Below are 55000 nucleotides of genomic sequence, written 5' to 3' on the forward strand. Positions count from 1 at the left end.
GTACAGCAATGTAAAGACACACAGCGATTGCAGAAATTGCACTTGCCAAAGTAGAAAAAATCAGAGCTAAATCGATAGGAGTTTGCTTGTGCCTTTCACAAAGCATGCGACCAGACACCATCTGGACCGGAGACCCACTGCACACACCGTCAAAAACCAGTGATCCCTCTCCGAGCAAGAAATGCCCCCATCCGTGTGTAACGGCCTCGTTGACCTCTTTGACGAATTAAGAGCAATTACCAGAGGACGACTCTGAATGCCAGCCACCATCGATGAGACAAACGCAAACTCGTCAGTGAAGATCACTTTTTGCCAGCTGTACGCTGGGTCTTCCAGCGACGTGGGTTGGTGCCCATGTAGGTGGAACGTTGTTGCCTTGGTGTGATTGCTCTGGTCGACGTACCTGCCTCACTACAAAGTTCCTAACAAGTCCCTTCCAGACTTTCACAGGCCCCAATCCTCAGCACTATACGCCGAGTAGTATCACTTTAGGCTAACGAATGCGATGCACATGTTATGAACTTCACCTAGGTGCATCATCTCGGGCAAGTTGGTGTGCCATCCCTAACCAAAATGACCATCACCGGGATCCCGGAAGCCTTTCGTTTCCTGTTTGCTGGTTTTGGCTTCTTTTAGAAGGAAATGAATGAGAGTTCGAAAGAGAGAGAGAGAAGAGAGAGAGAGAGAGAGAGAGAGAGAGAGAGAGAGAAGAGAGAGAGAGAGAGAGAGAGAGAGAGAGAGAGAGAGAGAGAGAGAGAGAGAGAGAGAGAAGAGGAGAGAGAGAGAGCGAGAGCGATGAGCGAGAGCGAGAAGCGAGAGAGAGAGAGAGAGAGAGAGAGAAAATAAGACAGAACAGAATAAAGAACGTGATAAGAGGAAGGAATATAAATAGTTGCTGGTTGTAAGAGGCCTTGGCTCAGCTTGGCAGACATTGTTTTTGCCCTGGGTCTTCCTAACAGACTGTTGTTCTACCAGCAGAGTTTAGAGAGCCCTGATCATGTGATTCTGTTCATTGTCTGCACTTTGCTCAAGGTGTGTGTTTGATCAGAAAGAGTGTGGCACATGTAGAGTACATGTAGAGTTATCATGCCCTGAAGAACCTTCTCTAATGTAATTTATATATTTTTCTATTTCTGTCCCCCCCCCACCACTCTGTCTCTGTTCCCTTTTCTCAGGGTAAGACCACAGGACCGTTGGACCTACACTTCCTCATCGAGAGTAGAAACCGTGAAGAAGAGAAAACAAGTAACTATGCTCTTGTTCAGCATTTCATCTACGGACCGTCTACTGAGGAGGCCTGCAGGATTTTATCTCAACAATTTCARCAAGTAGCCAAGCCAAGCCAACACTCACTCTTCTGAGAGGTCTAGCCACTGCGCTGGAGTGAGCAACTAGTTAGCTAGCCAGCTATTTCATTTAGCCAGTTTAGTCACTGTGCTGTTATTCAGCCATGCGGTTGAAGGTCACTCATCCTCAGAAGGACCTGTGAAAGGCCACGGACACAGAAAAMAACGGGGGGAAGCTTTGGATACAACTTACTCTGCTCTGGAACTTATGAAACACAGAACCTGTGATTTGACACTTATAACTCATATCCGGTGCTCTGGGACCTAAAAACTTAGAGCGCGTGGTGTGAAACTGTTGGACATCTAACGTGGAATGCTAGGATGAAAACATCGTAGAGCTGCCATCAGAGACTTCTGCGATGTCTGCCATGCTGCAGCAGACGGAACTCATCTTTGAGTATGCCAGCGACCGCGTGAATAATGGACTACAGGTGGGAACGACCGTGTGTGCGTGCATGAGAGTGTGTGTGTGCACTCCAACAGATAAAGCATCAATGCCTCCTCCGGAATCACGCGTCAATGTAGAACCACTTGGGGAATCAAATATCAAAGTGCAGACGAGCTGTATTGAATGCAGAGGTAGAGTCAAGACATACAGTAGCCAAGGATGACATGGTGATGACGTCAGCCATAGTTATTGAAGCATCCACGAATTGATATGCCCATAAAGCGTTGGATAGAATGAATTAGAATGGAATTAAAGTGAATGACAGATCATTTGTCCCTCTGTGTTGCAGCTGGATGAGCACTTGGCCTCTCCTGCAGTGATAGTGGAGCAGGTCCCACACTCCCACCTGCTCTCCTACTCAGGCCTGGCCTGTGAGCAGACACACACAGACGACCGCCTGCTAACAACGGGTAACAACACATGCACACACTTACCCTGTTCTCATGAAGGGAAAGGGAAGGGCTGGGATTGAGCTGCTGGGCTTTCTTGGCATCATCAACAGCACCTGCAGAGACAGAAACAGGCACAGAGGACTTAACATCGTTTTGTAGTACTTTAGGAGGTCTATGTTCAGGTAAGGGGTCTGGCATTTTAGGATGTGGGTTTAGGCTCCACGGCTTCATTCAGCTCCTGGGAGAAACTGTCAGTGTAAAACAGGAGGGTAATATGCACATAAGTACCGGTGCTGGGCAAAAATAAATAGCTGATGAAGACATTGTACAGTCAGTACATTCAGTGTGATGTATGGAAGGTGGTTAGCCAGTTAGCTAACTAGCTAGCTATGGTAGATAGTTTAGCTACCACACTACAAACAGATTGCTATGAAGCTAGTTGCTGTGTTTATAGCACCTGTATCACTACTGGAATTTAACAACAGAGCAGTTTCAAATCAAAATAGTTTAACCTAGTTTAACCCCCCCCCCCCCCACACAGGATGGTTGAGCTAACGTAGGCTAATGTGTGATTAGCATGAGGTTGTAAGTAACAAGAACATTTCCCAGGACATAGACATATCTGGTATGGGCAGAAAGCTTAAATTCTTGTTAATCTAACTGCACTGTCCAATTTTTGATAGCTATTTGATTTGATTTATTACATTATACCATGCTATTGTTTGAGGAGAGTGCACAATTATGAACTTGAAAATTTATTAATTAACCAATTAGGCACATATGGGCAGTCTTGATACAACATTTTGAACAGATATGCAATGGTTCATTGGATCAGTCTAAAACTTTGCACATACACTGCTTCCATCTAGTGGCCAAAATCTAAATTGCACCTGGGCTGGAATAATAAATTATGGCCTTTCTCTTGCATTTCAAAGATGATGGTAAAAAAAATGCATGTTTTTTCATTGTATTKTCTTTTACCGGATCTAATGTGTTATATTCTCCTGTATAAATTTCACATTTCCACAAACTTCAAAGTGTTTCTTTTCAAATAGTATCAAGAATATGCATATCCTTTCTTCAGGTCCTGAGCTACAGGCAGTTATATTTGGGTATGTCATTTTAAGGTCCGATCCTTGTTTCTAACAAAGCACAAATAAATACCCTAGCTAGCTAACTCTACTCATGTTGATGAGGGGACTGTAAACTGTCTGTGCACATGCGTACTGTGGCCATCGCATTTGGCCCAATCAGAGAAGTTCTCAAATCCAGGAAGTGAAACAAAACACGTCTTGTGGCTGCTGCAGTTTTGTTAAAGTTGATTATCATGTAGCTCTCTGCAGTGAAACAGTTCGTGGAAGTAATTATTGAATAGCGAGGATAGTCAATGCAAGTAAGTTTGTGGCAAATTGGTTTTGTAGCTTCACTTGTCTACTCCTGTAACTGTCTAGCTAGTTAGCTAACCTAACTTTGAACTACCTAATTTAGCAACTAACAACGTTAGCTTCTTTTTTATTTTCTACTTTTAGATAGCTCACTGTCAATCGTTTACCGTGGCATGTTACAACATTAGCATCATCTCTGTTTAAGCTAGGATTTGCAAGCTTGCGAATATACAGTTAGACTGTCGTTGTGGAAGAAAGATGGGCTTACTAACAGTGTAGTACAGGGTTCCCCAAACTCTGCACAGTTTTGCCCTAGCACTACACAGCTGATTCAAATAATCAAATAATCATCAAGCTTGGATCATTTTTATCAGATGTGCAGTGTTGGGGCAAAAACGTCCCGTGGACCGAGTTTGGGAAACGCAGGGCCATTAGTTAGCTAGCCGCCTTGTTTATTTCCGCTGTCCCATCACTAGGGGTTGGCCTACAGACAGAGCCATTAGGTCATGCTGACGCATCACACCGTTTCTCTCGATATTGAGCTCTCTCTCTCTCTCTCTCTCTCTCTCTCTCTCTCTCTCTCTCTCTCTCTCTCTCTCTCTCTCTCTCTCTCTCTCTCTCTCTCTCTCTCTCTCTCTCTCTCTCTCTCTCTCCAGTGGAGGGCAGTGAGAGTGGAGATGAGGAAACCATGGAAACACTGGTGGCGGCTGAGAATCTCCTCAACATGGACTCCCCCGACTCCCTCTCTCTGGACCAACAGCACTACAGTGAGACACACACACACACAGCTAGTCTTAGCTAGTAGCTCAGTGAGTAACTTGTCTTGACTCGGTCTTTGCGTGAACTTCTCAGATGTCGCTGAACGTTTAGCTTGTTGTCTACCATCACCATGTTTCTTGTCTAGGGCAAACAAACATCCATATTTCTGCACTGATTTGGAGCAGATGTATACATCCTGTAATCAAATTGACCTAATCTAATGGTCTCCTTGTAGACCCATTCATTACGCTGTAAGCCCTAACAGTGTGTGTTTGTCTCCTCCCCTCTAGCCCAGCTGTACGTTCCCTCCCTGGGTGATGTCATCACCTCGCCCGTTACCCACCAGTTGATGGTGTCAGTAGAGGACATTGTGGGAGCTCTGAGCCAGCCCCAGTGGGTCACGCTGCAGAGGGAGACGGTTGCCGAGCAACCWAAGAAGAAGAGAGGTCAGACTGTAWWTTTACTTAWGTCATTATCTGGCCATGTTTTCAAACTATAAATTGTAAMCATAACCTTAGCTCATATGTCTGKTCATCAGTTCTGACATTATTARTTATTTTGTGCTTTCTCACATTTCCATTTATGGACTGCTGTAATTTACAATGTCAATTATGTCATTGTCACAGTAAAATAAAAACTCTGTTATGTGTTTCAGGTAAGAAATCCAAAAGGCCTGAATCTCCCACACCGGACATCACATTCAAGAGGGGAAAATACAGCAAAGGTACACACACACACACACACACACACAGACACACACACAGAGAGAGAACAGAACACTCAATCTCACCTCTCATGTTTCAGGTAACACTCTGTATCTGTGGCAGTTCCTGATTGAGCTTCTTCAAGACCGTCAGGCCTGTCCCCGCTATATCAAATGGACCAATCGGCATGCAGGGATCTTTAAGCTGGTCAACTCTAAGGCTGTGGCCCGACTCTGGGGAAAACACAAAAACAAACCAGACATGAACTATGAGACCATGGGCCGAGCTCTCAGGTACGCTGTAGTTAACTTACATATTATTATTCATTTGAACAAAACTCAACTTTCTATCTGTGGCCCTGCAGGTGTGTATCYAAGCTGACCTATCTCTGCCCCTAACAGGTACTACTACCAGCGTGGGATCCTGAACAAGGTGGAGGGCCAGAGGCTGGTGTACCAGTTTGCTTCCCTGCCCAAGGACATGGTCTTCATCAGTGGTGATGAAGACCAGGAGGACCAAGGCAATCATGAGGATGATGAAGACGTTCCAGAGGAAAGCCCGCCCTCCAGCGACCAATCCCTGGACGATTTAGCGTCCTACGAGCATTCTTTCCCTCCTCCTCCCCCCTCCTCTAGACCAGGTTACCAATGGTCCAGACAGACCAGCAGTAGTCCGGCAACAGCCCAGCGGCACCAACCCGGCCCACAATCCGAGTCCCGATCCCCAGCCCAGCGCAGAACAGTTCTTCGACCACTGGGAGGCAGTCTGATCCAGCAGCAGCACCTGCCTATAGTCTCAGCTGAGATGCTGCGCACCCTGCAGAACGTGCAGTCTCTGCAGCCCGGTCAGCACGGGTCGGTCTTCAGAACCGCTCAGCTGCTGGGGAGTATGTGTGAGAGACAGGCTGCTACTGCAGAYCAGACCACCAGTCAGYTAGTGACTCTGCAGTTACAACCCGTGACCTGGCCTGTCAAGCAGGGGAAGCTGGAGGTTGAGACAGAGGAGGACCTAGACTCAGGACTGACCAGGGAGTAGGATGCCTCGAGACATCTGGTCAGTGTCGGTCGCTGTCATCTCCTCCTAGTCAAGACGACTACAGAGGACAGTGATTGAAAAGGGAGACCTCTGAGAACGATGATGGACAGATGTGATGTAAATTTGATATATTTTACAGATGTGACAGATCTGAATAGTCTTTGTCTCGCACTCTTACATTCCCTTATGCACCAGAGCCATTTTTACAGAGAGTTAACCAAACGGACTTCCATGTTGGCACCAAACACTCCATGACGATAACATTCTAATAGGCATTCTAAGTAGAATGTCATTGTCTTAGAACTCTTGGTACCAACATGGTGGCCATTCGAATTCTCCACCAAAGACGATAGACGTGCACTGGAATCTACAGCCACTCTGCAGAACATKCTGCGCTACTCTCTGTTTGCACTTCAGCTCCACTGTATGCATGGGAGCTTGCACACTGTGCTTTTTTCTCTCTATTTTCTTTCCTCTGCCATGATCAAAGCTTTGCACGAATGTTAACTCTTCATGTGCCATTTATTTGTCCCTCACTCTTACTCTCGCCCACCAAAAGTGCCTAAAATCTTCAAACAATTCTGTTCCAGCTTTCACGAAAGACAGCCTTGATCTGTAGCACGCTAGCTACTGCATATTGCGCCTAAACATTGTTTTATGTCTGTGGCACTTGATGATCTTCAACGCAAACACACACTCACGCTGTCACKCACAACAGTAGAAGACACACCATCAGTGCTTGTGGTAAACGTGTCGTAGCTGATCTGTTCAGGGGATACATTCCATAGAGATTATTATGACTGTTAACTTTCCAATGACGGCTACAGGCTTTACGTTCATGTTTTCAGAAAAGAATACAAATCCAAATCAAAAAGGATTTTCTGTGTAATCTTTGCAGCAGTACTGTTGGCTTTGAGATTAAGAAGCATTAATGTTGACAGGGTGCCTGATAACTTCTCTCTGGCTTTTTTGGAGAGTGTGAAAGTACTTCTGCCAGAGTCAGTAATGTTCTATTGACACTGATCTAAAGTCCGTTTTGTGGTGTTCCCTGGTTATTATTTGGTGATTGTAAACTGATCCTAGATTTGCCCCTATGGGCAACTTCTACCCAGTGCCCTTCTGACAGACAGTCCTGTTAGCATTCCAGATATTAATTCCTGATATGCTGTAGTAGCTATGACTGTGCTTTCTTGGACCATATGCCTTGATTTTTTTGTTGTGTGTGTATATATTTTGTTTTTCCGTCAGTTGTCTCAGGTTTGTATGTGTTTTTATTTCTGCACACAGTATATATGGTCCCAGTTCCCAAACGTTCTAACTCATCTGTAAAGAGGTAAGATGATGTTGCTCTTTTGGCCTAGACTCTTTTGGCCTAGATCTATGGTTAGTTTTGCTGTTCCTACGAGGATCCTCTATCTAATGCCTTGCAAAGCCGTAAGACCTTGGCTCCTAATAAAAAGCAGATTGTTCATATGCAATCTTTTCCTTTGATAATATTGCCTCATGCTTCTCTGATTTATCTGGAAGGCTTTGATATATTTGTTATTGTTATATTGTGTGAAGAAACTTGGTTAAAATGTAATTGTGGAAATGCTGTACCAGGCTTTTATACTATCAATCAATTTATTGATGTTCATTCTGACGTTTTCATGCAATTTATTATACAGAAGTAGTTGATAAAAGAGGAATTATTGTTTTCATGAAATAAAAGTTTTAATTTTAAATGAATCCTGGTAGTTTTTTTTGGCAAACCTTAAATGTTCCTCACTCGCACAAAATTCCCTGTGTCTGTGACGCCTACCGTTTGGTGCGGCGCGAGCATGGTGAAACTGGGAAGACATTGTCCGTTTTGAGTTTTGAAGCAGAGTCTTTACCTGTTAGTCATGTTACCCAGTGAAAGTGTTTGTGCTGAACCCACTAAGGCGTTTCAGATGCCAAGCTTATGGTCATGTTGCTGCAGTTTGTTGGAGGGAAGTTCCGAGATGGGAGAAGTGTGCAGGATGGCATGGGACAAAGGACTGTGTAGTACGGGTGGAAAAAACAGTGTGTGTCAATTGTGGGGGTGCCCATGTTGCTGGGGATCAGAAGTGCCCAGTGCAAGAGAGACCGCTTGAGGTTGCCAGGGTCGGAGTAGAACAGAAGGTGTCGTATGCTGAGGCAGTGAAGAGAGTAGAGGCTGATGAGTCAGGTGTGAGTAATAGGCCTATGCCAATATTATGAATTTGTGCTTCAGTAAGGTTGACTTGTTAGCATTCATTGCCATGGTTATAAACTGTACCGTAGAAATGGAATGTCAATTTATATTTTAGTCATTTAGCAGACACTCTTATCCCGAGCGACTTACAGTTAGTGGGACTCTGCTGTCCTATCTTCGGGGGGAAGCTGGGCAGGGACAATGCTGTCCTATCTTCAGGGGGAAGCTGGGCAGGGACAATGCTGTCCTATCTTCYGGGGGAAGCTGGGCAGGGACAATGCTGTCCTATCTTCAGGGGGAAGCTGGGCAGGGACAATGCTGTCCTATCTTCGGGGGGAAGCTGGGCAGGGACAATGCTGTCCTATCTTCAGGGGGAAGCTGGTTCCACCATTGGGGTGCCGGGACAGAAAATAGATGTGGTGGCAGCTGCAGAGAAGCACTTGGGTGTATGAGGTTTTACTGCAGAGTTACAAGGTGTGTTGAACAAAAGGGTCCAGTCCTCACAGGCCATCAGCCTGGTGAAGGATCAGTTGGGGTCTAAATCAAATCAAATAGTTTTGGTCACATGCACATAAACTCAGCAAAAAAAGAAACATCCCTTTTTCAGGACCCTGTCTTTCWAAGATAATTCGTAAAAATCCAAATAACTTCACAGATCTTCATTGTAAAGGGTTTAAACACTGTTTCCCATGCTTGTTCAATGAACCATAAACAATTAATGACCATGCACCTGTGGAACGGTCGTTAAGACACTAACAGCTTACAGACGGTAGGCAATTAAGGTCACAGTTATGAAAACTTAGGACACTAAAGAGGCCTTTCGACTGACTCTGAAAAACACAAAAAGAAAGATGCCCAGGGTCCCTGATCATCTGCGTGAATGTGCCTTAGGCATGCTGCAAGGAGGCATGAGGACTGCAGATGTGTCCAGGGCAATAAATTGCAATGTCCGTACTGTGAGATCCCTAAGACAGCGCTACAGGGAGACAGGACAGACAGCTAATCATCCTCGCAGTGGCAGACCACGTGTAACAACACCTGCACAGGATCGGTACATCCGAAACATCACACCTGCGGGACAGGTACAGGATGGCAACAACAACTGCTAAGTTACACCAGGAACGCACAATCCCTCCATCAGTGCTCAGACTGTTCGCAATAGGCTGACAGATGCTGGACTGAGGGCTTGTAGGCCTGTTGTAAGGCAGGTCCTCACCAGACATCASCGGCAACAACGTCACCTATGGGCACAAACCCACCGTCGCTGGACCAGACAAGACTGGCAAAAAGTGCTCTTCACTGACGAGCAGTGGTTTTGTTTCACCAGGGGTGATGGTCGGATTTGCGTTTATCGTCGAAGGAATGAGCTTTACACCGAGGCCTGTACTCTGGCKCGAAATGCTTGTGTTCCTAGCTCCAACAGTGCAGCAGTATCTAATCATTCACAACAATACACAAATCTAAAAGTAAAATAATAGAATTTAGAAATATATAAATATTAGGACGAGCAATGTCATAGTGGCATTGACTGAAATACAGTATAATAGAATACAGTATATACATATGAGATGAGTAAATCAGTATGTAACATTATGAGATGAGTAAAGCAGTATGTAAGCATTATTAAAGTGAATAGTGCTCCATTATTAAAGTGGCCAGTGATTTTATGTCTATATTTATATAGGGCAGCAGCCTCTAATGTGCAGGGTTGAGTAACTGGGTTGTACCTGGCTAGTGATGGCTATTTAACAGTCTGATGGCCTTGAGATAGAAGCTGTTTTTCAGTCTCTCTGTCCTAGCTTTGATGCACCTGTACTGACTTCGCCTTCTGGATGATAGCGGGGTGATCAGMCCGTGGCTCGMGTGGTTGATGTCRTTGATGATCTTTTTGGCCTTCCTGTGACATCGGGTGCTATAGGTGTCCTGGAGGGCAGGCAGTGTGCCCTGGTGATGCGTTGGGCAGACCGTACCACCCTCTGGAGAGTCCTGTGGTTGCGGGCGGTGCAGTTGCCGTACCAGGTGGTGATACATCCCGACAAGATGCTCTCAATTGTGCATCTGTAAAGGTTTCCGAGGGTCTTAGGGGCCAAGCCACATTTCTTCAGCCTCCTACTTGCGCCTACATACTGTACAGACAAGCGCCTACTTCACCACACTGTCTGTGTGGGTGGACCATTTCAGATTGTCAGTGATGTGTACGCCGTGGAATGGGGAATGGGGTGGTGTATATAGGGCTCCCGAGTGGCGCAGCAGTCTAAGGCACTGCATCTTAGTGCTAGATGTGTCACTACGGACCCTGGTTTGATTCCAGACTGTATCACAACTGYRCGTGATTGGGAGTCCCATAGGGCGGCGCACAATTGTCCCAGGGTCGTCCGGATTAGGGTTTGGCCGGGGTAGGCTGTCATTGTAAAATAATAAATAATAAAAAATAATATAGGTGGAATGGGGTGGTGATTTGTATCTTTATGAAATAGTGGTGTATTGGGTGTAGGGTTAGTTTTTTTGGTCCTTTTTCCCTTTCCTTTTTTAAGTTTGTATCACAAAATGTAAGGTGATTGACCACACACTACCGCACAATAGGTGGCGGCATGCACAAACAAAATGTGCGAACGCCATAATACCGAAGAAGAATCAGCAACAGCAGCAACTGCGCCTACCCAGCTGACCGTTGACAGGCCCGCACGGCGCATGCCTACTACACTGTGCTCCAATCCACTCACTGCACCACAGATAGAACAATGAGACAGATATTTCACTGGATGTTTAAATGTGAAGCATCCGCTTTGCCTTTCCACTCACTACCAATATGGTAGTGACAGGAAGCCAGAAGATGGAACGAGATGGATTTTGGTCGACATTCGGCAAATGTTCTCATCGATTAAACATTTGATCTCAATACAGGTTTATGTTCCCAAAACTAGAATATGTTATGAACAGAGTGGATTAAGTTTAGCAAACTTTACCCTTTGCAAAAGTTTTTAAAAATCGTGTTGTTTAGGAGTGCAATGGGGAATAGTTATTGCACACGCGCGCTTCACATAGCTTGTGTTCCCTTAACGGAAATATGCAGATGATGCTAGAACGCACCAATAGGATCTCGCTCGTTCGTGCTTGGCTCTGCTTGTTCTGCCCACTTGGGCTCATTTGTTCCCATTGGAAATGACAGGCAGTGGTCTATCTTGGTTTACTTACACACATCTTTGACTGAACTATAGCGCAAGAGTTTAGGCTCCATTCTCCAGCATAGTTTCGTTTTCTGATTCCCATCTAGAACTTTCCAGCTAGCTAGTCTCTGCTCTTTCTCCCACTGACAACACTTCTAGCCACATGGCATCCGAACGGCAAGTATATGAGCTACATTTTCGAGTATTTTGTCATAAATGTTTACTTATTCAAGAGGCTAACGTTAGCTTTGTTTTCTCGTTTTAGCAGTTTCCCCGATAGCTTCATAGACGAGAACCCACAGAAAGCTATCGAGGTAAACAACGGCTAGCTGGCTGTCAAACTAGAAAGAAAATATGAACACGTTTTATTGAAAGTAAATTGCATTATTCTTGCTAGCTAAAGTTGCCATGGGTTTGGAAATGTTTTCAATAACTCTAACTAGATAGTTAACTAGATAGCCAGCCCCGAAAAGTGTATAGCTAGCTAACTAGCTAATCTTGTGCTAACTTTAGAAACTAATCTAACGAGAGAGCCAGTTAAGTTAGCCACACTATCGAACTCTTTTGGTCTGGAACGACGTACTCTCATTAGTTGCTCAACTCCAGCAGTAGTGATATAGCTAGCTACTAGTATATGTGTACCGTCACAGGAGCTAGTTAGCTTCTTGGTTGTATCTTGTTGCACTAGCTAGCCAGTTAAGCTAATGTTAGCATAGCTAGCTAACTGGCTAACCACCTGCCATACTGTGTACATCAATGTCTTGATTGTTGCTAACCACCTTACTAATGTAAGACAAAGAAGATTGTGTGCAGAAAGCCAAGTTAAATAGTTGGGAACATAAAAATGTATCTAAACAATAGTCAACCTTAGCTAGTGGTCATAAACATGTTTTTTTCAATGTCTTGTCAATTCAATTGACCCCAAGTTTGCCCATTTGATGTCCCCCGTCATTTCCCCCCAGGAACTCAATGAAGCATTGGAAGTAAACTCGGACAATTCAGAATGGTTCTGCCAACGAGCCTATGCCCACCTCCAACTGAAAAACTACAGCTGTAAGTCTCTTATCTCCCCCCCCCCCCAAGTACTGAAAAACTGATATCAGTCAGACAAACCTTAATCCTCCATTGACAAACTACAGCTCTAACCCTTGACTAACCTACCTAGCTTTACTGATTTTCTGAAATTGGTGATTTGTAGAATGATTTTAATTCAAGTGACTGGCATATGTTAGTTCCCTCATTTTGTCTTTGCTACAGAAACTTGAGCTATGTTTCTAATCTGAGTATATCTGTTTCTACAGGTGCTGTCGATGATGCCAAGAAAGCCCAGCAGCTCAACCCCAGTCTTGCTCTTGCCTTCATGAGAACAGGGTATGTGTGCAGAAGGAGCGTAGCTAGGGCTGGGCGATATGGCTTAAAAATCATATAATATAAAATAAAATGTAAAACGTGTGTGTATATATATTTCCATTTATTTATTTTTTCTCTAAATATGCTTTGTTGCGAAACTTAAAGGTCAATACACTGCATTTCAAACAGTCAGAAATAATCAAATMAATTCAGGGCTTGTAAAATTATGCCTAGGCTAACTGTAAGACCCACTACCAGGGCGGCAGGTAGCCTAACGGAGCGTTGGGCCGTAACCGAAAGGTCGCTGGTTCGAATACCAGAGTCATCAAGGTGAAAATTCTGTGTCCTCGTGCAAGGCATTTAACCCTAATTTGCTCCAGGGACTCCGTACTACTGTGGCTGAGCATATTCAGTGTATGTGACAATAAAGCGTATATACTATACCAGTCAAAAGTTTGGYCACACCTACTCATTCGAGAGTTTTTATTTGTACTATTTTCTACATTMTAGTATAATAGTGAAGACATCAAAACTATGAATTAACACATGGAATCATGTAGTAACCAAAAGAGTGTTAAACAAATCAAAATATATTTTAGAATCTAAGTAGCCACCCTTTGCCTTGACAGCTTTGCACACGCTTGGTATTCTTTCAACCAGCTTCATGAGGTAGTCACCTGGAATGCATTTCAATTAACAGGTGTGCCTTGTTAATTTGTGGAATTTATTTTCTTAATGTGTTTGATTTGTTTAACACTTTTTTTTTTTTTTGGTTACTACATGGTGCCATATGTGTTATTTCATAGTTCTGTAGAAAATAGTAAAAATATAGAAAAACCCTTGAATGAGTAGGTGTGTCCAAACTTTCGACTGGTACTGTATATATCATTTATGTTATCAAAATGGTTTAACCAGCTTTTTTGCAATAATAACTGGCCTGGCTTTCAAGTCTATGAAAGTTCCCTTTTTGTAACAAATTTAACCAGAACCATGCATAATGCACATCCACTAATAATGACAGCAATGTCTCACGCACAAGACCACCTGCCAGTGAGTAGCCAGCAATTTTGATATTTAAAGTCTCCAACATGAATCTATTTGCTACAGCCTCCTGTCCGTCTCAAACTGTTTGAACACTTTGTTTAGATGTTGAAATCAAGTGGATTACCAAGATAAATATATGCTTATTTCTCAGAATGAGAATGAATGACTAATTCCTTATATAAATGTGTCTTCTTATGCTCAATGCACATTTATAAAACACAGACTAGACAGCACATAACACTCTGGCTAAAATGCTGGTAGCGGTACTGCAATTCTGTGCGCATCAAACAAAGGATTAATTTTCCACAATCATGTTCATTGATACTCCCGTCTTAGTAGGGTCTGCTCTGTTCTAAAATTGGGAGTTGAGACAAAGGGTATCGTTACAAAGGTTAAGTTATCCTCTTTTACAGTAAAATGTCTCAATGTGTTTTGGTGTCCATATGACCGATTTAAAAAAATATATATAATAATAAAAAATTAAAATTACATTTTAAATGTATGTTGGACCAAACCTCAAATGCAAATAAAGCAGTCATCCTCGTAGTCATTTAAATCAACAGTGACAGAAATAGTCAGACATTCCCCCCAGAAAACACAAGCTGCCAAAATAAATGCATGTCAATTCAGATCGATTAACATTGTTTGACAGGTGTCATGGGCTAGACTTTGGTGTTGGGTGATATCAAATTAATTTGATTTGAATTCYTGTTTTAGCACGATATTCCAAAATTCTGCAAGAATCAAGGTTTTAATATTTTTTGTTTGTTTCTATGAGCGTGTCTTTTTGGTCTCGTCTACTTTGCTCCTTCTGTGAACCTTGCCCCTCGCACACAGACAAGCCCCTCCCCCATCACTCACAACAAACGAAAGATCACCTTCTTCCTCTCTGACAACAGTTTCCCAGCTAGTTATCTTCATACGACTGAGATCCTGTTAACGGGATCGATATGACAACAGCCAGTGAAAGTGCAGGGTGCCAAATTCAAACAGAAATCTCATAATTAAAATTCCTCAAACATACAAGTATTTTACACCATTTTAAAGAAACTTGTTAATCCCACCACAGTGTCCGATTTTCAAAAAGGCTTTACGACGAAAGCACACCATCTGATGATGTTAGGTCAGTACCTAGTCACAGAAAAACACAGCCATTTTTCCAGCCAAAGAGAGGAGTCACAAAAAGCAGAAATATAGATCAAATTAATCACTAACCTTTGATCTTCATCAGATGACACTCATAGGACTTCATGTTACACAATACATGTATGTTTTGTTCGATAAAGTTCATATTTATATAGAAAAATCTCAGTTTACATTGGCGCGTTATTTTCAGTAATGTTTTGCTTCCAAAACATCTGGTGATTTTGCAGAGAGCCACATCAATTTACAGAAATCCTCATAATAAACATTGATTAAAGATACAAGTGTAATGCATGGAACTTTAGATCCACTTCTCCTTAATGCAACCGCTGTGTCAGATTTCAAAAAAACTTTACTGAAAAAGCACACCATGCTACAATCTGAGTACAGTGCTCAGCGACCAAAACAAGCCATACAGATACGCACCATGTGGAGTCAACAGAAGTCAGAAATAGCATTATAAATATTAACTTACCTTTGATCTTCATRAGAATGCACTCCCAGGAATACCAGTTCCACAATAAATGTTTGTTTTGTTCGATAAAGTCCATCATTTATGTCCAAATACCTCCTTTTTGTTCGCGCGTTTAGTTCACATCCAAATTCACGACGCGCAGGCCAGACGAAAAGTCAAAAAATTCCATTACAGTTCGTAGAAACATGTCAAACGATGTATAGAATCAATCTTTAGGATGTTTTTAACATAAATCTTCAATAATGTTTCAACCGGAGAATTCCTTTGTTTTTAGAAAGGAAAAGGAACYCAGCTAACTCTCACGGGCGTGAGCCTGACTGAGCTCATGGCATTCTGCCAGACCTCTTAGTCAATCAGCTCTTATTCTCTCCTCCTTCACAGTWAAAGCCTGAAACAAGGTTCTAAAGACTGTTGACATCTAGTGGAAGCCTTAGGAAGTGCAATATGACCCCATAGACACTGTATGTTGGATAGGCAAAGACTTGAAAACCTACAAACCTCAGATTTCCCACTTCCTTGTTGGATTTATTCTCAGGTTTTTGCCTGCCATATGAGTTCTGTTATACTCACAGACATCATTCAAACAGTTTTAGAAACTTCAGAGTGTTTTCTATCCAAATCTACTAATAATATGCATATCTTCGCTTCTGTTTTCAGAACACTAAGCACTGTTGTTGAACCTTTTACAGAAATGTGATGCGTTTTTCCTAATAAATCGGAAAATCCATTTGGTTAAACTCAACTCTACGTCTCCCTTATATCAGGGGTCTTCAGACTTTTCTTGATCAGGGACCCCATCATAGTTTAGCAAAAACATATTTTTTTCAAGTCTTGTCTTATCAGGTGAATGATGATCAACATTCTAGAATGAATAGATTTGCTACATAGTTTTTCGTTGTTTTGACCTCCCCACATTATAATTGAATGAGAATGTGTAAACTCTAATATAGCCTATTAGCTAGAAAGGTAACTCCAAACACATTTTCCCCAAGCGCAGCTGTTTAGGTGGTTAAAGTTTAGCCGTGTGTTGGCAAAAATGTATGTCAAAGTCAAGAAAGCTTACCGGCAGCCAGCGGCCGCAGTGGTAGCCTATTCGCGGGTGCTTTTTCAAGGCCTGTGTCAGATACTCCAGTGTGTAGTTGGCGCAATATTAATCTTTGAGAAACAATGTAATATTRTATTCTATTGCTAGGGATATTCATAAAAACATTAAAGTAAAAATTACTTGTGCATTTGGAAAGTATTCAAACCCCTTGACTTTTTCCACATTTTGTTGTTACAGCCTTATTCTAACATGTTTTAAATAAATACACATTCTCATCAATCTACACAAAATACCCCGTYATGGCAAAGCAAAAGCATGTTGTTTTTTAGAAATTTTTGCAAATGTATATTAAAAAAACTATTTATTTACGTAAGTATTCAGACCCTTTACTCAATTGAGCTCAGGTGCATCCTGTTTCCATTGATTGTCCTTGATGTTTCTTGATTGGAGTCCACCTGTAGTAAATTGAATTTATTGAACATGATTTGGAAAGGCACACACCTGTCTTTATAAGGTCCCACGGTTGACAGTGCATGTCAGAGCAAAAACCAAGCCACGAGGTCGAAGGAATTGTTCGTAGAGCTTCGAGACAGGATTGTGTCGAGGCACAGATCTGGGGAAGGGTACCAAAAAATGTATGTAGCATTGAAAGTCCCTACGAACACAGTGGCCTTATCATTCTTAAATGGAAGAAGTTTAGGACCACCAAGACTCTTCCTAGAGCTGGCCGCACGTCCAAACTGATCAATCGGGGAAGAAGGGCCTTGTTGAGGGAGGTGACCAAGAACCCGATGGTCACTTTGACAGAGCTCCAGAGTTCCTCTGTGGAGATGGGAGAACCTTCCAGAAGGACCACCATCTCTGCAGCACTCCACCAATCAGGCCTTTATGGTAGAGGGGCCAGATGGAAGTCACTCTTCAGTAAAAGGCACATGACAGCCCGCTTGTAGTTTGCCACAAGAAACAAGATTCTCTGGTCTGATGAAACCAAGATTGAACTCTTTGGCCTGAATGCCAAGCATCACGCCTGGAGGAAACCTGGTACCATCCCTATGGTGAAGCATGGTGGTAGCAGCATCATGCTGTGGGCATGTTTTTCAGCGGCAGGAACTGGGAGACTAGTCAGGATCAAGGGAAAGATGAACAGAGCAAAGTACAGAGAGATCCTTGATGAAAACCTGCTCCAGAGCGCTCAGGACCTCAGACTGGGGCGAAGGTTCACCTTCCAACAGTACAACAACCCTAAGCACACTGCCAAGGCAACGCAGGAGTGGCTTTGGGAGAGACCTGAAAATAGCTGTACAGCGACGCTCCCCATCCAACCTGACAGAGCTTGAGAGGATCTGCAGAGAAGAATAGGAGAAACTCCCCAAATACAGGTGTGCCAAGCTTGTAGCGTCATACCCAAGAAGACACAAGGCTGTAATTGTTGCCAAAGGTACTTCAACTGAGTAAAGGATCTGAATACTTATGTAAATGTGATATTTCCGTTTTTTTTATATATACATTTGAAAAATATTCTAAGCTTGTTTTTGCTTTTGTCATTATGGGCTATTGTGTGTAGATAGATGAGGGGGGGGGGAACGATGTCATCAATTTTAGAATAAGGCTGTAACGTAACAATGTAGAAAATGTCAGTCTGAATACTTTCCGAATGCACTGTATATATTTACATTTTTCCGCTGACCCCGTGCAGTACCTGGCCGCGGACCACCGATTTGAAAACCACTGCCTTATATGTCAAACTTTAATTGGTTGTCAGTTTTCCCCAGGTTTTTTTGTTGTTCTGCTTCTGATAACATCCCTGTCTCCCTCCCTGCAGAATGGCAGAGTTCCACCTGAACCACTTCGAGTCGGCACATGCTGCCTTCACTCAGGGACACAGCCTGGACGGTGAGATCTGCTGAGGGGACCTGTGAAGCACCTACCACCTAYACACCTCCTTTAACCTTACCCACTTAATCCCAAAATGGACTGCTAGCCCATATCCTTAGACATTTGATGTATATCTATAAGCTAAATATATTATTGGTAATAGAAATATAGTAACAGCCCTTGGCCTCTGATATGTTAGGTCAGTGGTATTCTGTTTTTTTTCAGTGGGGACCCCATTTTCTTTCAGCCAAAAGTTTTGGACACCATTTTTTTTTTTATGCAAGAATTTCTTGTGACCCCAGCCCGAATCGAATGACAACCTTCAAATCGATACATTTTCATATCTTATCAAGACTAAAAGAAACCAATACATACATTCATACCTTGAACACACCAACAGTGTTTTTTTTGTTTGTAAAATGGTACGCAGCATCATCTGGATTTGTGTGCAACAAAAGTTCAACGTTCACCTTCTGTTACCATTTCTGTCAAGCAGCCTACGCATACAGTTCGATGCATACGTTCGATTTATCCAACGTATGCACCACACTGCAAGGCAAACGCAGCGTTCCATTGGAAAGGAATGTACTTCTGGTTTACCATGACGCTGTCGGTGTGATCGAGGCATTACTCAATATTTAATTTCTAATTCTAATTATTTTTATATATTAAAAAAAACATGTATATTGTCCCATACAATAATTTGTACTATTAAATATTTATTCGATTGGGGTCACCAAAAGTATACTTTTTTTAATACTTCTGGGTTAGGTGAAATATTAGCCATATTGCTTATCTTGTCTGTTTGAATCTACAGAAGTCTGTGGCTACGGGTATATTTGTGATTCCTCAGTGGAGTTGTGTTCAAACTGGTTGAGATTGTCTGAACCCTAAGTGTGTTCTCCCTATGCTCCACAGGCTCCGATAACACTTTCCAAATGTGGATCAAACGCTGTGAGGAGATGATGGAGAGTAAGTAGGGTCTGCTTTCGTACCTCAAACTCCATAATGAAAATAAGTCCCTGACTTTGTGCAATCCGGGTCACGTTTTATAAAAACATAAATAATAATCTAAATAACGTAAACTCACCCCATTCCGTATAAATGTGCGCAACCGCAACATTCAAACGAGGTTACAAAGAAAACTAATGGCACTGTAGCGACTGTTGACTTCAAAATCGGGGGTGTGAACTAGGTTTCTATTCAAGCGTTGATCGACATGGTAATGGCTCTATAGTATTGGAGAAAAGTTGAAAAAACGGACCCTCCGTTACATCGTGACGTGTCATGTCGTAACGTACAGTACGCATAAAGCAACTGTTTCTGTCTTACAATCTCTCCACCAGGTGTAGCACTTCTCTCATTGTTTAAAAACAAGAAATGGACAGTAAGGGGGGGATACCTAGTCGTTTTTTGCGTCATCATTGCATGCGATCATCATTCTCAAAGCCGCTGTTTACTTCTAAGATCACTTTAGCACCGCCCTAAAAACCCGATTCAAATTCGACACAAACCTTCAAATAGGTATGTAATGACACATTATATAAACTCTTTATAGTGTTTTATTTACATTTTAGAGGCGATAAGGTGATAAGTTGGACAGATCGAGTGAAAAAAAGCAATTTTCCCACACAACATCTCTCCTTCCACTATCACGCATTAGTTTCGCTTCACCCACCCGCCATTTTTAAAAAGACCTGACGGGGCTCATTGCCTGCTTGAATTATGCCGAAACGGGCAGCGTTTAGGTCATGTAATTGATAATGTTGGAAAGGGGAGAAATTGTGCTTTACAAWGGTATTGACATTACAGTTGATCTGGAAGTATTACGTTTTTGTGGCGCTAAAATAAGGGCAATTGTACGGACCAAGGCGATGTACGAGTTTACGTTACTGTGTATGCAGTTGAAGTCYGAAGTTTACATACACCTTAGCCAAACACATTTAAGCTCAGTTTTACACAATTCCTGACATTTAATCCTAGTAAAAATTCCCTGTCTTAGGTCAGAAAAGGATCACCACTTTATTTTAAGAATGTGAAATGTTAGAATAATYGTAGAGAATTATTTATTTCAGCTTTTATTTCTTTCATCACATTCCCAGTGGGTCAGAAGTTTACATASACTCAGTAAGTATTTGGTAGCATTGCCTTTACATTTTTTAACTTGGGTCAAATGTTTCAGGTAGCCTTCCACAAGCTTCCCACAGTAAGTTGGGTGAATTTTGGCTCATTCCTCCTGACAGAGCTGGTGTAACTGAGTCAAGTTTGTAGGCCTCCTTGCTCGACACTTTTTTAGTTCTGCCCACATTATCTATGGGATTAAGGTCAGGGATTTGTGATGGCCACTCCAATACCTTGACTTTGTTGTCCTTAAGCCATTTTGTCACAACTTTGGAAGTGTGCTTGGGGTCATTGTCCATTTGGAAGACCCATTTGCGACCAGGCTTTAACTTCCTGACTGATGTCTTGAGATGTTGCTTCAATATATCCACATAATTTTCCTGCCTCATGATGCCATCTATTTTGTGAAGTGCACCAGTCCCACCTGCAGCAAAGCACCCCCACAACATGATGCTGCCACCCCCGTGCTACACAGTTGGGATGGTGTTCTTCGGCTTGCAAGCCTCCCCCTTTTTCCTCCAAACATAACGATGGTCATTATGGCCAAAAGGTTCTATTTTAGTTTCATCAGACTAGAGGACATTTCTCCAAAAAGTACGATCTTTGTCCCCATGTGCAGTTGCAAACCGTAGTCTGGCTTTTTTATGGCGGTTTTGGAGCAATGGCTTCTTCTTTGTTGAGCGGCCTTTCAGGTTATGTCGATATAGGACTCGTTTTACTGTGGATATAGATACTTTTTTTAACTGTTTCCTCCAGCATCTTCACATGGTCCTTTGCTGCTGTTCTGGGATTGATTTGCACTTTTCGCACCAAAGTACGTTCGTCTCTAGGAGACAGAATGCGTCTCCTTCCTGAGCGGTATGACGGCTGCGTGGTCCCATGGTGTTTATACTTGCGTACTATTGTTTGTACAGATGAACGTGGTACCTTCAGGCTTTTGGAAATTGCTCCCAAGGATGAACCAGACTTGTGGAGGTCTACAATTATTTTTCTGAGGTTTTGGCTGATTACTTTTGATTTTCCCATGATGTCAAGCAAAGAGGCACCGAGTTTGAAGGTAGGCCTTGAAATCCATCCGCAGGTACACCTCCAATTGACTCAAATGATGTCAATTAGCCTGTCAGAAGCTTCTAGAGCCATGACATTCTCTGGAATTTTCCAAGCTGTTTAAAGGCACAGTCAACTTAGTGTATGTACACTTCTGACCTACTGGAATTGTGATACAGTGAAATAATCTGTCTGTAAACAATTGTTGGAAAAATTACTTGTCATGCACAAAGTAGATGTCCTATCCGACTTGCCAGAACTATAATTTGTTAACGACATTTTGAGGAGTGGTTGAAAAATGACTGAATGACTCCAACCTAAGTGTATGTAAACTTCTGAGCTGACAATTATAATCAATCAATTAGACAGCGAAGCAAACATTTGTGAATTTGGCTCTATACTCCAGAATTTTGGATTTGAGATCAGATGTTTCATGAGGCGACACTACAGAATGTAACCTTTTATTTGAGGGTATTGTCAAACTTTGATGTTGTACTGTTTTGAAATGAGAATTATTTATGCATCTTGTGCCCCTATTTGAATACTTAAAAAAAAATTGGGGGGACAAATTCAGTTCAAATTCATCAGAAATTGCTCTGCCATTTCCCAGATGCTAAAATTCTGATACTATGCCTAATTTCAGTTTGACAAAACAAGCAAGTATAGTGTAGAGAATCATTGTACCATCTACAGTTCTGTGAAATATTGTTTGAAGTTAATGTACTGAAAGAAAAACAAAACCTAAGAACGGGATGCATAGAAATAGTGCACATAGAATAGATCTACTGCTTAGACTTGCTTTCAATGAGTGACAGATCTATAAAAATTCTATATGAATTTGGTTGAGTCGCCCAAAAAGTTACATATTGCAGCTTTAAAGTAGTCAAGCATTTTAGTATTTGGTCCCATATTCCTAGTACGCAATGACTACATCACACCTGTGACTCTATAGCCTTGTCGGATGCATTTGCAGGTTGTTTTCGTTGTAAGGTTATGTTTAGCCTAATACAAACTGAAATGTATTGTCACTTTTATTGTAAATGAGAATAGATGTTTCTGAACACTTCATTAATGTGGGTGCTACCTCGATTATGGATAATCATGAATGAGTTGTGAATAATGAGAAAGTTAGAGGTCATAGAGGTCATACTCCAAAAATGCTGACCTCCCCTGGTATTGGTATAAAAAAAATAATGGGGTGGGGGGTTATGTACTGTCACCTCGTGAAACATTTGATCTCAAATCCAAAATGCTGGTGATTTCAGCTTCACTGTTGAAATAGAGGTTGGAGATGCATTCCCCTCCCTATCTAAACTCTACCCCTGTACTAGCTAAACTCTACCCCTGTACTAGCTAAACTCTACCCCTGTACTAGCTAAACTCTACCCCTGTACTAGCTAAATTCTACCCCTGTACTAGCTAAACTCTTTGTTAGAGAATATGTGTGTGGTTGTCATCGTCTGAGGGTTTAAATTGAACCTGTTTGAATCGCATTAATAATTTAGGTTTCTCTGCCTCAGATCAAACCCGGTAAACATCCAAACAAACACGCATCCTTTGCGTGTTGGGCTCGCATTCTAAACCACCCATGCATACCAAAATACAGACGCACGCACATACAGATGTATAATACATATTCAAACAGATTCAAAAGCACATTCAATTCACGCACATTGTTGCACAAGTGCACCAACACACACCTCAGTCCTCCGTTGCCATACCCTGGCCTTACCCTGTGAGTTCCCTCCCGTCTCTTTCATGTGTGAAGTGACAGTGTTTACCGCTAGGCGCTTCAGCTTGACGCCCCCACACATCAAAACGGGGTGTGCATATGGTGATATCACACACACACACCCCGCTCCCCCTCCCCGTTTCCCTTTTCAAACGCGACCTCATTTAGACAACATTAATACTCCGTCTCATCCCTGCCCTCTTTCCCTTTTCTCTCCTCTTTCCTTTTCTCTCCTTCTCCCTCTCTCGCTATTTATTTTTCTCCCTCCCCCTCTACTGGCCTCCCTCTGTCACCTCCATCTCTAATGAAAGCAGTGAATAATGTAACAGACATAACTGGTAAATACAGATCAGGCCTGTTTAGCCTCAGAGGGTAAACAAACTGCCTCTGAGATCTCACAGGGAGGTGTGTGTGTGTTTTTTCTGGCCTGTTAATCTATGAGTAAGTGGAAACTGGCTGACTATACTATTCCTTTTCCTCTCCTTTGCAGTGGCCAATCAGAATGGAAAGGAGAACAAGGTAAGTGCTAATGACCACTTTGGACGTTCCTACCATTATTCTATGTCAACAGTAGAGATGGAAAGAGGCCTCGTCTTTATCTGTTCCATTATGCCATCTGTGAAAGCCTCAATGGCACGGCCCAAGCGATCTCCATTTTGAGGTAGTACGTTTTCTTCCTCACGATTGGCTGATCCCTCCTGATGACCTGTTGGACATGACTCCCAACAGGGTCACCAGGAGGGATCAGCCAATGAAGTTGGAAGTCCCACCCAGTTCACYACATTCAAATGGTGGAAGCCCTCAATTGCGCTGCCCAATGCCAAAACAGCCTTTTGGCCACTAGAGGCCTCTATCATTCTTTATGATGTCCACATACCTTTAGACCACATGTGCCAACCTCATTCCATGGGAGGGCTGAGGGTTTTCGCTCCTCCCTTGTACTTAATTCGACGAAATAAGGTCGCTAATTAGTAAGGATTAGTAAGGATCTCCCCTCACCTGGTTGTCTGTCTTAATTGAAAGGTAAAAACAAAAACCCGCGGACACTCGGCCCTCCATGGAAAGAGGTTGACACCCATGCCTTCTGGCTTTCAGTTCCACTCTCCGCCTCATGGGGGCAATGTTACACTCAGTATTTCAGACCGTATTCTGTCTGGTCTAAAGGCCTAAGCTCATCATAAACTCTTTCTCTTTTTCTCGCTTGTTTTGTGTGTTTGTTTAAACTTTCTCTCTCTCTTCCTGGGATGACTGGATGCCCCAGCAGACACCGACGCCACACATTAAGTAAGTACAGTTCATGCTGAGTCGCAAATGGCACCATTTTCTCTACTTAGTGCACTACATTTGGAATACTTATGGCCCTGGTCAAAAYTAGTGTACTATATTGGGAGTAGGGTGCCATTTGGGATGCACACTATGTGTGCAGGAAGGTGGATAACTTGTTCCTACTCTTCAGGGGCAACCTGTACTAAGTGTTTATGTCCTCAGGCATGACTGGTACCAGACAGAGTCTCAGGTCATCGTCACCATCATGGTGAAAAATGTGCCTACGGATGGGGTCAACATCAACTTTGACGAGAGACAGGTACACACCCTCTCTCTCACGCACACACACACACACACACACACAGAGAAGTCAGTGTAAGAAGCTCTTGAGGAGAGAGCATGACAGTTCTAAACTGTCAGAAGTGCTGCCAGAGTATCAGCTGCCCAGTACTGTAGTCACTGGGGAAGCCAACTCTAGACATGTCTATTTCTCATCTTATTTACACTGACTTTAAAAAATATAAACTCAACATGTAATGTCTTGGTTCCATGTTTCATGAGCTGAAATAATAGATCCCAGAAATGTTCCATACGCACATAAAAGCTTATTTCTCTCAAATGTTGTGCATTAATGAGTACATCCCAATTAGTGAGCATTTCTCCATTGCTAAGATAATCCATCCAACTGACAGGTGTGGCATATAAAAAGGCTGATGAGGATTATGGAATGACYGAGAGGAAAGGCGGGGGAGTCGTCTTCCCAGAGGTGGGGTGTGGGGGTAGATTAGTAACGATGGGAGGTTGTTAGGCTTGGGCGGTATCCAGAGTTTCTCTCATCCCATGATTTACAGTATTACCGGCATAGCACTTTTCTTGCTAAAAAGGCAAGAAAAGTTTATTACCAGAATGCTATCAATATTAGCCAAATCACATAYATGCTAAATGCTAATAAGCGGGGAAAAATGTAAACTAATTGCAAAGACAAGCAAATCAGCTCATAAAGTTATACAAGAATAGCTAGTGAATGTCATTTTCGGTGAGTGTGGACATTTTACAAGTGAAAGTGATCGAGAGAAATTGTGCAAATGAACAAAGTTGTGATGCATGCTTTTCTGAAGGAAGTGCAGCATGTGAACATAGGGGAGAAGAACAGAAGGGGGAAAACCACTAGTAGGAAGCACAGGGGGAAAAAATGGCAACTGTGCGCCACACAACAGACTCGCTGATATATGCGCTATGGACCCACCTGCTTCCGCTTTCTCCCATTGTGCTATTTACAAACAAACATGTGACTGGTTCAACTGTTTTAGGGGAACTATGGTAAGCTCCATAATGTGACCTGTGAAATGAAGAACGCAATCTGCTTTATCTCTTAACGTATTGCAGAAGTTGACTGCAGGTATTAACTTAAACAGTAGCTACATATTAAAATGTATTGGGAAAATAGTTTTGACAGTATTGAAAAGCCATCCTGTGGCGCTTTCCAATACCCCAGTGTACCGCCCAAGCCTAGTTGTTCTCTCTGCTGAGGTCCCCCTACAGGAGAGCAGCTCTCTCTGATACACACAGAGATGCCCGATTTCCAGTTCCACATCTCGTTCCCTTCCTTTGCCCTCACCCACTCTTTCTGTTGTTCTGAGAATAGTAGGGGAGGTGTTATTAGGGCTAATGAGATAGCTAGGGGGCTTGCCCTCCAGAGGATCTATAGCAGGGATGCCATCAGGGGTACGCCAAATAAAAATGTCACTTTTTAAAATTGTATTATTCTTCACATTTTCAAACAGTCAATTTGATATTTTCCCACATTTGGGTGAGATTTTTTTATCTTCTCATCGGAGTAGCCTCGTTTCACTGGCAAAAGAATACAATTAAACCATCTAGTGTTCAGCGAAATAACACAATGTCAAATCCAGGTAGCCTAGTCAAATAATTAACATCCAATTGCATTAACCGTTACTCTCTCACGGGAATTCCACTAACGGTCCGTATGTAGCCAAACGTAGCTGCTGCTCATGTTGGTATCTGTACTGATGGCTCAAAAGCCATGACAGGGAGACAAAGTGAAGTGGGAAATCGCGCGCAAGCAGTTGCTCCCAACACTATTTGGGTACACTGCAGCATCCACCGAGAGGCTCTTGCTGCCAAAGGAATGCCTGACAGCTTGAAAGACGTTTTGGACACTACAGTGAAAATGGCTATCTTTGTTAAAGCAAGGCCCCTGAACTTGTGTATTTTCTGCACTATGCAATGATATGGGCAGCGACCATTTTACAACATACCGAAGTGCGCTGGTTATCAAGGGMCAAAYTATTGATACGTTTTTTTAAATTGAGAGACGAMCTTGGTTTTCTTTACTGACCATAATTTTCACTTGTCTGACCACTTGCATGATGARGAGTTTCTCACACGACTGGCCTATCTGGGTGATGTTTTTTCTCAGCTGAATGATCTGAATCTAGGATTACAGAGACTCCGCAACTATATTCAATGTGCAGGACAAAATTGAGGCTATGATTCAGAAGTTGGAACTCTTCTCTGTCTGTATTAACAAGGACAACACACAGGTCTTGATATGATATTTTTGTGTGCAAATGAACTCAAGCTTACGGACAATGTCAAATGTGATATAGCGAACCACCTGAGTGAGTTGGGTGTGGATTTACGCAGGTACTTTCCCGAAACGGATGACACAAACAACTGGATTCGTTATCCCTTTCATGCCCTGCTTCCAGTCCACTTACCGATATCTGAACAAGAGAGCCTCWTCGAAATTGTAACAAACAGCTCTGTGAAAATGTAATTTTAATCAGAAGCCACTGCCAGATTTCTGGATTGGSCTGCGCTCAGAGTATCCTGCCTTGGCAATCGCCCTGTTCAGACACTGATGCCCTTTGCAACCACGTACCTATGTGAGAGTGGATTCTCAGTCTTTACTAGCATGAAAACTAAATACAGGCACAAACTGTGTGTGGGAAATTATTTAAGACTGAGACTCTCTCCAATACAACCCAACATTGCAGAGTTATGTGCATCCTTTCAAGCACACCCTTCTCATTAACCTGTGGTGAGTTATTCACAATTTGATGAACAAATAAGGTTTTATATGTAAAATTATTMATTATTATTTGTGCCCTGGTCCTATAAGAGCTCTTTGTCACTTCCCACGAGCCGGGTTGTGACAACACACTCATTCTTAAGTTTAATAAATGTATTGTGTGTGTGTGCGTGGCAGGCCTACAATGATGGCAAAAAAACAACATTTGAGAGTGRGCTGACCGTGGTGCTAGAGGGGGTACGCAGCTGGAGGTTGAATGTTTGTAGGTGTATGGGACTATTAAAAAGTTTGGGAACCACTGCTGTAAGGGGTATCACACACTCACTCCCTTTGGGCCCAGCTATGCCCCCAGGGGTGCCTGTAAGCTCAGATCTAGGAACAGTTTACTCTCCCCGAGTCTAAATCCTCAATCGAAGAAAGAAAGCCCAACTGATCTAAGACCAGCACTAAAACACCCTCGGGGTGAATTTGAACAAACATCCTATCCCCAATCCTCTATAATGGTCTGCAGTGGAGGATGTGTGTGTGTAATGTGTGATTCTATCTGTAGTTGTCGGCGGTGGTGAAACTTCCGTCGGGGGGGGACTTCAGCCTGAACATGAACCTGCTGCATCCCATCGTCCCCCAACACAGCACCTTCAAGGTCCTCTCCACTAAGGTAATACTCCATACTCCTCGGCCTATCAGAAATGTCATATCATTTGCCTCAGGAACTGAGAAATTGTACCCACTGTTGAAATGTGTGTAAAACCACAGTCCTCAAGGTTATATGCAGTCCCCAGGAACCCTTAGACATGTGATTAAACACAGCAGGTTAACCAGAGAATGACCAGACTGGAATGTGATAATTAACCATTAGTGGAGCAGAAAGACTGGGAGGAGGAGAAACCTCTTAAATACAGCCCTGACTGGGTCAACACACACACTAGAACTCTGCCCTGTGAGAATTAACAAGCTCTGCAGTTGTAACTAATTATGGCTGATAATGAGTGGGAAGGGCACTTCTTATTGTACACAAATGAGTGAGAATGTAGTGTATAGTAATTAGTGCGTAGGCATCTCTCCGTGCTTATTCTTACTCACTCCCACTTTATTATGTGAAAACAGAATGTGAAAATGTACTATTGTTATTGTGTATTAATGACAAACTTGAAAAGGTCTCTGTATCCATTTCAAGCTTGTGTCACACATGCAATGAGTGTGACTGTTTTGAAACGAAGTGTGTGTGTGTGTGTGTGTGTGTGTGTGTGTGTGTGTGCGAGAGACTCATCCTGTGCGTGTGTACATGTGAGAGAGCCACTCAGCTCATCCATCTAGTGTGCGTTGGGAATCTAGGGATGGGTGCAGCCTGTTGGGACTCGTTTGGGGCATGAGATGGTGCTCAGTTTAACGAGACGGCGGGACATGCCACACACACGGCACAACAGGGGGAGGGTTGACAGAGACCCGAGTGAAGAGATGATTTGTTCGTCCGACAGACGTGCAGCCTCTAGCTAAGCAGAGAGTAAAGGAGATGGCGGGACACAGAGGGAGAGGAGGAATAGAATATAGTGAGGTAGAGAAGAGGTTATTGCTGAGAGTTCCTGCCAGCCAATGCTAAAACTAGTTTCCACCCTCGAGAGGACGTAGCCCCTCTCCATACTCCCATACATACACTCACTCACAGTTCGCCATGGCAACATCAGGCACTGCATACCAGAGGTGCACGTGTGTTGAAGCTCAAACAAAGACCCCGTCTTAGAATAGGAAGAAGGAGGGGAAAAGAGGGGCAGATGACTGCCTAAGACACACACACACACACAGGTTGTCATCGGACCTGGGTTCAAATACATGTCTATTTTGTTATTTAAATACTTATGTGTATTTGAGTATATTCCGATAATGTGGCCCGACTCAACTACTTCTGTTGGAAGTATTTAAAAAATAATTTCCTATAAATWGCCTACTGTTTGAAAGTATTTTAAAATACTTTTTTCAAATTCCTGGGTTATATCCATGGATTTGAGCATTTTGAGCATTTTCAAATTCTTTCCAACTACATTCCAAAATTCAACTACTTGTCTTTTTTAAATTTTATTATTGTCGTCGTACACGCACTGCGTACATGCACACAAACTTAATCTTGTGCGTCACACACACACACACACACACACACACACACACACGGAGTCAGTCTTAAAGGAAGAGAAGGGGATGGAGTTTGGGGAGGGAGAGAAGTGAGTTTAGGCCCCCTCCACAAAGCCCTGTCTGTTCCCTGGTCCACAGGGCTCCACAGGCTCTCATGGTCCTACACACACACACACAGAGAAATATAGAGAATGTACACATGTAAAACACACTACCACTTACTGTATATGTATACACAGTATTCACACTCAAACATGACACAAGGACAAATGCGCACACTAAACACATCAGTCGATGGTTGCATTCCTTTCCACTAGGCACACTGAGAGACCTGATCTCTGAACAGGTGAACTGTGTTCAGTTATTGTGAGAGAGAGCACGCACGCGAGGGAGTGTGCTGAGATTATTTGACGCTTCTCTGACTTCTTTTTAGCCGTGCAGCATCCTGGTATGAGCAAGCGTCACAGAGACCCACCAGAAGAGACCCGGGCCAAACCTGTCCCTAACTAACTACTCTCTGTGTGAGTCCAAGGGCTTTGCACTAGTCAGACTAACGACACCAACTGCAGTACTCACTGTGTTTTTTCCCTTTCCCAATGGTGGTTTACTTTCACTGCTTTCTTCAGAGGACACTTAGGAAGGGATACTAGGCTGTACTATGCACAGTTGCGCGTACAGGAAACACACCTAACACTCTTGTGCCGTCTTCACGTGATATTGGTAATGCTTGGTCCTGTGTGTGTGTCGTGCACACACGCACTCGTCAGTGCTACCCTCTCTGACCTCACGTCGTCGGCTATGAGGCATTCTAACCCGCGGGGTCGCCATGACAACAGGGAGCCAATTACACACCAGAGTGTTTGATCAGAACGGAAGGGTAAACACACTCGCTCTGCTCCAAACTCCTCTCGTCTCTGTGAATAGATAACATACAGCCTCCCTCTGTAATTTCCATGCCTGTCAGCCTCCCTCGCCAGACTGTTCCTATTTTTATTTATTTATTTGTTAAGTTGCTTTTTAAAATCTTCTCTGCTGTAAGCTAAAGTAGGGGCTACTTTGTGAAGGGCTGAGATGGGAGACTCTTTGTATGTGGATTTGTATGTGGAGGGCAGAGGGGAGGGGGCGTGTGTGTGTGTGCATATGTTGTATAAGACCGGGGCGGGTGAGTGTAGGACAGGGGGGACTTCGGTGGGGGTAAGAGCACGTGGGACTGGTGACATGGGACACAACTCCCCCTCTGAGAGACTGACAGGCGTGTGTGTGTGTGTGTGTGTGTGTGTGGCTCAGTATGGCCCCTGGGAGCTGTGGGTGGTGGTCCTGTATGTGACGGTGCTGTCACATCCCTTTAAGACCCAGCCCCTCGCCTGCCACGTCCCTTTAACACGCAGAGACACAGATGTGGCAGCAGATTAATGTTGTATAGCCCCCCAGCACACACTCTGCATGGGCACAGACTGCATCAGTTATCACCACACTCACTCACTCTCTGTGTGCACATAAGAGTATAAAAACCTCCCTGCCACTGCAAGGGGTCTGTGTGTCTCTGCCTCGTCTCCCAGCCCATTTCCCCTACACTGTACACGAAGGTTGACTAGGTCGGTGTCTGCAGACAGATGTTGGTTGTAAATATTKAATGAAGAAGGGCTCCATGTGAACATCAGTTAAGCATGGGTCATTGTTGAGCATTCAGTCCTAAGATTTGATGTGTTTAGTCTTGGGTTAGTATTGAGCTCATCTATTAGTCGTGTGTGTGTGTGAAAGCCTCTTGATGCTCTGGCGTCTGCTCCTGACACGTTCATGAATGAAACATCCCTTAACTCAACAGAGCAGAAATTTTATTTTAATTGTGTCGACATGCCAGCGCATCCCCCCCCACGCTATAACTCTGTCAAACTTTGTCTCTAAACACACATGCTCTCTCTCTCTCTCTCTCTGCGCACACACACACACACACAAAAGATGACGGGGTGGGGGGGTACTGGAGAACTCGGCAGCTTAAGTGTCCCACTGGTATGAGGCCTGTCACTGCAGCTCGCATGTGGTGGCGGCTGTCCTCTCGTCTCCTCTCCTCCGACGTAATGATCTGTCCAGAAATGTGTGTTCCTGCCACTGGTCGACAGACAGATAGCTCTCACCCACCCCCACACACAAACAAACGTACGTTGAGCTGATCTGATCACACACTCTCCGGCCCCTTGAGCTGACAGATGTCTCGTTAGCACTCCCTGTCAGGAAGATTTGGGAGTGAGCTGTGCCCCCGCATATCACTGTCTCTCTCTGCCGTGAGCTGATCCCACCATTAGAAGAGACTGGTGAGCGCTGAGCTACCGTCTTCTGATCTCATGTGTTGAGCCCTATATCGACGTAACGATAACTAAAGACATTGGCTTCGCTCTCTCTCTCTCCTTGCTCTCCACGCCCTCTTCCTCCTCTCTCTTTCTCCCTCTCTAACCCCCTTCTCTTTTTCTCAGGTGGAGATCAAAATGAAGAAGACGGAGGGGATCAGGTGGGAGAAACTGGAGGGTGAAGGACAGGAGCCCAGCGTCAAACACTTCACCCCCAGTGAGTACCTCTGTATCTCACGCACACACACAGTTTCCTCTGCTCTCTCTCCTTTACACATATACCAGCCATACCGCTAAACAAATACATTTAACTATGTTTTCTTTTCTTTTTTTACAGCATTTGGTTTGTACTACTGAAAGCCCCCTCTCCTGTGTTGACCAGTACCCATGGTAACCCTCTCTCCCTCTAAACATGTGTTCCTGTTCAGACCAGTACCCGTCTTCGTCCCACTCCAGCCGTAACTGGGACAAGGTGGTGGTGGACATCAGTGAGGAGGAGAAGAAGGAGAAACTGGAGGGAGACGCAGCGCTCAACAAACTCTTCCAACAGATCTACGGGGACGGCACCGACGAGGTCAAACGGGCCATGAACAAGTCCTTTGTGAGTGTCTTTATATATATACACACACACTTGCACACGGAGAGAAACTGAGAGATGTAGTTTTATTTTTTTGCAGTATCACTGACTTCCACTCCTCCCCCTGTAGATGGAGTCAGGTGGTACAGTCCTGAGCACCAACTGGACGGACGTGGGGAAGAGAACGGTGGAGATGAGCCCTCCAGACGACGTGGAGTTTAAGAAATACTGAAGAACCAGAGGGGTGTCTCTCTCGCTCTCTCTGTACTACACAGTCCTACGCTCCCCCTCTCTGGCTCAAATGGACCGCCCCATATCTCCTCTACCCCACCCCACCCACCACACACACACTCCTCATCCCAGGCAGTCTGTCAATATTGCTTTCTCCCGGCCAACTCTCTCGTTCTCTCTGCCTCCGATGGACATCCACCTTATTCGCCAAAACCCACCTTTTCCAACACCTCCCCCTTCCAGTCTGTCTGTCAATATTGGTTTTTAGAGCTTTGGTGATTCTCAGCAGCAATCCAGAAACCACTATTTACCCTCCATTAAACCATTCTCACACTCTATGAAGACTGTCATAGATATATCAAACTGTTTTTCCTAGAAACAGTAGGAATCATCCTCATGGTCAGTTCTGGCTGTTTGATGGTTAACCTGGTTAAAGGTGGTGATGAGTTGAAACGGAAACCCTTTTCACCTCTTCTTGTCTCAGCAATGGCCGGTTCTTGTTTTCAAAGCCTGTTGTTTTTCTGGGGTGGGTTGGAGGTTGGAAATGTTTCTATCGCCTCATTCACTGCTTTTAAGAAAAATGAAACCCCTTTTTTTTCTCTTCTGTACACTCGTAGAATAATTTCTTTTTCCACATCAGCAGCAATACAGTCATGAAATGGAAGTCTGGAGTCTTAATTTCCTTTTCCTCAATGTGATTCAAACTTCAATGTAAATAAATGATTTATTTTCTGGATCACAATTTTGAGTTTTGCTGTGTTTAGTGTTGAGACCTGAAGAAAGCTAGCATCACCAATCCCAAACACGCTTATCGTACTGTTTTGATCTACTGTATTAGAGAAGGCATAGACCTCATCCTCACACGCTCCGCTTCTCTCTGCTACGAGTGGGCGTTGCGTAAAAGAAGCACGGGAGCATTAATATGCATTTGCCTGCCTGCTTTCCGCATCATCAGCTCTCACACCTAGTTAAGTTTTAAATTCATACTCACTCACACACCCCTTCCTCGCTGAGTTGTGTTAGATGCATTGCACGTCGTTTCATCTCTCGTGACAATCAAAAACTGTTTGTGGCTTCGGATATAACTGCATCGCACACACACACGCTGCCCCCTCCCATACCCCTGCCTGGAGCTGCTCTCCTGACATCAAAAGGAGCTAAGCACTTTGCATCGTGGGTAAGATCAGAGCGTGACGGCTGCATAGTCTTTTAGTCTCATTATAGCCACCCAGACCTCTCAAACTCTGCTGCGCTCCAGTTTTTGACCTTATTGATCAACTACTGTATTTTGTATAAACTCCAGTGTGTGTTTGCATGTACATACGGCTGCTTGTGTAAGTGTGCCTSCACGCGTACTGTATGTATAGTATCATTGATCTCGGCTGTTGAACCATAACATGCAGTAGACTCATTTGCTTTGCACAGTATGAATTGTCTTCTCTTTTGAGGTCAGTACATTACTGAACTAATGCGCTACTATGATCTAGTGATGCAAAAATGATGCGTTTATATGATTACTTAAAATACCATTTATTCATTGWATTTGCACTTTGAAATAGTTATTTAACGCTGATGGAGAATACGCAGTGTTTTAAGGAGAATACCAGACGGTGTACAGTAGATGTTAGTAGGRTCTACTTCTGGAGAAACTGTTGGGAAATGAGTAACAAAGGTCTGGATGACAGAAACATTTCTCACTGGCGTGATGAATAGCTACAGACACGCACAGCTGACAGTCTAGTCCAACTCATTTACTTTAACTTCTGCCTACAGAATACTTGTTATGGCTTACATTTATTTCCATCAAAAGGCAAAGGGAAAAACTGAAAGGTAAGTTTACACATCACTATCCGTCATGTCAGTCACTAATAAGATACAACTATTGATATACAATATACAAAAAGGTGACAAGATCAGACAGGTTGTCATCACAGGGTATGTAGTATGCAAGTACTCTTAAGAGTATGGTATGAATAATGATATACAACGTATGGTATTGTAGCCTACGTACCGTATGTGTCACAGCATACATATTTCTCTGTTATGGTTGAAAACTGAATATCCTTGATTGATTGTTTGCTCGCTCCCCTTTAAAAAATAATCTTTGTCTCTCTCCCTTGCCCAAATCCTAAGTGAACTGCACTATACCTAGCCAAGCTAATTACTCAATTTGGTGTTGACCTATCTCTCTTTCTCCCTCGCTCCCCTCTCTACCCCCTTCCCCCCCCTTCTCTGTTTTTCTTTCCCCTCTCTCTCTCTCTCTCTCCCCCTCTCTCTCTCTCCACCACCTGTCTTTCTCTGGATTCTACCACTCCAGGTCTAGGCAGGGAGTGTTTAGAGGATGCCCAGGATGCGTCCCACCCACCAGCGGCAGGGCATGATGACTCTGCAGGCCACCCTGCACCCGCGGTAGTGGTAGGGCCAGGGTTGGAACCCGCCCAGGGGCTCACAGATCCTCTGGCACTGGGTGTGGCTCCTCCGGCACTCCGTACAGCACACGCCCTGGTGGTCCAGCATGGGATCAAAGGTCATTGTGCCCTCCTCGCCCTCCAGACCACGCTACATGTTGAGTGAGAGGGGAGAAGTCGTGTTAAATACTGGTATTAACAGCATTTGTAGAAATGTCTGTGTAGAAATTTATCTCTGAAGAACTAAGAAATGTATTTCTTATTCAATGGGTTATCTGAAATGCAAACACTGAGTCTGGTTCTATGTCTGTGGTGGTCTGGGGATGTCTGGAGGAGGAGCAGTTGGGATTAGGGGGAGTTTAGAGGCCTATACATGGTGGGGGAACAGGGCGTGGGGAGATTCATAGTGGAGCTATTCACACAGAGCCTCAATGGAACTTTAGTTTGGTATTCTAAAGGAGTCTCTGAGGCACAGACAGACTCAGGGTGACAGCGATCTCTCACACACACACACACACATGCTCTGAGGGACAGGCGTGCACACACACACACACCCACACACAGTTGGGGTGACAAGCGTGGTCGCTCAGGGTGATACCGTGAACCCAGCATCTGTTCCTGCTCACACAGCTGTGCATGCTGGGAGAGAGACGGGACAGGAACCATTTGACCCGTTGTCAGACGCTCAGCTGTTGACATGGGCGTGAGAGCGTAACATTATACTGTACCTCTAAGAGGATATGTAGTCTGGTTGTTAGAACAGGCCTGTGGTGACACAACAAACACTGTCTGAGAAGGCCAAACATTAGAGCTGTGCTGCTGGAATTTGAAGTTACACAGCACACTGATTGAGTGGGCGAAGGCACTCACATGATAGGGGTTCTCAGGGTTAAATTCTGCTTCCGGATCCACTTCCTCCTCTGCCCCAGGTGCCTGGCGGCGCTGCCGAGGGGCTGCCCTCCTCTTCCTCTGTCCACCTGGGGAGAGCACAGAAACCGTTAATATGCTATCTAGGCCAACACATCATACGTTGACATCCGGGCATTATTGGAGCCACCTTTGGAACCACCACACCTACACTGAGTGTACAAAACATTAAGAACACCGGCTCTTTCCATGACAGACTGACCAGGTGAATCCAGGTGAAAGCTACAGTACGATCCCTTATTGATGTCACTTGTTCAATCCACTTCAAATCAGTGTAGATGAAGGGGAGGAGACGGGTTAAAGAAGGATTTTTAAGCCTTGAAACAATTTAGACATGGATTGTGTATGTGTGCCATTGAGAGGGTGAATGGGCAAGACAAAAGATTGATGTGCCTTTGAACAGGGTTTGGTAGTATGTGCGAGGCGCACCGGTTTGTGTCAAGAACTGCAACGCTGCTGTTTTCATGCTCAACAGATTCCTGTGTGTATCAAGAATGGTCCAGCACCCAAAGGACATCCAGCCAACTTGACACAACTGTGGGAAGTATTGGAGTCAACATGGGCCAGCATCCCTGTGAAACGCTTTCAGCACCTTGTAGAGTTCATTCCCCGACAAATTGAGGTTGTTCTGAGGTAAAAGGGAGGGGGTGCAACTCAATATTAGGAAGGTGTTTTTAATGTTTTATACACTAATTGTGAAAAGAAAATACTAATTGTACTGTTTTGCTTATCTCCAGTGCATCATGTTGCTATGTGCGTTGTTTGAAGATGACCTTTCACAACTTATTGTTGTCCTTCAAATGCACACTTTACTACTCCCATATAAGGACTTGTGTGTGAGAATATACAGGTGCTAATTGGGTACCGTTGGAGTAGGTAGGGCGGAGCCAGAAGATTGGCAGGTCTCCACACAAATCGCGGATCTTGGAGCTGAGGAAGGTGGGGTCAGAGAGGGGCATGTCAGCCGCCACCCAGATCAGAGAGTCCTCCTCAAACTTAGCAGGCATCACCTCATCCTCCTGGAGAGAGAGATAGGGAGAGGGGTGGGTTATGTAATTACAGGATGAAGATTCAAATGTGTATCCTATAAGGCCTATATTCAAGCTATAGCGTTGAAAATCTGCGGCGAGGCGCGATTGAAGTTTAAAGGTCATTTCCATTTGAGCCGACATATGCAGTTCACCGTGGCGTGAATGCAGTCTCAGCGAACGCGGGAACATTGCGTTTAAATTTCAACCGTGCAGATCTTCAGCACTACAGATTGAATCTAGCCCAATTAAAACAACCCATTTCACTGCACCAGTGGTTCTGACAATAAAAACAAAAAGAAACTAAAAAAGTAGCTCTCGACTATACAGTGTTGACAGACAGACAGACAAGCTTTTAAGGAATGTCCCTGGGCTTACACTGTCTGACTGATATTGTAATTATTTTCCTGTATAATTGCAATATTCTTACGACTCTTTTGACCCCTGGTTTGTTTTGATGTGGTTTCCTATCTCGTTCCTCGTTTTCTGTTTTAATCCTTTGCATGTTTTCTWAATGAAACCGAGCAAAGTACATAACACAAAAGGGATATCCCTCGAGCCTTCTGTAAATATATAGTCCCTGAGCTAGTGTTCATTAGACAGACAGATTGGATCTGGGTTAGAAACAGACTTTATTAATCCCCAGGGGGAGATTCAGTCGAAGACACAGTAGCTCTCCTGTCTATGAGAAGCCCTCAGATTCTCTCCAGCGTTTAGACGCTTAAACAACGTCAAGAATCATTCACATCAAGTCAACAAGCTGACAGAAAAGCAGGATGGCCTACATTTTATAAAGTCTCCCTGCTGATGTGTAGATCAAACACGCACACACACACTGCTAACACGAATAATAACATTGTATTACTAGAGTAATATACCTGTGTTACTGGTTACTAAACAGGTAATAGATATTTAGGGGAATGCTATCATCTAACCTACATGGGCACACTTTTATTTTTCATTTTAAATGATTCGCTTGGGGGACAAACAACAGCAAGCGTTCTCCAGTGCAGAACTGATGACTTTATCTAACCCATTCTCTCTGTCTGTGTTTGTCTGTGTTTGTGTGTGTGTGTGTGTGTTTGTCTGTGTTTGTGTGTGTGTTGCCACTGATAAGAGGTTATCGTACCCATATTTCCCATCACTAAATCACAACAGATAACCCAGCAAGATCACACCGGATAGACTTCCGTATTCAACGTTTGTCCACGTCCCGAGGACTTTGGGAGATGCCTTCAATTACCGTCCAATAGGAGCAACGTGAGCACATATTACTCTCTAGCGGCTTGCTAGGCGAGGATCGCGGGTTCAATCCCAGTACTAGGCAATCGTTTTAATTGTTTCTGTTTTCACCCTGTCACAAACCTTAACCCTTACCTTATTGCCCAAACTTAKCCGTCAAGTTTTTATGCTTAACTGTCAAGTGTTTTCTGTTACCAACCTTAACCCTTACTTACACTATAAATACAAAAGTATGTGGACACCCCTTCAAATTTGTGGATTCTGCTATTTCAGCCACACCCATTGCTGACAGGTGTATAAAATCGATCACACAGCCATGCAATCTCCTTAGACAAACATTGGCAGTAGATTGGCCTTACTGAAGAGCTCAGTGACACTCAACCTGGCACCTTTCCAACAAGTCAGTTCGTCAAATCTGGTCAAATTTCTGCCCTGCTAGAGCTGCCCCGGTTAACTGTAAGTGCTGTTATTGTGAAGTGAAAACGTCTAGGAGAAACAACGGTGCAGCCGCAAAGTTCGCACAAGCTCACAGAACGGGACCACCGAGTGCTGAAGCGCATAGCACGTAAAAATTGTCTGTCCTCAGTTGCAACACTCACTACCGAGTTCCAAACTGACCGAGTTCCAAACTGCCTCTGGAAGCAGGTGTGTCCTCTCAGCTCACCGCACAAGAACTGTTCGTCGGGAGCGTCATGAAATGAAAGCCTTCCCAAAAGAGTGGGGGCTGTAATAGCAGCAAAGGGGGGAAAACTCCATATTAATGCCCTTGATTTTGTAATGAGATGTTCGACACACAGGTGTGCAAGTACTTTTGGTCATGTATTGTACTTTCACTTCACCCACAGACATTTATGCCACCTCCTGGACAAAATTTGAATACTGAGATATTGTTGGATGACCAGCCTGCAGCTACTATTATAACCACATCTCACTATCTGAGCCCAACATACACACAAACATACACTGTCTAGCACACACCGTGGAATAAATAAATGGCTGTTGACGAGGCAGAGAGGCGTGTGCGTGTGTGCGTGCGATGGCCTGCGATGGCCTGTGTGATGTTTAACGATGTGTGCATGGAGCATACACAGCGTTAACTGTGTATACACGCACACTCACAAACACGCWCACAGAAACACAGACATCTTGCAGCACTGTGACAGCTGGAGAGCTTGTTCAGATGTTGCTAAGATCAGTGMGTTGATCCAACCCGCCTCATTTCAGTTTGGCCAGAGAGAGAGTGTGAAAACATGACTCACGAGTGAAAGCAATCCCTCTCTCTGAGCGGCACGCGCGAGTGCGCGAGTGCGTGTGTGTGTGGGGGTGTGTGGGTGTCCTCTCGGCTCACCGTCCCATCAAATACTTCTAAACTGACTTCACTTTGTGAGAAATGGACAACATGACAGTTAGGGTTATCACACATGACTTGCGGTATGGGGGGTGGGGGAGTTATGTATGTCAYGTGAGCCCAGATCACAGGTCTTGTTTGGGGATAGTTTGTGGCAGAAGAGATCCTCCAGATCAGAGCAAGAGAGAGCTCATGTTTGGGGCTGGATACCAATCTGCAACAATCTCTTCCTTTACTTGTACAAGCCCTTACCCTTGGGCTAAACACATCCAAGCCAACTAACCACAGACAGACACAAACACACAGCCAACCCAGCCAGTAAACCACTCAGTTCATCATACAGCTCTCCTGTAATCGCTTAAATTAGCTCAGTCCCTATATCTACCTCAACCCCCCACAACACACAACCAATGTTAACTGTGTCTGACAGTAGATAGGTGTGTCGTGGTCATAGGTAACCCAGAAATACACACAGAGAGAGGGGGGGGGGGGGCGTCATTCCTAACAGGTCGAACAGAAGATAGTCTTTGTTGAGTGTTTCCATGTCAGGCAGATGAGCTTTGACCTGGGTCTTAATGTACACTTCTCTTCCTCCAGCAAAACGGATACCAGTTATACCCTGGGGAGAGAGGGAGGAGAGGAAATTGCTTGTAAGAAAATAACAATGTGCATCTAACACGTTACAAAATTGATTTAGCCGTCAATGTACCAATTGGAATTGGAATGATTTTTTGTTGTCGTTTCAAACGTACAATCTGGAAGTCGTGGACCTCCACTGCCTCCTCGTTTCCACTCCCAGTACGGAACCGCTCCATGTTGTTGTAGCATCAATCTCCATAGAGCACCTCCTCCACCTTACCATTTATACTCATGCTGTAGTGGACGTTGTAGACCTGCCACACACGCACACATACACACACACACAGGAATGCTGTCACACCTATAAGGAGTGTGTGGGGAGGGGGGGGGTCTTCTTCTTCTTCATAATAGGTGGGCTTTGTTAACACCCCCCTCCCCCATCTCCATCCTTGAAGCAGCGAGAAAAACAACCAAATTATTATCCTATTCTCGTTCAGGCAATGCATTTAAACTCATGCAGGCCTATAGCTACCAAATGTATTCAAATCATACACATCATTGTTTTATTATTCGGCAGTAGCCTAGGCTTACCTCGATTACACCTCTCGTCCCCGGGACATCAACAGGACCCTATGAGCCCCCCCCATTCCCCCCTTCCCAAGTCTCAGAAACACAAGGCTTCCATTCATTATACGCGCTTGACTTTTCCCAAGCGCTCCAACACCTAAATGGCATAGCTCAACACAATGATATGATTTATCAGCTTTTAACATTAGGCCTACCATGGAGAGACAAGAGTCGCTGGTTCAAGGCCCAATGCCTCTTGAATTCGCTGTAGTCCATTATTACAGAAGGACTAATGTTAAAGCTCTTACATGTTTGTCGTTATTATTCCAGAAGTAAAAAGCTCCGATAGCCCCGAACAGCAGCAGTATTGCCCCGGCGATCAAAACCACAATCCCGGACTTCAGCAGGCGGCCGGTGGCCACCGGTTTAACTGCCACGGCAGTGTATGCCTGTGATGAACACATCAACAATTTACATGAATGCCGCCTATACTGGGTTCGAAAATTGATAATTGTTTGTAAAAATAGTTTACAAAGCATTTATATTGCGTTGCCTTCGTAAAGTCCAACTCAACATCAACACCTCCATAAAAATTAGCAGGTGTCTTCGTGGAATGACCACACAAAGTTCCTGACCCTAGCCTAGGCTATCTGGCACAGGTATATCATTTAGAAACTCAAGCAACGATATATGATAGTCTACTTACAGGTGGCATAAACTGTTGCAGGTCCTCGGGTCCCGCTAAAGCGATGGGCACTTTATCTGAACTCTCGGCCATGGCTGCGAGTTGGTCTGAAAGCCTGAGCAAAGGTGTCCACTAATCCTCTCTCTCTCGCTCTCGCTCTCTCGCTCTCTCTCTCTCTCGCTCTCTTTCTGGGACAGGGCAGGGCTAACCAAACTGCCTATTCATGCGCGATGATTGTTATATTACCTGCCTGGAGAAATAAATCCCCCCAAAACCCGGTGGAAAGTATGCGCGTGCGGCGTGCCACACCGGGAATCTTTTTAAATTGTCACTATGTTGGCTTGGCGCCCTGCCTCAGGACAGGGGCCCATCAAGGAATGCAGAGTAGAACGATGTTATGGCTTTGGAAGACTGAGAGAGAACAGACTGTTCGGATCTTGAACCAACAACAGGGCAAGTGCGCTACCTTCTGTGCAAAACACGTCCAGACAGCGTGGGCCTACACAACCTAAGAAAGCCTTTGTCAAAATGTGTGTATTTACATTTGACAGGCATATATGATGCGCAATGGGAAAGTCTGGTTTATATTCATGTATATCTCCAACATTTCTTTGGGAGTCCTATTCAAACGGGAACGCGGATTGTTCCGTAGGTGGAACACAAATGATGTGAACGTGCACAGCTGATGCAGAGGCTGTAAGGAAGCCTTTCCTTAAATCACCCTGGAACATACAATACATACAATACGCTCAGTCAGAGGGGATCTGAGCTGCTCTTGCAGTGGTCTCCCTCTCTCTCTCTCTCTCTCTCTCTCTCTCTCTCTCTCTCTCTCTCTCTCTCTCTCTCTCTCTCTCTCCCTCTCTCTCTCTCTCTCTCTCTCCCTCTCTCTCTCTCTCTCTTCCTCCCTCAGTTCCAACGGGCCCAAGGTCCGAGGTGGATCCTGTGGAATGTGTGGCATCCTATCTCGAGCTAACGATACAGTATGGGCCACCCCGTGAAGACCCCATGGGAACAAATATCCATCCAAAATGATTATCTCAATGGAGACGTGGGATATCTGGTTCCCAGCTGTATGTGCGCTGATTGAGTTATCATTACATGTTTTATTACCAAACACATTAATTACATCCTGTGGTTAAAGGCAATAGTCAATCGATGCGTAAACAGTTTTCTATCCGAACGTGCTTTTACGCATAGGCGCCCATTGGGCATATGCGTTTTAATTAAGTGGTGTGCGCAACTGTTTATTATTCTGTGCCTTGAGGAGGTCGGTCTACAGACTGTATTAGACTCTTTAGACATGCAGAAACCCCTGGAGATTATAATATACACGGATGAGTATGTTAATCTTATTGATGAGTTTGATTGGCTCCGACTGCTGCCTCTAGCGAGAATGACTAGACCGCAAGATCGTTTCATTGCCAATAGTCAAACTAAATTATCATTCAAATGTAGACGAGACGAGGTTCATCGTTTATATTCGGTTGTAGGTGAAATGTCATCCTTCACTCCTCCACTGTCCTGTCAGAGCGCACAGTTTTTTCAATAGCGACACCTCTCGGCTCCAATTGTACAACAGATTAGGGCTATTATTTAACTGTCAAAGGGGGCAAAGTGCCTTGATTAAGGATTATGCCTCTGTTTAWTAACATAGAAGCACTTTTTATTGAACTCCCATATTCCTCCAGGACTAAGAGTAGCATGTTTTAAATAGGTTGATGTAGGAGTGAGTGAACAGAAATAAGTCAGAGACAAGATTCATGTTTCAAAACGGTATTTCAACATTTATTTTCTTTCGAATATGGTGATAGAAAATCMAAACAATTATTACATCATTGCATTTAAATAAATTCATACATAGTTATCAACTTGATACATTGAGTCTCCGGCATCAAACCGTGGTTTCTGGGCCATTTGAATAGTAGGCATGCCTTAGAATCAGTATAATTACAATTCATATGTACACATCGTCGGTGTTTATTTATGATTTTTATAAAAAATAAACTCTCTTTATGTACAAATCCTTGCATAAGTTACACAGTATATGCCCAACAAAGTCTTAACAGTGATTGGATATAGAGTCCAAATGTGACTTTTACATTGAAACACTTAAAAATTCAAAATACACAAATATTCTTTAGGATATACAAACTAATTTACATGACAAATAATCTCATACATTTGTAAGCAACATGTTATTCTCATTGTCATGGTTTTATAAATTAAATGAAACACATTTTTGAATGCTGTTATTTAGGTTATTCTTTAGACTTCATTGCTGGGACACCGTGTCGTGGTCGGACCGTAGACTGGGATAGTGATTTCACTAATCTCCTGAACTCTCATGGGTATGGGAGGAGTGACCAGGACATAGTCATATTCTCTATGCAGAACCTTCTCATACACACTCTGCAGGCCGGTTGTTTTGGGGATGTGCGCCTGGTAATAATTGTCCCGCCGGAGCGAGTCTCGGGGCAGCGAGGCCGTCTTGGAAAGACTGTTGAAGGAGGAGAGGGTCTGGCCGGTAGGGGTGGGGACGGGCGAGGGACCGGTGTTAGCGTGTACAGTGGAAGGGCTCCAGCAGCGGTCAGAGTGACCCAGAATCTTACACTCACTGGTACACGCCCATAGACCTGAGAGAAAGATAGAGGAGGGAGGGGTTAGAGGTTAGTCTTCTTGTGCGACCAAACAGAAAAGAAAAACCGCGTACACATTGACTTCTTTCGAATGACTGTAATGGTTATGATAAAGAAATAGAAGTATCTCTTACCACTCTGGCCGCCCATGGGGGGTACCGGTACTCCCTCCTTCTTCAGGTCGGTGCCACTGATGTCACTATCGCTGTCGTTAAAGTCACTGTCGCCTTTCCCGCTGTCCTTCCCGCTGAACGCGGGGTCTCTCGCGGAGATGGTGGTGTAGGAGTTGCCCTTCCAGATGGTGATTGGTCTGACCACTTCTTTACCGTTATTGTAGCCGTTTCCGTAGCCGGGCAGAGTGGAGTAGCCCTGRGGAAAAGAGAGAGAAACAGCACAGTTCAGCACCATGGACAGTAACACATTACAAGATCACTGTGTGAGGCTGAGGGCACATACAGAGAAAGAGAGTGAGGGGAAGGGGGAGAAGGAACAGAATCTCACCTTGGGTTTGCTGTCCGGTTCGTAGACGCACGGGGCCTCGCTCCCGTCTTCTGAGGCGGAGCACAGGTCACTGCTACCAGTGTGTTCCCCGGCAAAACCGGGCTGGCTCGAGAAGGTGTGGGCTTCAAACCCTCCCACGACTCCGTGGAGCGGCAGCAGCGGGTTGTCGCTGTTGTTTTTGCCTCTTTCCAGAGTCTCCTTCTCCCCGTACGAGTCTGTGTCATCTCCAGTCTTGTCCCGTTTCCGCCGGTTGCAGGTGGTGGCYATGAGGATGATMGCTAACAGCAGGAGCGTGCAGCTCCCCGCSAGWACGARYATAATCACCACTGACAGGTCCCACTGTGRGTGCTCCCCRGCCTCCCRGCTGCCMGCCCYGTACACSGTCCTGTCGCTCGGKGGGGCGCCCYCAATGATGAGGAAYTGAAGCGTYGCGGWGGRGGTGAGCGCAGGTCTCCCGTTGTCACTCACCGTGACGGTCARGCGCAGGGTCTCGTCCACYRCGTGYCTGAMCWRYCGGTTGAGGTAGACCTCRCCGGTGGCTTTGTTAACGGAGAACACGGAWSCCTCTCCAGATGCCAGTCTGTAGGACAGCTCTGCGTTCACGCCCTCATCAGCATCTCGCGCCTCCACCTGGGTGATGACGTAGCCTGAGGGRGCYTCCCGGGGCAGCAGAARCTCKGKGGACCCATTATTMAGCYCGGGCTGGTTGATGACAGGTGCGTTGTCYTTRTGGTCRACTATCCTYARYTMAARGSTRGCGGTTCCGGTGAGGGGCGGGGACCCACCGTCGCTGGCTGTGATGCGCAGCTCGAGCTGTTTCATGACTTCATAGTTGAAGCTCCTGAGTGCATAAAAGGAGCCACTCGCGGGGTCCAGTGAGACAAAKGRAGACACCGGYGAGCCCATYARYTAGGTGTCAGCGAGCTTGTAGKTCACCTTKCCGTTGTGMCCCAAGTCCATGTCCCTGGCGACCACKGTGGTGATGTAYGCKCCCGGMGRGTTATTCTCCACCACAGCCACTTCATACACKGYRTTACTGAACACAGGGGCATTGTCATTCTCGTCCYTRAACCGGATGGTGTACTGGGTGATGGTTCTGAARGGTGGGGAYCCCAAGTCCTCTGCCACCACTGTTAGATTATACTCAGGGATTTTCTCCCGGTCCAACGGGCTCGTYCTCACMATCATGAAYCTGTCCTCGTAKGCCTGCTGCAYCCTGAAGTGGTCGTGGCCYTAYAGCGTYCAGTGCACCTGTCCGTTAGCACCAGAGTCCKTGTCKGAGGTGCTGACCAGKGCWACAAAACTCTCGCGRGKRGCAGKCTCCGTGATATAGGCYATTCCKGCCGTGATGGASGTCATAGGKGTGATGGAGATCTCTGGCGCGTTGTCGTTAACGTCCTGCACCTGCACCACTATCTTACAGATAGCCGGGCTCGGGTTTGGACCCAGGTCAGTCGCCTGGACGTCGAATTCYTACGTTTTRTTGCTRTCAAAGTCAATGGGGCTCTCGAGYGTGAGSCGTCCCGTTTTGCGGTCCACTCTGAAAAGTTGTCMWATCTCMGATGGCACCTGGTMACCYAAKCCATACACCACCTCCCCATTCAGCCCCTCATCCGGGTCTTCTGCGTTCAGGTCCAGTAAGAGAAACCCTACRGGTGCYTCCTCAGGGAGGTCSACTGWGAAARTGRTCCTGTCYAACAKSGGGCTGTTGTCATTGTAGTCTTTCACCTTGACGTTGATGCGAGTCGTTCCCGTGCGGGACGGGTTGCCACCATCCATAGCAACCAGCTCGAGCGCATAGGAAGCCTGTGTCTCACGGTCCAGCTCCTTCATGAGCACAAGCTCCGCATATTTAACCCCGTCGGCTCTGCTGAGCACYTCTATGGTGAAGTGACTGTTAACGGAMATCTGGTAGCTCTGGATGTAYTTCAAKCCCACYTCRTCATCCACAGCGAAGTCTAACGGGATCCGCGTGCCCACKGCTGTGTTTTCYGAGATCTCCAGACTCGACTCTTTCCGMGGYAACTCGGGGGAATTGTCYTTGATGTCCTTGACCTCRACCTCGACGTGGATGAGTTTGAACTGCTCTTTGGAGAAGCTGACCACATCAAATGCGATGAGGCAGTGAAGGGTGTGTTTGCAAATTCTCTCTCTGTCAATTCTCTCTCCGATAGTCAGCTGTCCGTCGCTCTCCCTCAAACGGATAAAAGACGAGTTGAACTGCTTCATCATCCTGAAATTTGTCTTGGAGCCCGAGGAGGGGCTGATTGAAATGTCCTTGGCCAAGTTTCCGATGACAGTCGCCGGGGCGTCCTCCTCAAATGTCTCATACTTCACTGTCTTTCCCTCCGCGAGAGCGGGCAGGACAGACAGTGAGGTGCACACCAGCACCCACCAATTCCACCCTCTCATACCCATCCTGCCWATTTAAATAACAAAACAAAAATCCACTAAACTGGCTGCCCTTGGCTCAACTATTTATTAAGACAAAAGCACTTTCCAAGTCTCGTTGGGTACGACAGTGTTCGTTTTAGGACGACGAGGTAATAAGCCCTGACTCTCTCTGCTATGCTCGCTCCGAGGTGTGCTCTCCCAGCGCGAGWGGGCTGCAGTGGCGGGAGGGTTTATACCGCGGTGCATGCAAATGAGCTGCACTGTAACCAATCCGCGCGTTGAAAACGAAAAGGGGACTTCTAAAAGACCTCTAAGCCTGCTTAGAGATTCCTGGACTGTGCGGAAAAACTTGGCACAGATATGTGGTCTAAAGGCAAGGCTTGATTTAATATGTTTAGTTTCCGTTGATTATTTATGTGTGTTGGTCTGTTAAATGAGTCGGCGCACAAACACACGCGGGGCGCTGTGATGCGCAGTGCCCCTGAGCTAGAGGACAAAGCACTCGGGTAACAGACAGTATAGCTACAGATATTGGTCATTATGGACAATGCATAGGCTACGGGACTACGGGACTTTTATTGTTCTCTGCTGTATGCCAGGCAGCCTACAATTTACTGGATCATTAGGCTATTGATGCATTATCCACAGGGTCATATCAGGTTCTTTTACCAGAAGATTGATATGTTCAACCTGGTCTCAGAGTATTTTGTATTATTCTGTACCTAAATCCAAATTACTCCATTTAATATGATATGTTAAGTTTCGTATGGTATGTATTCATTTGTGGATGTCCATCATCCATTAAGGATGATATGTTACGTATTACAATTCTTATGATATGTTACGAATTTGCCAAACGTACAATATGTTTAGAATTTGTAAATGTGCAATCAGCTATGAATTTGCTAAATGTATTATATGTTACGAATTCAGATTTTTTTTGTGGCTAACTTTAGCTAGCTGGCTAACTTTAGCTAGCTGGCTAACTTTAGCTAGGCTAGGGGTTAGGGTTAAGTTTAAGGTCAGGAGTTAGGTTAAAGGGTCAAGGTTAGGGTTAGGGGAAGGGTTAGCTAACATGCTAAGTAGCTAAAAAAGTAGTAAGTAGTTGAAAAGTTTCTAATTAGCTAAAATGTTAAAGTTGTCCGTGAAGAGATTTGAACACGCAACCTTTGGGTCGCTAAACATTTGCATTATATGCCTACCCATCCACCTCGACCAACCACCCTCCTTTTGTTTTACCTWAAGTAACCTTCTGTCTTATGTAACTATACCTAACATATCATACTAATTTGAGTGTCRCGGATTTACTTCTACCATGTTATGTCTAATCTATGAGACAAGGCTGATATGTTTGGTTGGGAAGCTTTGAAGAGAAGCCTATCCATCCCTTTTCGTAAAGGACCAATTATGAGGGGAAATTGTATTCCGTAGCCCTGTCCCAACCCAAAAAGCCCCTCAACCCTTTAAGAGTGCACATTTGTTTGTCCTTGACAGATCAGCATCTCTTTCCCCCAATAACCCAAACCCTGAAGAAAGGGTAGGCCTACCACTGTGAGCCTAGCTATCCWGTAAATGAAAACGTGTAATATACATAAAAATGTTTCTAACAAAAGTGAAAATGCTTGGGACCCTGGGACTGAACACCTCCCTCTGCAAATGGATCTTGGACTTCCTGACGGGCCGACCCCAGGTAGTGAGGGTATGCAACATTACTGCCGTCACGCTGACCCTCAACAAGGGGGCCCCACAGGGGTGTGTTTGCTGGAGACACAAAGTCCGTAGGCCTGATCACTGGTGACGATGAGACAGCCTACAGAGAGGATGTCAGGGACCTTGCAGTGTGGTGCCAGGACAACAACCTCTCCGTCAACGTCAGTAAGACCAAGGAGCTGATCGTGGACTACAGGAAACAGGAGGGTGAGGACGCCCACAACCACATTGACGGGGCTGCAGTGGAGCGGGTCGAGAGCTTCACACACACGCAAAAAAATGGRTGTGAAGACGGTGCAATAGCGCCTCTTCCCCCTCAGGAGGTTTAATAATTTGGCATYGGCCCTCAAATCCTKAAAAGMTWRWKKYSRMSKKCKWTMYYYYSKKCRTMYKRMGSCSSKYSKKRMSRTMGRWWMGSKAKRYSKKCSSCCRRSYWTSKKWMGSSKRWKKYYYGGMMGYTGRGGACAGCCCAGTACATTACTGGGGCCGAGCTCCCTGCCATCCAGGACCTCTATATCATATCAGGTGGTGTAAAAGGAAAGACTCCAGCCACCCAAGCCATAGACTTTTTTCGCTGTTTGTCCACAGCAAGTGGTACCCGGAGAATAAAGTCTGACACCAACAGGCTTCTGAACAGCTTCTATCCCCAAGCGATAAGACTGCTATGTAGCGAACAAAATGGCTACACGAWCTATCTGCATTGACCCTTATATCTTCTCTATGTGTAAAGGACGTTGCTTGCGTAGCGAGTAACACTTCCTCCCAATTCGACCAATACCTGGCACGAACTCGGGACCTCTGCTAGCACACGTGACAGCCCTCCTGAAGCATCTTAGCAGTTGGCGCCTCGCTGGCGCAAGTGGGATACTTCAGGCTGAGGAATACGTTTCACACATCCCCATGTGCTACATTCACCCCTCAAATGTACCCAACAGCAAGCCCAGTGCAACTGTAGATCCGGGTCACGGCACCGGTTTGGYACCACCAAGACTCTTCCTAGAGCTGGCCGCCCGGCCAAACTGAGCAATCGGGGGGAGAAGGGCCTAGGTCAGGGAGGTGACCAAGAACTTGATGGTCACTCTGACAGAGCTCTAGTTCCTCTGTGGAGATGGGAGAAACTTTCAGAAGGACAACCATCTCTGCAGCCATCCACCAATCAGGCATTTATGGTAGAGTGTCCATACGGAAGCCACTCTTCAGTAAAAGGCACATGACAGCCCGCTTMGAGTTTGCCAAAAGGCATCTAAAGACTCTCAGACCATGAGAAACAAGATTCTCTGATCTGATGAAACCAAGATTGAATTCTTTGGCCTGAATGCTAAGCGTCACCTCTGGAGTAAATCTGGCACCWTCCCTACGGTGAAGCATGGTGGTGGCAGCATCATGCTGTGGGAATGTTTTTCAGTGGCATGGACTGGGAGACTAGTCAGGATCGAGGGAAAGATAAATGGAGCAAAGTACAGAGAGATCCTTGATGAAAACCTGCTCCAGAGCGCTCAGGACCTCCAGACTGGGGCGAAGGTTCACCTTCCAACAGGACAACAACCCTAAGCACACAGCCCAGACAATGCAGTAGTGGCTTCGGGACAAGTCTCTGAATGTTCTTGATTGGCCCAGCCAGAGCCCGGGCCTAAACCCTATCGAACATCTCTGGAGAGACCTGAAAATAGCTGTGCAACGATGCTCCCCATCCAACCTGACAGAGCTTGGGAGGATCTGCAGAGAGGAATGGGAGAAGCTTTCCAAATACAGGTGTGCCAAGCTTGTAGCGTCATACCCAAGAAGAATCAAGGCTGTAATCACTGCCAAATGTGCMTCAACAAGGTACSGAGTAAAGGGTCTGATTACTTATGTAAATGTAATGTTTCCGTTTTTTAAATTTSATTAATTAGCAAAAATCTCTAAAAACAGTTTTTGTTTTGTCATTATGGGGTATTGTGTATAGATTGCTGACAATATTTTTTATTATTTCATCCATTTTAGAATAAGGCTGTAACGTAACATAATGTGGAAAAAGTCAACTGGTCTGAATACTTTCCGAAGGCACTGTATCTAACCCTACCACTCCAGTATACCTTCACATTGTAAATATGGTATTGGCACTGACCCTGTATATAGCTTGCTTTACTATCTCATGTTCTTCTTATTTCTATTTCTCGTGTGTTTTTGTTCTCCTTGACTTWAAAAAAATATATAGTACTACGGATAATGATTACACCACCGTTGGGAAAGAGCAAGCCAGAACGGCAGTTGCACAACTGCAATGCATTCAAACTGAAACGTGTCTTCCGCATTCAACCCAACCACTCCGAATCGACGTCTACTTCATCGGAGCCAGGGAGCAGTTGTTGGGGGTTAACTGCCTTGCTTAAGGGCAGAACGGCAGATTTTTTCCCCCACCTTGCCAGCTCGGAGATTCGAACCACCGGCCTTTTGGTTACTGGCCCAACGCTCTTTAGTGATAGGCTACCTGCCGCCCATACTAGCGCACGTGACAATAAAAACTTGAAAGGTCTGTCCAAATCTTGTGTCGGCCTACAGCCATGCTTCACAAATGTATGAGATATTGTAATACAAACCCAAAAAAGTGCACCAGTTTCCTATGATGCTTCTCCAATGGGGCTATTTCATTGTCATTSATAATTCCATAACTCTATTCACCAAGACCCGTCTAGATATTTTGACTACCCCTCCGTGTGTGGCTTAATCCAATAACTGTTATCAGATCAGATTTGACTCAATAGAGACGGCTATATCCACTTTATCTACTTAAACATAGATTTTATTCTAATTCCGACTCAGCTCAGATCGGCTCACGAGATGTCATGTGAGAGGGGATTCGTTAATGAAATCCGGTGTGCCGGGGCCGTTTTAACATGCGTGTCAGCGCGTCGCGCGCCTCCATAACCTCGTCTGCCAGAACAGAGCTGCGCAGGTGAAGAGACAACACACTCACCAGCACAGTCACACAGTCACATACACACACCCGTATCAAATGGGATTTGGCTGTTAGCGCGGGGAGATTTATCCAGATTTCAATGCTGATATTATATCAAAGGCGTATGAAGGGCTCGTTAGCAAAGGCAGTATAATGGCATGGCAGGGCCTCCCTTTGGAGGCAGCGCCTGGTGTATTGTGCCTGTGAGCCGGCCTGTAGGGACCCTAAGCTCCGCTGCTCTCACACAGCCCTTTACCTAACTGCAGCATAATGAGCCTGCCCCAGCCAGACCCGGCCACAACTCCTTTCATTAAACAGGAGATGGTGGATGAATCGGACGGGGTATTAAAATACATTTAGAAGACGGCCTGGGCCTCGTCACGGCTCTTTAAGAGATTTTCTCTTCTTTCCGAAAGTAAAACAGACACACACACACACAACTCTTAGGGAACACTTGCCTTTCCAGAAGGAACTAATATTAGTTGGCACCTTCTAAAGACCCATCTGTCGCAGAATGTCAAATATTCTAAGACCTATGAACTCGGTTATACCTGTGAACACGATCTGTTGGCTATAGTAGGGGCCTACCAGAGAAGCAACAGCCTGTGAGAAAATACACTTGGGCAAAGTGTTTGCAACAATCAACATCAAATAGGCTGCGATTGTGGAAACAGCCTTAATCCAAACATTCTTTWAAAAAAACGGTTTAATACCTCTTATAATCCATTCTACTGTAACTCAATACATTCTATAGACTGATTATATAGCTGTATTAGGCCTATATAGCCTGTTCACTGCAGGCTATTCTATTCTATTCTATGCAGTGAGAATTGTTCTGTTTATTCTCTATTAGGCTGCGAATACACGGGTCTGCATATTCGAATACAGCTCAGTGTTCACACACAGAGGGGAGAGAGGAAGAAGAGAGAGGAGAGACGAGAGAAGGCAGAGAGAGAGAGAGAGAGAGAGAAGAGAGAAGAGGAGGAGAGAGGAGAGAAGAGAGAAGAGAGAGAGAGAGAGAGAAGAAGAGAGAGAGAGAGAGAGAGACGAGAGAGAGAGAGAGAGAGAGAGGAGAGGACAGAGAGAGAGAGAGAGAGAGAGAGAGAGAGAGAGAGAGAAGAAGGAGAGAAGAGAGAGAGAGAAGAGAGAGAGAGAGAAGAGAAGAGAGAGAGAGAAGAGAGAGAGAGAAGAGAAGAGAGAGAGAAGAAGAAGAGGAGCAGAGAGAGACTAGAGAGAGAAGAGAAGAGCATCAAAGGCAATTACACTGTGTAGCAGTCTCGCATGATGCATTGATTATGTATGAGAGAGATCTGTGTGTGGTGTGTGGGTGTGTGTGTGAGAGAGAAGGAGAGAGAGAGAGAGAGAGAGAGAGAGAAGAGACGAGTTTGCTCTTAAGACCTCTTTTGATTCTCTTTAAACTGCTGGCCAGACTTTCGGGCCAACCCGAAGCTGCCTATTGTGTGAGCATGCTTTCACTACTCCAGCTCTGACACGCTCACAACACAACTCATTCCCTCACGTGATTGGTGTGCAATCTCGCCCGTCTGCACGCGAGTTCAAACAATAGCAGAATTAGAGCGAGCCTCGCAAATCCCATCTATTCTTCCACGAGAATATATTAGCATTTTCTTAAAAAATATTTTAGGAGACCCACACCTTCCCTCTCTTTCCTCCCTCTCTTCCTGTCGCTGACGTCCCATTTGCTCTAGTGATCGCCCGACATTGTGTGTGGAGTTGGTCTCCTGATCCTCGCCTCTTGTTGGGCTTAACTCATTGAGATGGAAACGAGGCGATTAGGATCTATGTCCGTCAATAACGGTAGGAATGGAGGCAGAGGAGGAAAGGAGGGGTGAGAGGGTTAGTAGAGGAGGGCTACAGAGCGCTGTCCAAGATAATCGAGGCAGAGGAGGAAAGGAGGGGTGAGAGGGTTAGTGCCAGCTCGGAGATTCGAACACCGCGCTTTTGGTTACTGGCCACACGCTCTTTAAGTGATAGGCTACCACTGCCCGCCATTACCTAGCGCACGCTGACAATAACAAACTTGACAAGGTCTGTCAAAATCTCTGTTTGCTGGCGACAGCTCATGGCGTTCACAATGTATAGAAGCATTTAATACGCAAACCAAAAAAGTGCACCAGTTTCCATATGATGCTTCTCAATGAGGGCTATTTCATATGTCCATTGATAATCATCATAACTCATTCAACCAAAACCCGGTCTAGCATATTTTGACTAACCCTACCGCGTGTGTCGGCTTAATCAAACTGTTATGCAGCATCATAAGATTTGACTCAATAGAAGACGCTATATCCACTTTATATCGTACTTAAAAACATGATTTTAATATTATCTAAATTCCGCACTTCAGCACTCAGATGCGCGCTCACGAGATTCATGTGCAGAGGGGATTCGTTAATGAAATCCGCTGTGCGCGGGCCGTTTAACATGCGTGTCAGCGCGTAGCGCGCCTCCATAACCTCGCTGCCAGAACAGAGACTGCGCGGTGAAGAGACACACACTCACCCATGCACAGTCACACAGTCAATACACACACCGTATCAAATCGGGATTGGCTGTGCGGGGGAGATTTATCCAGATTTCACTGCTGATATTAATATCAAAGGCGTGTATGAAGGGTCGTTGCAAAGCAGTATAATGGCATGCAGGGCCTGCCTTTGGAGGCAGCTGGCTGGTGTATTGTGCCTGTGAGCGGCCTGTAGGACCCTAGCTCGCTGCCTCTCTACACAGCCTTTACCTAACTGACAGGCATACATGAGCTGCCCAGCCGACCGGCCAAACTCCTTTTATTAAACAGGAGATGGTGATGAATCGGACGGGGTATTAAAATACATGTTAGAAGACGGCCTGGGCTCGTCACGGCTCTTATAAAAGGATTTTCTCTTCTTTCCGAAAGTAACAGACACCACACACACAACTCTTAGGGAACACTTGCTTTCCAGAAGGAACTAATATTAGTTTTGGCACCTTCTAAAGACCATCTGTTCGCAATGTCAATATTCTAAGACCTAATGAACTCGGTTATACCTGATGGAACACGATCTGTTGGCTAGTAAGGGGCTACCAGAGAAGCACAGCCTGTGAGAAAAATCACTTGCAACAGTGTTTGCAACAATCAACATCAAAGATAGGATTGTGGAACACGCTTAATCCAAA

The 55000-nt window shown here is 44.7% G+C and overlaps 3 protein-coding genes and 1 pseudogene across 8 annotated transcripts; 2 read left to right on the forward strand and 2 right to left on the reverse strand.

Moving 5' to 3' along the window:
* The first annotated feature begins 877 nt into the window (after positions 1-877).
* On the forward strand, positions 878-7797 carry LOC111979258 (ETS-related transcription factor Elf-1). 3 transcript variants are annotated; one of them, XM_024009671.2, is made up of 8 exons: positions 878-1032; positions 1176-1777; positions 2084-2204; positions 4228-4338; positions 4621-4776; positions 4986-5054; positions 5135-5327; positions 5436-7797. In XM_024009671.2, exons 2-8 carry the CDS (start codon positions 1706-1708, stop codon positions 6067-6069), a joined length of 1356 nt encoding a protein of 451 aa, XP_023865439.1. In that variant the 5' UTR covers positions 878-1032; positions 1176-1705; the 3' UTR covers positions 6070-7797. The 3 variants fall into 3 exon arrangements, with proteins under 3 accessions (XP_023865439.1, XP_070304887.1, XP_070304886.1); XM_070448786.1 differs by lacking the exons at positions 878-1032; positions 1176-1777 and adding an exon at positions 1795-1925; XM_070448785.1 differs by lacking the exons at positions 878-1032; positions 1176-1777; positions 2084-2204 and adding an exon at positions 2218-3579.
* Positions 7798-11414: 3617 nt separating this feature from the next.
* Positions 11415-33605, forward strand: LOC111979011 (protein SGT1 homolog). 4 transcript variants are annotated; one of them, XM_024009285.2, is made up of 13 exons: positions 11415-11607; positions 11696-11744; positions 12393-12483; positions 12732-12801; positions 18310-18380; positions 19281-19334; positions 23753-23781; positions 24524-24546; positions 24751-24847; positions 28134-28241; positions 32182-32272; positions 32484-32656; positions 32763-33605. In XM_024009285.2, the coding sequence occupies exons 1-13, from the start codon at positions 11594-11596 to the stop codon at positions 32862-32864; spliced, it is 972 nt and encodes a 323-aa protein (XP_023865053.1). In that variant the 5' UTR covers positions 11415-11593; the 3' UTR covers positions 32865-33605. The 4 variants fall into 4 exon arrangements, with proteins under 4 accessions (XP_023865053.1, XP_070304888.1, XP_070304889.1 ...); XM_070448787.1 differs by having other exon boundaries at positions 24527-24546; XM_070448788.1 differs by having other exon boundaries at positions 11426-11607; positions 11699-11744.
* A 767-nt stretch (positions 33606-34372) lies between these two features.
* Positions 34373-42026, reverse strand: LOC111979012 (leukocyte cell-derived chemotaxin 1-like). Its single transcript, XM_024009286.2, is given in 7 exon segments — positions 34373-35422; positions 36142-36248; positions 37064-37217; positions 40322-40435; positions 40569-40709; positions 41271-41411; positions 41669-42026. Coding segments are annotated over 7 exon segments (954 nt in total). The 5' UTR covers positions 41741-42026; the 3' UTR covers positions 34373-35197.
* Positions 42027-43404: 1378 nt separating this feature from the next.
* Positions 43405-47382, reverse strand: LOC111978865 (protocadherin-8-like; annotated as a pseudogene).
* Positions 47383-55000: the final 7618 nt, after the last annotated feature.

Source organism: Salvelinus sp. IW2-2015, linkage group LG19, assembly GCF_002910315.2.
Source record: "Salvelinus sp. IW2-2015 linkage group LG19, ASM291031v2, whole genome shotgun sequence".
Taxonomy (NCBI): domain Eukaryota; kingdom Metazoa; phylum Chordata; class Actinopteri; order Salmoniformes; family Salmonidae; genus Salvelinus; species Salvelinus sp. IW2-2015.

Bases quoted from the DNA above. Each gene is read 5' to 3' on its own strand.
- LOC111979011 (XM_024009285.2), top strand. The intron at 12,484-12,731 runs GTAAGTCTCTTA...CTGTTTCTACAG, and splicing joins CCAACTGAAAAACTACAGCT to GTGCTGTCGATGATGCCAAG. The intron at 18,381-19,280 runs GTGAGATCTGCT...TATGCTCCACAG, and splicing joins TCAGGGACACAGCCTGGACG to GCTCCGATAACACTTTCCAA.